A 72,089-nucleotide genomic window follows, 5' to 3' on the forward strand; every position below is an offset into this window, starting at 1 on the left:
CCAAGAGGATGTTGAATCTATGATAGGTTAGGGTACTTATATAGAGGCTTAACAACTCACCTATAAGCCAAAACTATTTCATTAGAGCACAGCTAAGAAGGTATGGGATATGAGGAGGGACACAAAACCTGTAGGTGCTGTTTGGTTATTTACCCACCCAATGACAGGAACTTTCCTCCACTGACTGTCCAATCAAAGAGAATGTTTCTGCTCGGTTCCTGTGTGATAGCCTTTTATTTCCTTTCCTCTGATCAAATTGTAAAGATCAGAGGTATAATTGTTCTGCAATGTGCCCCTTCCATCTACTTTTACCATTTTCTATCTTTTTTTCTGGATTCTTTGCGCCTCCTCTTTGGGGCACTTGGGGCGCAGGTCTGCCTTGCTTCTCAATTGATCCTTTTCCTCAAAAATGCTTATGTTGCCGACTGGGACCGTATCGTTGTCGTACTCTTTGAGCTTCTGGCCCTTTTTCGTGCCCTCATAAAGGCCACAGTTAACTCCCTGCTAACATACAATATGAATCCGGGGGTCCTGTGAATTTCCAGCACATCTGTCTCATGCCTCTCCTGTCCACATTCATGGACAATGCAGTTACTTGGCAAATTAAGTCTTTTAGGGAATTTGAAAGCTATCTGAACCATTTGCAGGCGGGTTTTCAACCATCCATGTGCAAACTCATGGGATGTCCAACCAACCTCATTGCTGTCCAGTGCATTGTCAGTCATCACACCCACACCCCCCTGAATCCGTAGATATAAGACTACTTCCGAAACTAAAAACCTATGTCCCCTTGAGCATCGAAAAAACATTTAGCATCCTGCCTTCCCTCCTGTCAACCGATGGCACAGACCAAACACACCACCACTTACCAGCCATCCAAACGACAGGAGTTTACCTTGTACTGCATGAATTCCTGCTCTCTTGGGACGAGAAACAAATGCCTAGACTCTCGCCTAACCTGTGACCAAAAACCTCTACCTACCACCACGCCGTCTATCACTAGGAGAAATGATCACTTCAATTCAAGAACCAACCCTCCACACCCCCTAATGATGAGAATGGAACATTCTCTGAAGAGAACTAGTTCCCCATCCAGCCAACACGACCACCCGAGCATTACTAGGCCCATAGATGCAATCACAAATTACTCCATGTTAATGCGGGCAACCAACCTACCTCCCTAGAACTCTCACTGGTAAAAGAAACACCAGCAGAACCTAAAATAAAGAAGTCCAACACCCTGAACCTTTCAAAGACCGGTACCACAACCTGCTTGAAGGGGGCCCTCATCAATACCAGATCCCTCCTAACTCATGCCCTCGACATTGCAGACCACAGCATCACCAACAACCTAGATTTCATAGCTATCACAGAGATGTGGCTACATTCAGCTGCCGGCTCTACCCTTTCCCTAGCCATCCCTGAGGGATTTACTATATTTAGGCTTTCTTCATCGAATAGTCAACACAACAAAGGCTGCATCCTTGACTGGCTTGCAGACTGCAACTGCCATACAAACATTCTAGCCAACAACCCAGGCCCTTCGTTGGACCACAATCTCAGCCTTTTCTTCATTAACCACACAACTCTGCTGAAAATCCTGTCCCAGCAACATTAACAAGAAACTCACAAAACATCACCCTCACAACATACTTCCCCCTACTACTACCATCACTAACTACTTACCTTCATACCCACATCGACCCCACGGACATGGTAGTGTTCTACAACCAAACCTTCCTCAATACCATCAACAGAATTTCCCCGCTGGGCATCCGCAAGCCTAAACCAACTGCCCACCTAAACTCCTGGTACACACCTAGCCTCAAAGCCATACAAAAGGCAAAAAGAACTGTGGAAAGTATATGGAAGAAAACACCTTCTCGTGCTAACAAACAGCACTTACACACCCTGACTGCAGAATATAAGCAAGCCATTATCCAATCTAAAACCAATTCCTACAATGAAAAAATCACACAAGCTAATTCGGGCACAAGAGGATTTTTATGATCTTACGGGATCTACAATCTCTGGCCCCTACACCAGGTCACTGTAACAAAGACCTACCTTAGTGCAAAAACATCCAAAAGGCCCTCCTTGACAAAATCTCATTACTCCAAAACAAAATGAACACAAATAAATCCAAACTACCCATAGTTGCCCAGCCACACATTGAGCATCCTGCATCAACCACTCGCTTGCCCAGATGAGATGCCAAGGAGACACCTGTCCAGCCTCCCTCATCAAAGATTGTGCTGAAGAGCTCACTCCTTTCATCACAGACTTAATTAACAACTCATTCTCCTCTAGCCATGTACCAGCAAACCTCAACGAAGCTTGTACTCCCACTACTGAAAAAACCTACACTTGACCCGAACATCCCTACCAACTATCGCCCCATTACTACAGTACCCTCACTTCTGAAAATTCTGTATAGAGTAGCATATGTTCAATAACAAAAATACTTGGAAACACACAACCTCCTTGGCCTCCGCCAATCAGGCTTTCGCCCTGGTCATGGAACCAAAACTGCCCTCCTGGATCTCAAAATCCAAATGGATGAGATCATAGACAAAGGTAATATAGCTATACTACTCCTGTCAGCAGCCTTTGACTTGGTAAACCATACCCCACTGTTCAAACACCATGCCACAGCTGCCCATTTCTTGGACAACACCATAAAATTGATCCAATCCTTCCTCTCTAGCCGCACTATGAGAGTATTCTCAACCACTGCAGCAGCACCTCCTGCCCCAGTTACCTGTGGAGTTCCCCAAGGCTCCTGCGTCTCGCCAACACTGTACAATATCTTCATTAAGCCACTGTTTGACCTCTTAGACAAATTGGGTGTCACTGATAACAGCTACGCGGATGATAGCCAAATACTCCTCCCTCTCACCGGCAACTACAATATAGACTCCAATGCCCCAAACCAAATCTACCTTACTATCCAGGCATGGATGCTGCAAAACGAGCTCTGCCTGAATGATGTGAGAACGGAACTATTCATCAAAGGCAATCAATCTTACCTAAAAAAAAAAAAACCTTTCTGATTCCTACAAAACATTCATCATAGACAGCAACATCACCACAGCAAAAGAGGTAAAAACTTTAGGTGTCTACCTCGACTCATCACTGTCCTTGACAAAACAATTCAACGCAATTGCGTCGGCAGCAGCCGACTCTGCAAAACCTATCAACACTAGCACACCCTTCTTGACCACTGACCACTGCATCACCCTGGCTAGGGCACTCGTATTGTCTAGGATTGACTGCTGCAACTCCCTCTTCACAGGCTCCAATTCCCAGAACATTAACAAACTTCAAATTATTCAGAATAATGGTGTAAGAGCGGCACTTAACATTCACAAAAAATATCACACCTCAACAGATAGTTGTAAGATCCATTGGCTCCCGGTCCGGGAACCTATTACATTTAAAACACTTTGCCTAAAACATAAATGTCTATCAAATAGTGCCCTAACCTATCCAGCTAATCAAATCCCCAAAGTCTAGTCCAATAGACCTACCTTGTCCGCTTATTCCTTCCGCCTCGATGCCCTCTGTTGCAGATGCCAAAAAGCCAGCAGCTGCAGCTTCCTGGTGATCGCAGCCAAACAATGGAATTCCATGCCATTAGCACTGAGATTAGCTCTCTCCCTCTTGTACTTCCACAAAGGCCTCAAAACATGGCTCTTCAGCCAAGGCAAATAGCCATCTGAGGTAACTAAATTGCAATGACTCCAGCCTCCGACAATATGTAACTACTGTAACTGTTTTATAAAGCAACCTAACTTAACATGTAACTACTGTACCTTTAAGACAACATGTAACTATTGTAACCTTCAACCAAATGTAACAACTGTACTTCATGACAACATGTAACCGACAACCTTATGTAACAAGCGCCTAGATGCCTCCGGGCTTGGTATGCTTTACAAATGCCTAAATAAATAAAATAAATACAATAAAATAAAGTATGGGGTTGCACAGCCTTAAGAATGCTTGACTCATCAGCAGCTGCAATGCATTCTACCACTGCATTCTGATTGCCCACCCGTGAGAGTTGGGCTACATGGATATTGCGTTAGAATGCATCTCTTCTTTCATTGCGGGACAATCTCAGGCCCTGAAGCTAGGCCCTTTCACCTCTCAACTGTGCCATTTTTCATGTGGCACCCCTCAGGCTAAATCTATTTCTACAATCCTATCTAACAGCTTCAAGACCCACTAGTCAGGCTCATCTGGTTTAAGAGCTGCCAGTAATTCGATTCTGCATAGAGTATAGCTGGTCAGGCAGCAGAGCGAGTAGAGTGCTCGCTTTGACATCTGTGCAGAGCCTGCTGATGCAGGTTCGAATCCCAGTAGGGCCAAATTCTGCCTTTGATCCTTCCGAGGTTGATAAATGAGCACCACACACTGTGGGTAATAAGCAGTGCTCAGATGCCCGAGGGTAGCGCTATATAAACGTGAATTATTATTATTATACCCAATCCCTTGTCACACTTGGCGGGATCAGTAATTGACTACCTTTGTTATTGGTGATGCTATAGAGACTTTTGGCAACTGGATGCACATTCACTGGTGTAAGCTTCACATGAAGGCCACCAAGAATGACTACGTCCTGACATGGTGCTCTACCTACTCTTTTGGTTAAGTACGTAGGATTGGAAATGGATAAAGACCTAAAACAAGACCTAAAACAAGACTAAGACCCCAGCTTCCTGGAGGTTAGGAACAGGATTTCTGCAGTCTTTGCCATGATCTCTACATGGCTTGACTTTAGGAACACTGTGCGTTCGGGACTTTTTGTACCTGTTTTCTGTGTCCTGTGCGGCTGGTCTCGATTGCAGCAGCCTGCCTTATCATTAGAGTAGGATGTTCCGAGCATGTCACTCCACTTTTTTGTGATTCTTAATCTTTCTTAGTGGTCCAAGGATTACAGTTGAAGTATCTTTGCATCATCGCAAGGCCTTCTACACACATGGAAAAGCTTCTCTGGTTCCCAGACTTCGCCCCTATATTTCATGCCACACTCGTAAATCCAGTTACAATTTGTGTCTATGCATCTCACTTCCAGAGCTTATGTCAGAGGCATGCTTTTCTCTTTCCCCATACCAGGAATCTCTCCATCAGACGGAAATTACCCGTACTTTGGAAAAAACGCATAAAACATTGCTTTGGATTTCCGAGTACTTCTTTGTCGTTTTGCTTTGCTTTGTGTCCATTTACCACTGGATCAAACTGATAGCATCATGAGATCTTCAAGGGGTGAAGGGTTGTTCATGTTTGCAACACAGATGTATCTAATAAAACATTGCAAGGCACTGTGGTGAATGTTCCCTCTTATTATTTTTCTCTAAGTGCGGAAAGAGTTGGCTTTCGTGCGCACATTCATTTCCATGTGTGCAACTGATTAACGAGGTAAGTCACTTTGTGAGCATGTGTAGAAAGTTAGCAACGATCTCCGAAGAGACTTTAGAAGGGACTTTCTGCAGCTGTATGTTTTGAGTTAGGATTATTATCACTCAAGAGCAGTGTTATGGAATGCACCTTTGCTATTAGGGAAAATAAAATGGCTGCCACAAGATTGCTTATTCTGTGATCTAAAGACATTATTGTCTATAAATGGCTATGAATGGGAGTTGGACCTGCAAGCGTGGCTTGATTTTAAGAGAACTGAATTCTACTATGGAGCAGTTGGAGGTGACTATGCATATTGTCAATTGTCGGCTGTGGGAATCTGAGTGGCAGGGTGGACTGGGAACCAAAAGAAACCCTGGAAATAATTTTCGAAGTGGCCCCATATTACATATTTTGAGCATTTTCCTATGAAAATGAAATAGGTAAGCAACCAAAAGAGGCCCCGGGGGTGCAGAAGCCCACTGAGAAATCTACAGTGTTCCTTGTAGAGTACAGCCCTGCTGACTGGGTTGCCAGCTGCTCCATGTTAAATACAAACTGATCAGAGAACTGGCACAAGAACTTAAAAATTGGGGCCCATTACAAACGTATCTGATGAAATTCCTCAACTCTAAGCTTAATGGAGAGTTTATGAGGTTTAGGTTGAATTTGCTGGAAATAAGAGACATCCTGAATATTAGCAACAAGAAGGATTTCCCCTCGGCTGGATGGCACAATTGTAATAAAGAAGACATAAAAGAACCTCTTAATCATAGGATGGTTGAATGCCCCGCTTTGTATGATACCCGTGTCAGGTTTCTGGGGCAAGTGATGTATAGGAATGAATGGTTGGGAGTCCAGCTTTTGTGGCAAAGAGGTTTTGAGGTGAGGTCCGTTACGTATATAATCAAGGATATGCGTTAAAAAAATGATTGGTCTAATTGAATAACATGAGTATGTGTGAGAGGTTTATACCCTTGGACAATGTTCATTATGCATCGAGGGTCCGACAGATGGTAGTTTTAAAGGTCATGTATTAATGAAGTGGAGATAGTAAATTCTCTTTTTAAATGAATACAATGTTTTTGAAAGTATGTAATTGTTATGTGAAAGGTTTAAATTTTAAACCAATGCACAAAAAATAAAATAAAAACATTTGAGTTTTATAATGCATTAACTTGCATGGGTTCATGGCTCCACATCGTTTGTGTGGAATATGTACAAAGAACAGGGATTGGGATGAGGTTACACATCCAAGTACCCTTCTTACTTGCAGTCAGCATCCGATTTTTGCGCTGACAGATGGTCTACATAGCGTGGGTGATGCTTTTGCTAAGGCACCAGGAGACACAGAAATTCTGGCACTCGAACGTTATTCATATTACAACAAACATAAAACAAGTGGATGGAGGTACAGGCCTGTTAACCTTTCACAGAGCCAAGGTAGACAGAGTCAAGGTACTCCGGTAAAATACAAATGTGGCCTGGGGCGGAAGTTGGAGTCATAAGGTATACATGTGGTATAGTCAAGTATAGGAGTCATGGGTGGGGAGGGAAGGCTATTTAGTTAATGTGTGCATCAGATCTTCTGTTCATGGAGCCACTTTTACATATTTGCTCTTAATCTCTTCAAGGTGTATTCTGGTTTAGGGTTTTTAGGTTTTTAAGGTCATACTTGCTTCGTGGGGTACTGTAAATAGACTGGACCAGAATATTAAGACCAGCTAGTATAATTTGGCTTTATTAAAGTATCTGTTGTGGCAAGTGCCTTGTTAATTCTTGAAAACATGGGAATTGTCTGTGTGCGCTGCTAAAACTCTACTGAGCTGCACCCAGAAGGAAGCTGGGCAAGCACACATGAGCACTGACTGTGCCCGTTACTGGCGGACTTACAGTCTGTGCATCGCGATTGCGTGAAAATAATTGCGCAACAGTTGAGAACATCATCACAGGACCTAAAAGAAAGCACTCTTGTTCCCTGTTAAATGGAGGCAGGCCCAGGTAACCTTTGTCAGCAGTCAACCTGTTGTGGCTGACTTTCCACAGCCCTGGGAACCTGGAATTGCTGAGACCCTCAGGCGCAGACCGGGCCTTATTTGCCTGGAAAGGGAAAAATCCACGTGGAATAGCCTCACCACACCAACAACTGGCCATTCGGTTTCTACTCCTGTGGGATTCGCTTAGGGACCAGCATTCCACAGATCCGCAATGGATATTCAATGCACACAGATGGCAATTATTGTGAAACATACTGAAAACGACTCATTCCTGATGTGTCTGTAAATGTGCAATGAATTCCCATATTCCCCCAGGATGTACATTGTGCTATGGGCACACCCCACTATGCATAGTCACTCTCACACCCAGGAAACTGTGTGGATGCAGGTGAAAATGGGAAGCCCTCTCTTTCTCATGTTGATCATCATGTATTCTCTGTAGAATGAGTCTGTTTATTTTGATGTGTTTTACTCTGTGTTAAATTTGGACTGTTTTCAATAAAACATGAATGGAGTGATACATCAAATTTGGCCATTTTCACGGCTTTTGTTTTTACTCGCTCTTCAAAGCCAATTGCCATCATTCTTTTTGGCTCACATAGCCACCTTTATTAGAGCGGTCTCTGTGTACAGAAAGTATCTGTGGGTTTGGCACTTTTTATAAACATTTGTTGAGGTACACATATTTCCCAGTACCATGACTAAGATCACATTTCCCAGTGTTGTCTACATGCTTGACACATTCAGGATATTTAGGACAGACATTTCTGCTTGCTGAAACAGATGCCTGAAAAGCAGAAGGTTAATAGCAGCTATTCAGCTGACCCTTGCCTAGATTTGTGTCACAGTTGCGTTATCTAAATAAGATCGTTCTGCCTCCAAACTCAGGCGCCTGAAAACTATTGGGTCAACCGCTACTATGCAGCAGCTTCTCGTGTGATAACAACACTTAGGAAAATGTGCCTTCAGCCGCTTGAAAATGTGCCTTCAGCCGCTTGAAAATGTGCCTTCAGCCGCTTGATTTCTCAGCGGGGGAACATCCCAGCGCACAGCCCTGAATTGAAGTACTTAGCATGTCTCGTGTTTTGTATAGAAAATGTGAAGAGTGGTAGTGTGTTGTCATCGTACTGATCAGTAGAGAACATATGATTATTTGGTTGGTATTCTCTTTAGGAAACTGTAACATATGCAAGTTGTAATGTTACAAATATCTGAATAGGAGAACAGGTCTGGCTGTAGAAAAACCAAAACGGCTGGTTTTGTCAAGGCATGTTTTTAACCTAATTTCAACCATTTTCCTCACTGCTCTTTTTAGCAATCTAATTTCACTGCTTATACAAATACATTTGATTGGCCCCAGGCATATTTAACCCTCAATGATTTACAATTTGATTGAAGTCCACAATCCACATCAACCTCTTCCAGAGTTTTGAATACTGCCTACGCTACCCAGAAGTGAGTCAAGGATACGCCAAGGAGGCTTACGGACTCGCTCTCTTTGTAAGCAGCTAGATTGGGTCTTGTCTGAACGCATCTAGAGTGCTTTAAGCATCTAGCCCTTCTTCCAGTTTGTTACTTACATTAGCCCTGTACAAATCCTTGGGCGGAAACCACAAAGGCACTGAGTTCACTTTGGAAGATGCAACTTAAACTAATAGAAATAGATTAGAGACTTTGCAGATGAGAACTACAAGGATGGTGCAGATCCTAAATCTCACATTTTATATGAAAGATGCAAGGCCATGTATTTGTAAATATGGGGAAATCAAAGGCTGACTCAAATGCACAGGGGTGAAAATACAACACAGGTGAACCTACTCCTGGCACTGGACTGGTTGACCTCCTTCCTATCTGACCGACCATCCCAGGTTCAACTGGGCCCTTTTCTCACCATCACACTATCCACCTGTGGCATCCCTCAGGACTCTTGCCTCTTGTTGTGGCTCTTCAACATCTACCTTGCCCCTCTAGCCCATTTGATCCCCGCCTTCTCTCCTCACTTCCAGTGTTATGCAGATGACACGCAGCCCTCCTTCAAGCTTCCCTCCAGTGCCTCCTCTTCTTCCTCTCTCATTCCTGACTGTCTGTCTGCTATTCAGGCATGGTGTGCTGCTAACGATCTCTGCCTTAATGCCAGTAAGAATGAGATCCTTCTCATTGGGACCCCAGCTCCCTCCTTCCCTCGTACTCTCTGGCTGCCCTCCATGTGCCCTCTCCCCTCACCCTCTTGTGAGGCAAAAAACCTTGGTGTCATCTTCGACTACTCTCCTTCTCTCCTCACATCACGGACCTTGCCAAGAAGGCCCACTTCCAGCTGCACCCCCTCAGAGGCATTCTCCATTTCCTCACCTTCCCCCAGAAACTCAATGTATCCAGAGCTCTGGTCCTCTCGAGGCTGGACTACTGCAATAGCCTGTTCCTCAATCTGCCTAAATCGTCCCTTCGCCCCCTTCAACTAATCCAGAATAGGACTGCACAACTCATCCTTGGCTGCAACCCCAGGAACCACATTTCTCCAGCCCTAAAATCGCTCCACTCAAGTTCAAGACCCTCTACATCATCCACAAGGCTTTCTGGGGCCTGGGACCCCACTACATCCAACTCTCTCTCCCTAAACCCATTTGGTCTTCTAGCTTCAACTCTCTGCAGATCAGATGCTTTTCCAAGCAGAAAGTGGGGGTAGATCTCTCTCTTCCGCAGGTGCCTCTCTCTGTAATGGCCTCTTTGCCCCTCTCAGACTTGAGCCCGATCTCCTTAAGTTCCGGAAGCTTCTCAAAACCCACCTTTTCTCTTCCTCCTTCCCTCTCCCCCAGCTAATGTCCCCCTCTGCCTCATTTGACTGGCTGCCTGGCTCCTGCTGATTCATGCAGGGCACCAGGCCCTCCTCGACCAGTCTAACCTAGCACTTGGTCTCCCCTGATTCCCCCACCCCCTCTAATCTGCACTTCCCCTTCCGGGCTCCTTCCCCCTGCTCTAGCCTGGCTGGGCCTGCACCTCTATTGAGCCCATCCAGCCCTGCCCTCGCACTTAGCACATGGACCTTCTTTCCCCTGTACTGTCTGCAATTCTCCTGGTACTTGTCCACATGGCCTCCCCTTAGCACTCGCCTAACCCATGGACCCTCTTCACCCTTCCTTCCCCCCTCATTCCCCAGCAATTGCGCGCTTGTCACTCCGACCTACACTTCCTTTCCCTCCTTGCATTAGCGCATTCTGCTCTGATCTCCCCCCTCGCCTCTCCCCTGTACTCCTTGTTAGTGCACTTGCATGATCCGAATGACACAAGCACCTTTTGCTGTCTAGGTGCATTATGAATGCCAAATAAATAAATAAAACAACATTTCACAATAGGAGCAAGTACAGACAGGGGGCCATTTGCTGTCGGTTTTCCTGAGGTGAGTGCTTGACCTTAATTGCTGTGCCGACCCCTCTGGCCTAACAGTGCTTTGTTTTGATTTTTAATAAAATTTCCCCACCCCTCCTGCCAACTTCCGTATCCTCAGACCTTTAGCCCGCCTCCAACCCCTCCCACCTTCCCTGATTGACCAACCCGATCTCAGCGGCAGTGAGGGCATAGCCCACAAGGGTTTCTCCTGCTCGCCACTTTACTGTTGGTTTTCTTAGAGGCGAGTGTGTGGCCTTAATTGCTACCCCTGACCCCCCTGGCCTAGCAGTGCTTGGTTTTGTGTTTTAATATAATTGAGTGTGCTCTGTGCGCAATCTGTGCCCCTTCCCCTCCCCTCCAGCCAGCTTCCATATCCTCAGACCTTCTGCTCGCCTCCCATCCCTCCCACCTCCCCCGATTGGCCAACCCGATCTCAGCGGAAGTGAGGGCCTAGCCCACAAGTCTTTCTCCTGCTTGCCACTTTGCTGTTGGTTTTCCTCACAGTGAACATGTGGCCTTAATTGCTGCCTCCAAACCCCCAGGCCTAAGAGTGTTTAGTTTTGCTTTTTAATATAATTTAGTGCACTCTGAGGGGGATCTGTGCCCCTCCCACCAGCTTCTATATCCTCAGACCTTCTGCCAGCCTCCCATCCCTCCCACCTCCCCTGATTGGCCCCAGAAACCCTTTAGAACAACCTCCCAGGTCAGTCCCTGTGCTCGGGCAGCCACTTATTAAGTGCCACAAGGCAAAGGGTAGCTCCCAAAGAAGCAGCTCCTGTCCGTCTTTGCCCGTGTTCGCTTGAGAAGCCTGCCACAGTCAACCAGCAGAAACTGACAATGTAAGTGTAGTTTGGGCAGGGAGTACAGCCATTACTGCAATCCATTTAAAACCCCAACACTCTTATTACCTAACATCATAAAGCCATCCTGCATTGAACCCAGTTGTACATATATTGCCTTTCTTGCATCTAGTTCTCCAGTGTAAGTTAGACTTATCTCAGAATTAGCATGTTTGTGTAAATTAGCCACTTCTCCCTCCTAGCTAAATTGCATAAGTTAGCCTTATCTCACAACTAGCCTGTTTGTGTAAATTAGCCTTATCTCACATTGAGCTGGTTTCTGCAATTTAGTCAGCTATCCCTTTTAGCCAAATTGCATAAGTTAGCTTTAGCTCACATTTAGCCTGTTTGTGCAAGTTAGTCTTATCTCACAATTAGCCTATTTGTGTAATTTAGCCACTTCTCCCTTTTAGCCAAATTGTGTAAGTTAGCCTTATCTTGTATTTAGCCTGTGTAAGTTAGACCTGTCTTGCTTTTAGCATAACTATTGTAACTTAGCTGTATCTTTGCATTCAGCCCATCACACCAACCCACCACCTTCTGGCAGCTTACCCGAAAGTTTAAAGTTAGCCGACTTGCATTTAGCCTTTTTGTTTTAGGTAGTCACTGGTCGTACTTATCTTATCTTGTGTAAGGTAAAATTACTGTTGTAGGGCTTTAGTGTTAGCAGGCCTTTACTTGCAGTAGGCTTTTTTGTGTAAAGTAACCCTACTTTCCTTTAGCATACTGGTCCAAAGCATATTCCGTCCGAATGTCAGAAGGCCTAATAGGACCATGAATGTATATTTACTGTTTTCGTTTGTCATTTGATTTACTCCCTTGTTCCCTCCCCACTTTGTCTTGTGGCGCCAGGAAACACCATTTTGTTGTATAGGCGCCTAACAAATGCTCAATAAATAAATGAATAAATATACCTAGCATATGTGTGTAAATAAGCTATATCTAGCATTAGCCTTTTTTTCCTTTAGGCAGACACTCACTGACTTAACCTTTCTGTACAAAGTAGCCATAACTTTGCACTCAACCCTTCTGTGTATGTTAGACTATCTCACGTTCAACCTTCTCTGTCAGCCAGCCATATCTTAAACTTAGCCCAATTGTGCTAAGGTGCCTATTTGGCATCTAGCCTAATTTTGTGCTGGCTGCCCGTTTGACCCTGAATCTAGTCTCCTCTCCCTCACCTAACATCGCTTCCACAAGGCCAAACAGCCGCAAGGCCAGAGGAGCCCTCTGGCACCGCAGGAAACAGAAGCCCAGCCCCACATCAACAACCCCTTAATGTACCCCCTCCTACCTCAACTTGCCAGACAGCCCCATCACCCCACCCCGTGAGACCTCCTTCCCTCTCCCTCCTCCTCCCTTCCCCAGCACTCCTCCCTTTCTCTCAGCTCTATTCCAACCCTGCCCAACCCTCATCCTGCTCTTTGCCATCCCCCACACAAACCCATCACCCTCTCCCCTCCAAGACGATACCTACCCACCTCCCTCTCTCGTCCTGCCCAAACCCATCCTGCCCTAAACCTAACTTTCTCTTCCCTCAGTGCAGCTTGCGCAGCCTGTGCCAAAGCTTCCCCTTTAGCTGACCCACCATTCTCACTCACACACCCCTGGCACCAAAAAACATTTCTTCCACTGCAGCCCCCACCCTTCTCCACTATCTTCCCCCACCCTCCCACTTCAACTCCACCCACTCGCATACACCTGCACCCCCTCCACCCCACTACCCAACCCTGTCCATTCTCTCTTGATCTCCCCGATCACCCTGCCCCAATTTCACTCACAACCTTGCACCTCCGCCTCAACTACTATCTCCCCACTTCCTCATGGCCCAGTTGCCCTTGCCTAGGCACTAAACCTTCATCTCATTAAGTGAAGCCTGCTCAGCCATGGCCAAAACCCCACACTCTTCAGACTCTCCCACCGTCACCCACTTACTTTGGTAGCCCCCCATCGACCCAGGTGCAGAAGACCTTCCACCCTCAACCACCACCAGCCACACTCCACCCCTCCTGTGTCCCAGCAACCCCTCTTCTCGCCTCTCTACTACACACTGACGCCCTGCAACCTTACCCTGTCCATCCTCTCATCCTCTATCTCCATCCTCACCCTACCTATGCCACACCAGCCCCCCCTGCAGCATCTCCTTCCTTATGTTTAGGTTTGTATATTTGTAAAGAGCTCCTGGTAGCCAAAGACCTACGGGCGCTGACTAACATACAAAGAACAGGACAACATGGAGCAGACCTAAAGAGAAATAGAATCATGTAGGATCAGTGAAATGTGTTTTGTGTACTGGGGCTAGAAGAAAAGAGCGGTCTTCAATTTCTTCTTAAACACCTCAGTCGAGGCTATGGTTCTCAGTCGTGGCATTAGGGCATTCCAGGCTAGCGGGGCCACTATATTAAATGCTCTGTTGCGTGCTTTATTTGTATTGCAATGCATGGTGTTCATTCTATCTTGCTCTCCCCACCCCACATCAGCTCAGGACTTTGCCCCCCCATTCCCATCTCCTGCATCCTCATCAACGCCAGATCAGTCACCAGAAACAAACACATGATTTATTTAATCTTATCTCTGATGAAAACCCAGGCATCCTTATCATCACCGAAACCTGGTTCTCTGATCACTTCCACCCCTCTGCACACAAGGCCTTCCCCCAGGATACTCCCTGGTCACCCACAAGAGAGCTAGTAGAGCAGGGGGCATAGCCATTATCCTCAGACCCTACCTCACACCCTTACAAGTTTAGAAAGCAATCCTGCAATGAAGATTGTGAATCCCTACTAGTAAAATTACAATCCTCTCCTTCCTTCTCCCTACGTTTCCTCCTCCTCTACAGACCCCCGGGCTATGACAGAACCTTCACAGACCCCCTAAGTAACTCTGTATCGGTCATACTTCTCTCTCATCCAACTCTGACGGTTCTTGGGAATAAGAAAGTATTTAATTTGCACCGCATTGACAGCGATGTTCTTTTCGTTTTTTGTCTTTTTTATTTTGTTTATATTCCCCAAATGGTGCACCACATCTACAATGGTAAAGTATAACAATGTTAACATATACATCCCAATTGGGATTGATATTTGTGCATACACATTGAAACATTATCTGCTGACCCGTTGGTGAGTCACTACGCGTTCTAATTGCTTGTGATTATTGACAAATCCCATTAATTGATATTCATGGTACACTATTCTTTACCTACCAATGTTGATTCATCATTGTTGTGTCTGGCACATATATGATGGATGATGTTTCGCTCTATGTCATATGATTGGATTACATATATGGTTTTTAACTACATCACCATGACTGTGCATTGCGATTACAATAACATTTTGTCGATATATGGGTGCATGTACGTATACATAGAAATGTATGAGTTTTGCAGACCATATTTTGGCATAGATATATATTATCACTTGCCCTGAGGAAGGACACCAATGTCCGAAATGCATATGCCCATGATGTGATAAGTCTGCAAATATTAATTAATCAGCAAAGAATTTCTTCTGAGAAAATAATACATTTTACTTTTGATTGAACCATTTCTACGCAAGCAAGATATTATTTAAGTGTGGAAGTAAAAAAAGAAAAAACGCTCTATAGTGGAATTCGGGTGTGCAGCCCACACCACTGGCTTCACGGCCAAGGTCTCTTTTCAGTCAATTATAGTGCCGTTTCACAGAGGCCTCTAAATAGTGGGTTTGCACCCCAAGCGAAACCACCATCGATACAAAAAATAAATAGAATCTAATTGAAATACTAAGGTTGTGCAAGCTCACCTCCCTTCAGGTTCTTGGGGATCTAAACATCTGGTTTGATAATACTTCGAGCCCCATCACCCGCCACCTCATTGACAACATGGAAGCCCTCAACCTGACCCAAATCGTATCAGGCTGCACCTAAGTTGCAGGTCACACACTAGATGTAGTGTTAGCTCGTCCAACTTGATCTCCTCCACCCTCACCGCCCCCTCTTCTGGACAGATCACTCTGCTATTTTCTTCCCAGCCCTGACTCAAATGACCCCTTATAACACACAAAAACGGTTCTTTGGGAGAACAAATGAATAGAAATTGACTGAACTGTCGCATGATTTGAAAAGGACAGATGTAAACAATGGGCCTCATTACGACCCTGGCGGTATGGTATGGACGGTGCCGGTCTGGCACCGGCACCGTCCATACCGTACTGCCTTATTCCGAGTTCCCCTTGCGGGTCCCTGACAGCCTACCAGGTCTGACCTGGTGGGCTGTGCGGCGGCACCCGCAAGCAGAACTCGTGATTGCACCGTTATCAACGGTGCCGGTGCAACCATGCTCCTGACCCCAATTGTGCCCTATGGGGCAGAATGGGGATTGGGAGCCCGGCATTACCGCCTCCCGTGAATGGGCAATTACTGGCCCCTTCATCTCGTAATGGGCCGGTTATTGCCCAATCGCGGGAGGCGGTGCCAGTAGCAAGCATGGCGGTAGCCGAGCCATGCTCGTAATGAGGCCCAATATCTTTGCTGTCCCTAATAGAAGGACACCCTGTCCCTGACAGGAGTGCCTGGCCCTAGGTGGTGAGTGGTGCGCTGCCTATGTAACAGGGATAGTGGAAGAGAATCTGTCCCTAGTCTCTACCAATTGAATGATGTCAACTTCTGTCAATAACCCGAGATATAACCAATCGGCTATTATTGATCAGACATGACTGGATATTAGACCCTGTCAGTACTGGCTGCCTGACTGATGGAAACAATATACATTTGTAACACTGGGATTTTTTATGAGTTGCTTTATTTACCCACAGGTATCAGATATACCAAACACAATTGTTTGTGCTTGAAGAACATGTTAAAAACAAATGCCCATATACTTTGGACCTCATAAAAAGCTCACTAGTTATTATATGGCATAACCCTCTTTGTTATCTGGGATATCACAGCAGTCATGAGACTCCTCATGACCCATTGGTTGACCGGGTTCGATGGCGTACAAAATTAAACCATCTTCTTCAGGACCGTTGCTTATGTTGTGGTAATTTGCGTTCCAGCATGCCACTGTGTTATGCAGTGTAGGCGAGGGCCTCCGTCTCCTGGTATTGATTGGTGGTCTACGCTGTTCTTCGTTCCATACATATAATGAGAGGTGAGGCTCTGAGATTTGGGATGCTGCTCTCTGCTGGTTTGCTCTCTGAGATGTAGTTCTAGATGGCGTTCTGGATGGAGATGGACTCTGACTCTGCTCTCTGAGATGTGGATGTGGATGGCGCTGACTCTGAGATCTAGGAAGTTTTGGATGGAGCTGCTCTCTGAGCGAGGAAGCATTGTGGAAGCATTCTGATGAGAGCTGATGAGATCGATCTGGCAGAGAGACTGGCAGAGAGAGACCACGGAGAGGCCTGTCACTGACTGGCTGGTTGCAGAGTTAGCTGGAGAGGAGAGATATGGCAAGAGGGGAGTATTGATCTGAATAAGACATGTGCATGGGGAATTAGGACAGACACTCACACAGAGCTTTGGCTGACATGATAGATGGGGTAATCAGACAGGGATTGTCTTAGAGAGAGAGTGTGAAGTATGGTGTGGATTGGAAAGGAATGGTGTGGATTGGAGTTGCTATTGGATTGCTTGCATTAGAAGCCTGTAAGGCTTATAGCTATTGCATTGCAGATTTGCACCAAAAGCATAAAAGGTGCACATTTGAGATTTGCATTATAGTATTGTTTGCATCCTGCCTTGCTGTGCATGAATAAATGTATTCTATTGTTATAATTGAAACTGACTTGTGTGTTTTCATTTTGTGTCTATTGTGCATTTTATTTCATTTTGTGTCTATTCTTATGCTTATGCTAGTAGCTTATGTTAGTGTGTCCATAGTATAGTGAATTAGCAGTAACACATTGCACAAATCGCCCTGAGATACAAGAGCAGGGGGGGGGCATAGTGATCCACACCCCCCGAGGTAGATTTGTCCTGGGCATGACAAATTAGCACCCGTAACACAGGACTTCACTGATGCTGATTGATAACTTGGAACAGAGGGTTTAGTCTGCAGAGTTTTGCAGCTGGCTTTTGATCCACTTATCGATGAGCTGAAGTAGAAGTTTGAACATCGTGTGCAGCTGTTTTTTCTGTTAGTTCGTGGGAATAGATATTTTATGTTTTGGGTTTTGTCTTTCTTGGGGATGTTATGAATTAGAGCATGCTTCGTCCACAATTTTGTTTGCCGTAGGAAGGGGAACGCAATTGTCTGAATGTGACTTTGAATCCAGAATTTGAATTGGAATTGATCCAGAGCAGTGTTTCATGACTGGCACTTTTTGGGAATGAATGTACATCCATTTGGCGTAGCTATAGAAACAGTTTCTTTCTTGATGACGCTTGTGGTATTTTGTTTGATTTCCACAGAGACTGACACTTTTTGGGGAAATCTGACCTTTGTTTTGGATTCCTGTTGGTTGGAATTTGTGCACGTTTTTGGCAAGTGGATGACTGTATCTCTATGTTTAGAGAAGTCTTGAAGCTTGTTTTTTGAAACTCACATAAGCTGTGAGGTTTTGTTGAAGAAAATCCCGAGGGTGAATTAATACTGCAGAATGAGCTCATTTTTAGTGACTGGAAAGCAATAAGAAATCGGCTTAGACATATGCTTGATGCCCGAAGTTTCGCGGTCACCAACCATCATGATGGGAGAGTTGAAAGAGAAGAGAGAAGAAGCAGGAACAGAAATGACACCATATATTAGTGACTTGCGAGCAATAATATATCGTCTCAGACATGTAATTGAACACTGGGAAGATGTCCCAGCAGCATTGAATTACCCATTGAAACCTTTTACAACAGCAGTGATGGGTGGGAACAGAATTCCTAGAGAAAACCTGGCAAGGTTGAAGCATGCAGTAGTGCATGGAGAAAATGTGAATATTGTTCATGGGGAGAAAGAGTTACCTCAGAATATTGATAGAGGTAGTGTGACCCAGACAGTTTGTTCCACTGATAGTGCGGCAATAACTGAAGAGATTGCAGCAATAGCAGAGCAACACATTGAACAAGATGTTTGCTATGAAGAGTAAATGCAGAGTGTATTTTTGACAGACAAGTGCAGTTTGCCTAGAGAATTGGCTAGAGATATGCATAGAGGGTTTGCCTACGAAGATTTGCATTGTGAAACTGTATCATTGGAGACACCTTTGCATGGAAGCAGGTATGTGCATGTAGGCAGTTATGTGAAACATTTGCAAACTGGGTTTGTGAGAAGAAATAGGATGGTGAAAATATTTGACTTGAATGGTAATGGCCTTTGTAATGGCATTTTTGGCAGAATTGGTAACAGCAGTACTTTGCCTATGTTAGGGTGTGAAAATATTGTTTTGTCTATCGACATTGAAACTTGGATAGCATTGAAGTAGATAGTGAATCGAGTGAGCTTGCATTAGAAGCCTGTAAGGCTTATAGTTATTGCTTTGGATTGTAGATTTGCACCAAAAGCATAAAAGGTGCAAATTCGAGATTTGCATTATAGTATTGTTTGCATCATGACTGGTTGTGCATGAATAAATGTATTATATTGTTATAATTGAAACTGACTTGTGTGTTTTCATTTTGTATCCATTGTGCATTTTATTTCGTTTTGTGTCTATTCTTATGGTTATGGTAATAGCTTATGTTAGTGTGTCCATAGTACAGTAACTTAGCAGTAACACAGTGCACAAATCGCCCTGAGATACAAGAGCAGGGGGGGCATAGTGATCCACACCGCCCGAGGTAGATTTGTCCTGGGCATGACAGCATGGCTTCTGCCTTCCAACCTTCCATGAGGAATGCTAAACACTTATGGAGGTCTCAGGTAGTCAGTCCACCAACTTGCACCCAGAATCGAACCCTGACTGTGGGCCAGACAGTGCATCCATATGGGCTGGGAGGTTGACAACGCTTATCACTTAAGATGCACCTTGAGACTATTGAACTGATCGTGCCAAAATTGGTCATCCAGGTACCTCGGACCCGAAGTCCAGGTTGGTCATGGCAGGTAACCCTAAAGCACAGGATGATAGGCAAGGCTGCCACACATAATCATGAAATGGGGTCCCTGTTTGCACATTAGAAGTACTAAGGAAGGCAGGTTTTGGCACAGCAGGTAACTCTAAAGCACATGATGGTAGGCTTGGCTTCCGCAGCTTCATGAATCGGGGTCTTTGTTTGCGTACTAGAAGGGACCATGGCCGGCAATTTCCCTCTCTAAGAACCTCTCTGAGGACGAGTACTGAGTCCTCATCAAGCATTTACATCTCATGCTGAGACACAGGAGTGCTTCTGGTACATAGATGGAACCCAGGAATCAATAATTGGTGTTTGTACAACTAACCTATTTTTCCATTCGCACGCCGCACCTTCACAGCTTAGTAGAAGGCATGGCTTCAATCCATACACCACACACACACATACAAGACCAACGCTCTTGCACATCACCTCTGCCATAAGAATGAAGCTACTATCAAACTACAAGAAATCGAACTGAAGCTTCCCACATAACTCTCTATCGCCTTATACACAACCCCTCCTTGTCCAGAGCATTCCTCTGCAGTGCCCATACAAACCCCACTTAGACATGGGTAACTAGCAGGGTCTTGGCCACCCTCTCATAACTATAATGGCTGAAATGCACACATGCATAATAGCACTTCCCAAACTCCTCGACCCCGGTCCATCCGAGGGTGTTCCTCCAAAAGCACATTGGGAACGTAATTATGGTGGAAGGCGCTATAACAAATGACAAAATGAATGAGTAAATGAATACAATAAGCCTTGTTTTAGGGTGGGAGGGGGTCAATATCAACTCGATGATGTTCTTCGGTGATAGGATCAGGAATTCAGCAATGCTGGCAGGGAGATATGGTAGCATTAGAGGATAGACAGAGCTGGAGAATACTATAGAGTGTGGCAACGATCAAGGAAATGGCTGAATAGATGGACCATGGTCCTTATCCAAAGTCTGCACAATGAATGCGTTTCTGTTGATTGCGCGGCTCCTGGGATCCAGCGGGTGGGGTACTCTTCTGCTCTCCTCGCTGACAGAACAGAGCGAAGGAGTCCCCTTATGAGATCAAACCGCAGAGAAAAAGCCTGCAGGTGCCACCACTATCAATTCAAGCACATTGACGCCAGGTGTGGCCGAACACCAACATAGTTTAAACTGAATGCCACTTGAACTGGCAGCTTAACCATTTACAAATCGGAGTTCATTTACGGTTTTATTAAAAATGATAAAAATTACTGAAAAATATATGTCATCTCATGTAGCCAGGTGGAAGCAACCTAAGAGGTAACTTTAACTCCAAAGTCTATACATTGTATTTAATCTATATTTTCATCATAACAAAACAAGTTAAGGTATTTTAAATATTTGCCACATGATTGCTTGCTGTTATTGCACAGAGTAGAAGTAGACGGTTTACTACTAACGTGTAGATGAATACTGTACATAGGGTGTAAAATAGCTCAGTGGGTTGAGCGTTCGTTGCTGTGATCTGTGTTTGATCTGCAGGTCACAGGTTCAAATCTTAGCAAGAGCGACTCAGCCTTTCATCCTTCCAGGGTCGATAAACTGAGTATCAATTTCAATTGGGTAATAATAATGTATGTAAATATGTTCTAGGTAAAGTGCTTTGGGTAAAAGCACCATATAAATAACAAATTATTATTATGAATAACAAGTTATTATAAATACCACTGTGATCGCTGCAGAATAGCAATGCAATCTTTCTTTGTCAGTTGAAAAGATTTCTGAGGCTTTCAAAAAATGCTTTGCTATGAGGATGTTCGAGCAAAAGTAGAAAACCATCAGAGGAATACTTTTCACACCAAAAATGCCAACAGGACCCAGGTACCTCAATTGCTTTGGATCTTGGGGGCTTCATAGGGCAGCATCAGTGCTCTCAACACTGCTATGGGGCAAGGAGTCATCTTGACTTTCTGAGCTTTCACTGCTCTATGTGTTAGCGGTAGGGGTTTCTTGTTTCAGGCCCCACAGAAGCACATGATGTTCGGGGCTCTCGTTGCTAGTGTGGGCATGGCTGGACTGGGAACTAAAAGAGGCCCTGGAAATAATTACTGGGGACCAAAAGAGGTCCTGGAAATAAAGCTCAAAGTGGCCCCATATGACACATTTTCAGCAAGCCCAATGCTTTTCCTATGGGAACATTTGGAAATACCAAAGAAAAGAGTCCCAGGGTGCAGAGGCCCACCGGGAAATCTCCAGAGTTCCCTATAGGCCAGGCCACCCCTGAGTGTGGGTGTCAGGTTGGTTGTCCTCTTCCACGCTGTTGTCAGGCTGGGTTTCAGGGCTCTTGCTGCTGACGTGGTTGTCCTCTTCCACGCTGTTGTCAGGCTGGGTTTCAGGGCTCTTGCTGCTGACGTGGTTGTCTTCTTCCACGCTGTGGTCATTCAGGGTTTCCAGGCTCTCATTGCTGACGTAGTTGTCTTCTTCCACACTGTGGTCAGGTTGGGTTTCTGGGCTCTCGTTGCTAGCGTGGTTGTCTTCTTCCATGCTGTGGTCAGGCTGAGTTTCCGGGCTCTCGTTGCTGGCGTGGGTTTCAGGGCTCTCGTTGCTGGCGTGGGTTTTAGGGCTCTCGTTGCTGGTGTGGCTATCAGGGTGACTATCTTCTTCCACGCTGTGGTCAGGCTGATATGGCTTGCTATCCTCCTGGCTGTTATGTTCAATGCTGTCTGTGGTGTGTTGGTGGCTGCTGGCACCGTTCGTAGCGACATCATCAGCCTTGTCTCTGTCATCTGGTTCATCCGCCTGCTCCGCTATGGTATCTAGGATAACCTGTGTGACACACATGCAACAATTAGGCACAGATGAATATACACACTACATTATTCAAGAGGTCTATCAAAGAATCACTAGTATACCCCGAAAATGTTCATTTATACAGATGTGTTCCGGCAGACAACTTGTAACTGCTATACCTGGGGGCAATGTTCATTATGGCGTAGCAGAAAAAGCATCAGCAAAATGCAGCTTTAAAACTTGCGCTGTTTATGCCACGCCATGTTTTCATTGATTGGTCCGGTGAAGCAGGAGTACAAAACGGAATTACTTTTTCCGTAACCTCATCCTCTCCGGCAGGCAAATACACAGGCATTTACGCCAGCATAGCATTTTCATGCAGACACAAATGCTTTGGATTCCTATGGAATCCGCCTTCTGTTTACACCAGTTAAAAGTGCAGATTCTTTGCAAACATTGTTTGCCATGCATAAACAACAGGCGGCATTTACTCAATTTGCACTGGGAAGTAGAAAAACACAGTCCTACAGCTGATTACGCCTGCATTTAAACCTTTGATTTTCAGTGCAAAGGACTAAAATGATGTAATAAGTGCAAACGTGATAGGTATTCCCCTTGAAATCTAAGCTTTTAATTAAAATGACCTCCCTAGTATTTTGGCTGCAGTAACAACTAAGGTCGATTTACAAAGATAGGGTTTTGTGTGCAATATTTAGAGCATACCTCGTAATATGTGACTTTGGGCGCACATGAACCATATGCCAAGTCGGGGTAAATTGCACTTATTTAAAAACGCATGAAGAATGAGGAGGAATTAAGAAAGAAAGTGCATTTTCACTCAATTGGATGCATGGTATGCAAAACACACACTATACAGGAGCATGGCCATAAAGACTTGATTTTAAAACACAAATGCTGAAAAATATCCCTTTAGTGGACCGTCCTTTTACACTCACTGAACTATGACACTGTCAGTCACATTTATGAGTACCAACAAAACATATATATGTGAGGATGTTGAATAACAATTGCACTGACCTCAACTAGTCCCTTCCTAAATGCTCACTTATGCAGATCTGGTTATGGAATACGTATATTTAATGTACACCAATGAGAGAATATTCCATATACTTGTGCAAGTGAATTCAAAGTGTTGTGAATGCACGCGCAAAGTCAGTCCCACTTAGGCCTAGAAAAAGTGAATCGGCCCTGGACTTCAAGATTGCCCTTGGCTTTGGTACAATAGTTGGAACCCCTCATATTTACATCTACAGTTTGCTTGGACCAGGACAGGCTTTAGCGACGCCTTATGCTCTTGGGCTGGCGGGAGCTTGTACACAGACGTTCATACAAAGGACTTCACAAGAGACACTCAACATTATAGGCTTTGGGGACAATGCAATGACTACATTTGAGTGTAGTTTAAGGCCATCAAAATATACCCAAAAGCAGTTCCCTCAAGATACACTTCACACAGGTTTTAGACTTGTATTGAATTGTAACTTTAATGTGCACACATTAATCAGCGGTAGTTACACAGAATTAAAAAAAAACAGTAAAAAGAACTGAGACACAGGCTGCACCTTTTGAACGCTCTCTACTCCCTTCCGCGGGAGGATAGCTCAGGGGCAACGTGCTCGCCTTGGAAGCAAGACGACACGGAGCACCACAGGTTCGATCCCAGTCTCTGCGTTTAGAAACGTCCGGGTAGGAAGCACGTTAAAAATAACCTATCATCGTATCATATCATTCCTCAGCAAACAAACCTGCAAACATTAGGTTAAGACTCTAAAAGCCCTGAGATTGCAGAGGCACACAGGCAATATGTTACATGCACTAGGCCCCACTCATGATCATAGTTTCTGGCCTTGATTAATGCTATGAACTCGTTACATGTCTTTACACGAATTAATCCCAGCTTGGAAAAAACGTTTTTCTTTGTTGTAAGCTAACCCAGGCTTTTCATTTCTTTAAAATTAACATCCGTAGCAACTACTTGGTCTGTAGAATTCGAGCCTGACAACATACTTTATTTTCTCAATAAAGGTAAATTGTCTAGAGCTCCCAGTCCAGATGGGCTAGCCACTGTTACTTTCAAGGGCAACCCTGACCTTTGGACCGACATTTTGTCCAAACTTTTCAAGACCATTCTGTCCACCCACTCTACTCCGTGTTCATGGAAAACATTCTACTCTGTCCCCATTTTGAAGAAGGGTGATAGGATGGACCCTATAGCCTATAGGCCTATTGCACTCATAGATTCTTCAAGCAAGATGTTGGCAGCCTTAATCTTGAATAACTTGGAAAACTGGACAAGCATTAGGTGGCATGGTGATTTTAATCAGTCCAGTTTCAGATAAGGGGACTCATTACAAGGTTGGCGGTCCGGAAACAATGGTACCGTTAAGCTTGCCGGTACCGTTGTTTCTGAACCGATAAACTATGAGTTCTGCGGTCGGGTGCCATTCCGCACGCCAGGTCGGAACTGGCTGGCAGACCGGCCCCCGCAAGCAGACCATGTCGGATGCTCCGGCACCGTTATTTACGGTGCCGGTGCATCCGGCCTCCCCATTCCCATTTGAGCCCTATTGGCCTCAAATGGGAATGATGAGCATTTTATTCCGGCGCCCGCAAATGGGCAAATACCGGGTCTGGCAGGGCTGTACTGACCCATTAATTGCCCATTTGGGGGTGTTGGAAAAAATTGCAAGTTTGGCGGCAGCCTGCCGATTTTACCGACAAGGCTACCGCCAAACTTGTAATGAGGACCAAGGTCTTGGCACATCTCTAAATAGCTTCATATTATCTCTTCTTCAGCAACAAGCACCTTTGCAGCAGCATCCACTATACATAGTATGTGTGGCTCGTCCCCAGGCCTTTGCCAGAGTCAGTTGAGCTAAGCTTTGGGACACATTCTGCACGCAGCACTGTCCTAGGCCACTTACTAAAATCCTTAGTCACATTCATTTGCATACTCGGGTCTAGATCCGTCTTGGCAGCGAGGGTACACTCTCAGACCACCTATTAGCCTACTGGTGTTTGTCAGAAGGCTGTGATTTGGCCCCAGCCCTTTTCAATATCTACATAGCCGACGTTGGGACTACACTTGCTCAATGCAGTGCCTTCCCACCCTGTTTGGACTCCACGCATATCTGTCATCAGGCGTATGCCGATGACATTGTCCTTCTGGACCAATCAGCCTTCAGAGACTAATACATTCTTTGTCCAGCTTTCTAAAGGAGTTATACTTGTAAATGAATTCTAATAAGACATAGGTTTTGATTTTCAATCCTTTGAATCCTAAACACGCGATGTATAGGTGGTTTATTGGAAATACAAAACTAGAAGTTGTGGACATCTGAACATTCTTTTGTTCGAGCTTCAAACAAAATTGTAATCTTCTTAGGGCGCAAAGAGATTTGCATGCTACTGTCGTGGCATTTTCAGCCCAATTGAACAAAAGTGATTCTAAATACGGGAATTTTTCTCCGATTCCCTTACTTAAATTGTACAGCGGAAAAATGGCTCCATGTTTTCTACATGGAGCTGAGACCAATCGTGTTCCCATCGACTGGGACAAAATAGAGGGTAAACTTTGCCGACTTTGTCTCATTCTTCGGAACAGGTTCCCAGTTGATACCATTCGTTATGAACTGGCTCTCTGTTCTCTCCAATCTCTTGTCAATTGGAAAAATGTCCTTCTCGATGATAAACATTTTAATCCTCCTTCTTGTTCTTTTTTTGGAAGCCTTCATAAACCAATGATTGATCAATGTGTGTGGTTCTTGGTAAGTGGCTAGTACATTGTCTTAAAATCATAAAAATCATACGCAGCTTAAACGCACACGTCTCAAATCTTGTTACTAACCCGTCTGCAGTGAAAATACTATTTTGGAAACCTGACTAATTACGTAGAGGTTAGATTGCGAATTATACACTATTTACCAATTCCACTTTTGAAGAGAAAGCTCTAGACAAAATTCCTAAATACTTGATGAAATGTTCAAATAGAAAATGGTGTAGGAACTTTTTAAGAACGAGATTGAACCTGTACCCAATTCATTAAATCCTGGGAGCTCGATCGGACACTCCTATGAACCTACAACTGTGTAGATTTTGTCAAGATCCAAACTCTATTGAAACATTGCAACACCTTTTTATTGAATGTCAAAGCTACACAGTATTAGAAATGTACACTTCGCCTGATTTGTACATAACAACTTTTCTATTTATTCCCTATGCTTTTGGAAGCCTACTTTAAATGGCTTGAGTTTGGAAAGATTCATCCTTATGCATGCGCTTCAGAAAATAAGATATATACAATGTGTATTGCTGTGGTGTTTATTTTATTTTAGCCATAGAGCTAAACCAGTTCCATGTGACTACTTATATCGTTATCAGTGGCGTTTGTTAGTAGGTGACTTAAACGGATTCTCACAGATTTCATATCAACATGCGTTGTTGCTACTGTCTCCTGTTTTTGGCAATGAATGAACATGATTGCCTTTTTATAACTGCATGGACAACAGTTTTGCCCGACCGTGCTTTGTCAAGGAAAGCAAGTGAGATATCAAATTGGATTTTTTTTTCAGAGCCATTCACTTTTATACATTATTTGAATGACTTAACATGTTTTCTAAACATGCTAATGTGTTACAGTTAACATACAGGAGGAACAGAAAATGGATGGGCTAGCGGATAGAAGGAAAAAGAGAAAAATATATGTTACTTTAAATGGAAGTTATTCCTCTTTAACTATCGCTGCACGTAAGTACTTATCTGATATTTTAAGAACGGTCGAGTCATAGAAGTACTATTATATTTTTTATTAATTGCTATTAACCTTCATGTTCGTATTTTGTACATCTGCCAATGTTTAATGCTTGTAAACGTTTTTTAGACCATACCACAATAAAAAAAAGAATACTGAGAAAAGAAGGGAAAAGGCGCACTCAAATGAACAAAGCTAAAAGTAAACAAAAAAATTACACAACTTTACCATTTAATAAGAAATACATAAAACTGACCAAACAAAAGCATAAAAACTTCTGGCCAGGATTAAAATAGTTTCGAACAGTTGTGGGGAGTAGTGAAGTGCTGGTAAGGTGCTTGGGGATTCAGGGAGCTTCCCCCATTTTGAAAGTATCCCTTCAAGGACGCAAATATTTAAGTGCAAAAGAAGGGCGCTGACTTAAGTTGTGTTTACAAAAGGATTCCCACATAATACGAAAATCACCATGAAGCCAAACACATCTTTAAAACAGCAACAATTTTAAGAAATTGGGCCTCATTACACGGTAGGCGGTAAGGGTTTACCGGTACCGGTATTTTACCGGTACCGGTAAATCCTTACCGCCTTACTACAAGGTCCCTTTGCGGGTTGGGGAATTTAACGCCTGCTTTTTGCAGGCGTTAAAAACCAACCTGCAAAGGGAGCAGTGGAGCTAATTACGGTACTGCAATTTGCGGTACCGTAACTAGCGCCTTCCCCATTCCCATAGAGCCCTATGGGGCAAAAATGGGAATGTGGAAGGGCAATGGTGGAAGGGGGAATTATCGCCCCGCCAACCTTGGAATGGGGCGGTAATTCCCCTTTCTTCAAAGGCGGTGCCGGTATTTTACTGGCATGAACCATGGCGCTAATAGCGCCATGGTTCACCGCCATCCGTGTAATGAGGCCCATTGTATTTTTCTGGTTTTACTGTTAAGACTGACTTCAATGTAAAATGAGTTCTCCTTACCACTTCCAGGCTGGGTTGTTTATTTGTGAGGCTATTATTACATTACACCTCAGAATTGAATATCCAAAGAATCCCAGGCTGCCCTGAGTCCATCCCTCAGCACCACTAGGGGATGGGGCGGGACAGAGAGCATCCTACTCTATTACTCATGTGAGCCCTAAAGGCACCGTTTTGTCCTCAGTACAGCCCATTACCGTAGTCCCTGTCTAAAGGAAGAGGAGGCCACTCTGAGCCCACCACGATGGACATGGCATGTATGTGATGAGTACTTTAAGAACTGTCATTCACCCGCTCCCAGCCGCATGTACCTCACTGTGGCAGCGCGTTGGTGGGCCGATCCAGCGCCGCCGGGGTAGCCGCCTGCCTTCAGTTGTGGTCACGCCTAGCCACGGGCCGCGATTGCCCTCGGCGTCTGGGCGTCCTGCTGGTCCCCCGGCGTTGCGGTATCTGTGGTGCCGCTGGTCCCGACACAGTTGGGGGCAGCCATGGCGCTTATGGTCACATTGGACCTCCTCGCTTCCCGGCCGCTCACGTGACCGCACGCATAACACGTTTCCCAATCAATGTTCATGCTTCGGTCACGTGACGCGAGCCCATCACGTGATACAAACCCAGCAATCAGGGGCAGATCAAGATGAGTCATGTCACCAGGAAGTCACGCCATAAAAGAGACTCGCTTCTGCATTCAAACGCTTCTCAGCTGTTCTGACGGCGAGTGGCCATTCTTGTATCTTGAGCCTGCTACTTATTATATTTTGGATTTCTGTACCTGGTTTTTGACTTTTTGGATAGTTTTTTGGATTGCTCTTGGATTACCCTTGTGGATTTGTGCGATTTAGGATTGATTAGCTGAACTGCTACTATTCTATGGACCTGGTACCTTGGATTGGTTTTGGTTTGCCCATGCTGGATTTGACAACTTGGAACTATTTACCTGAATTGTTGCTACTCTCTGGATCAATCCTATGGATTGTGTTTTCTCTTTGTTATTTTTGAGTAACGAACCAAGAATCCGCCTTACACCCAGTGCTTCAAGTGTGATATCCAGGTGGACCCTGCTAGTGATACTACCACCTCCTTTCACTTTCAGGGGGAACAAATAGGTGTAGAGTCATCCCGGTCTTCCCACGGGTAGGTGCTTTTCGCTTTACTATTATACATTGCCATTCATCACTATACAGTGCTTACTGAACCCAGTGCCTTTCTTGCAGTCACCTGGGATCCGGTGTTTCCTGTTCCTGACACCTGTGGCCCCAATAACCGGTCAGCGAGTTGATCTTACTTCTCTGACTGGTGCTTGGGGACGGAGGTATACTAATCTACGTGGACCTCAGATCTTGACAAGAACCCACTTTCAGGTGGTACCAGATGTGTGCATTAAATAAATGTGGTTCCGGATAGCTGTGCAAAAGCGGTCTGAGGTATAAGGAAAGTGGGAGATTTCTAGCTAGGTCGGGGTATTGGGAGTATCATAACGATTGATGCTCATTCCATTACATCTGATGTCAGGAAAACCAGCCATGTGTCTAAATATATGCATCTATACCAGGCTTTCGGAAGCACTAGACTGTGTCATTGCTATAGGCCAGGGGACTGCAACCATCACCCTCATAATCGTCTGATTATGCTGACCAGGGCTGATGGGAGTTGTAGTCCAAAAATATACGGAGACCCAAAGGCTCAAGACCCTGCAGTCCAGCCAATCTCTATCAGGTTCTATGAAATAATGTCCCTGTAAAAATGTCTCCTGGCTACAAAGTCACTGTTTTTTGCAGAGACATTATTACATTGAACATGTAGGGGACACCCCCGCAACCCCAGATTTTTTTGTTTACGAGGGGAGCAGCGGCCATCCCTGCAATACGTCCCCATACATGTCCCCATACATAATGTCACCATACATCATGTCGCCAATGGCTTTTCCCAGCGACATAATGTATGGGGACATTATTACCTGATACCCTCTATTGGTGGAGATGCTGTTATGGAGAAGGTGAACTGTCAAGATGGAGAAACAGAGTAAAGACAATATTGAACTATATGAAAGGTGTGAACAGCCGTGAAATGCCACCCCCTGTAAAACAGAGATCTGTGGCTTGTCATTAGGATTCATGACTCTTTCTCTTTCTGACGCTGGTTATTACCTGGGCGTCACCCTTGTAGCTCCTCACAGCGCTCTTCCAGGCTTTCACTTCCATTGAATGGTCTTCATCATCTGCTGCCCTTATTTCAAATGCCACGCTGTCTCCTCGGCCACCGTTGTCTGCTCGAGTGAAAAGATCAGTAGTGAAAGCGCCACTGGTTTCGGCTTCGGTGGAAGGGGCGGCGGTAGTGGCTGCAGACAGTTCTTCCTCTGATGAGCCAGAGTTGGAATCATGGCTGTTGCTGGAGGCCTCTGTTGAGTCATTCTGAAAAATAAGCAGGATTTTGTAGAATGAAACAGTGCAGCCCACAGCGCATGCGAATTGCTGATTGGACAGTAACACCAAGCTCATGCAGTTCTTGTGATTTCATTTATTCCTATGAATTGCTCTACTGCACCTTTACCCCCTTTTCCACGTTTACCTCTTTCACTGTTTCTCTTTTGCGCGCTTTCTGCTCCCAGCAGACAGGGGCACGACACTCCACGGACAAAGATTAGGTGCTTTGAAACTACTGCGCTAGTGATTTGGCTCAGTATAAGAGCATACTAACATAACATATCATAACATTAAGAAAAGATTCTCATTTAAATAGCATAAACCCGCTGTAACCTGCTTTATGATGGTGCACTTAAGTTATTTAATTTAATTTGAGTGGTTTTTGATAATCTGAACCAGGCTAATTTCTGTTTGCAAGAAGAAAAGTAAAAATTTCAGGATATTATACATGTTTCATGACCTATGAATGATGAAAGAACTTTGGTTGATGGGAGAGTTAGTGGCGTATAATACCGGAACCGTGTATGATACGAAAAGTGGTATATAAAGTGTGGCAAATAATACTGTAATTGTGAATGATATGGCAGTGATGAATGATACAGAGTCAGTGTGTGATATGGGAGAGGTGTATGAGACGAGAGGCGTGAAAGATATGAAAACGGCATACAATATGACAGGTATGTAAGATATAAGTATGTATTTATGCATGTATGTTTAGGATGTATAAAGCACACACCTAGCTGCGAAGCAACAGAGCACTGTAAGTGAGTGACAGACCCAAGGGGTTCCAAAAAAGGGTGCACGGGGGTAGCAGAAGTGCTTGGAAGGGCAGTGGGAGCAGGGGAGGCGGGAGCTTCAGAGAGTGATAATTAGGGTTAATTGGAGCAATTGGCAAAATGTTCTTTGAAGAGTAGGGTCTTCCGGTCCTCCCTGAATTGTAGGGTGGAGCGGGACAGTCTTATCTGCATTGGTAGGTTGCTCCAGAGGCAGGGTGCATGGTAGGAAAAGGCCTGTTTCTGGGTTTTCCCTCTTGCAGTTCTTTGTTTCAAGCCTGGTGATATGGTGGCTTCTTGTGGTGTGCTGGCCTCCAGAGAGGGTGAGCTTCTCAGACAGGTAGAGTGCAGAATCATATGTGAACGGCGAATGATACATTGTACGTGTATAAGATGACAGTGCTGCATGGTGCAACAGTGATGAATGATATGAGACGGGTCATAAAGAAAAAGGCTAAGGGACCCTCTTTTTTGGTTACGGGGGGCCTGACTCATGCGGGTGTAACAGAACTATAGAGAACAGGTTGAGTCAAGGCTACCTCTCTCTTTAGCGCCAGGTAGTGTAACATGATTAGATCACAGTAGTGAAGCACACATCTGTTTAAAACAACATTTATTCTAAAAAGGTTTGCGAAGTTGTGACATAAAAACAAAAACAAAATATAATCATCTGTATGTAAAATTAGATACAAAGTTTTACGACAGTGCTCAATATACAAAGGTTTGGTGAGCTGTAGACCATACACAGCACATATCAACAATGTATCATCTGTATGTGAATGATCTGGTTAGATTCAAAGTTGTTCACAGTGCTTAATGCATAAAGATTTGATGAGCTATAGACTAGTACATAGCACATATCAAAGAATTGTCTACACTGTATTCAGTGTTTCTAGTTCGGAGACTTTTGTTCTAAGGTAGAGTAGACTAATCTGGCCCATTCTACATGTCAACAAATTGCTAGCCATGAACTGCTTTGTATCGTTAATTACCTATGTTTACTCTCTTTCGGTGCTTTAAAGCTCTGCCTGATGGTTACATTCTTTTATCTGGTGCCACATCTCCAAAATGCCTTAGACCTGATTTGTGTTGTTTGACATGCTAAATAGTGTTTTTTCTGTCAATTTACTTGATTCGGGCTTGCAGCAGTCAACACTGCTCTGTAATAATGAAATCAATCGCAGATATAGCTGTGTCTATCTTGTATTTGTATGTTTAGCCCGCTTTCAATGCCTCCAATATCAAACGAGACTCGTGCTACTATCACATGGTAATATCGCCAACGGTAATCGTGCTGAAAATTCCCACAATGGGCCCAATGGGGAATGGGGAGGGACCGTTCCGCCAAACCTGTGATCCAGCACTAATAGCGCCAGACAGGTTAACGGTAGCACTATTAGCGCAGGTCGGTATCCTGGCAGAAATAGCGCTGGGATACCGCTCAACTCGTGATGAGGCCCAGAGACTCTTTTTCGGGCTTTCAACGTTTTCTCCACCTGCTCTGCCAGTGGCAAAGATCCCTTGGATTATTTAGTTAGAGGATGGGGGTCTGCAGGATTCTCTCGTATATCAAAGCCCATTGGCAATATAATCGCTGAGGCTTCCCTCAAAGCCGTTTTTATCATCCCAGATTTTAGAAGCACTCTAACCCGTCAGTTTTCGACTCTGAAACAAATTCGACTACAGCAATATCATCAGAGTCCACATAGCGAAGGTTGGGAATATGGTGTAGTAAGTTCATCACATTTCTTTCATTTAAAATAAGACCATCCTCAGTAGATGACAACCATTCTCGGGTCAAAGTTAGACCCTTTCCTTGTACTTTACAATGAGGGCTGAGTTCTCTCTTACAATTGAGGGACCCAACAGCCACCACTGGATTGTTTTGGCAGAGTTGTGCTCTTTGTTTTTTGACCGCAAGGTTACGTTTTTCTGTCAAAGTTTGGAATTCACATTCTTTTCTTACATTCAGTACAGGTTTATTCTGGATCCTCTCCTTGTTGATAGTAAAACTTTATGTCAGCACTCTAGGTGCTAAGGCAAGAGGCACTTTCAATTATTTTGACACTGGCGACTCAAACGATGAGTCTATACTGTAAATTGAGAAAATTAAAGAACCATCCATTTCTGAGTCCTCCTCGTCTCGCTCCAGGGAATTAGGAGCCGCCCTCGCTGATGGTAAATGTCTTAGGGGAGCCACTACAGTTACAGCTGCCTCTTGTCGCCTAGAATCTGTATCGGTCACATGAGCATGAAGAGGCTCAGAAGGTGCTCATAAATTACGAAAACATTTCCCAGAATCATTAGATTTTGATTTTTCCCCAGCTGAATATTTTTAGATTTCTTTTTTTCTAGCGGCTCCTTTACCACAGCTTTTTTTTTACATGCTTTCCAAAGATTGGGAAACGTTTCTTTATCGGCTGAGCTAGAACTAGAGTTCGGCCCTGGCCATGGCTTCATCGTATTACTTCAATCCTTGGTACACTGGACATCGTGGCTTCGGCTGTCCTGACTTCTTGATTCAAACCTGATGTACAAGAATGAACTTCAGCCTCAGATGAGCCCACCTCACCCTCGAGGCACAGCCCAACTTCATTTGGTGACAACCGTGTAGAATTAGTAGGTTAGGGCCAGCGTTAGTAACTAGCTCATCACTATGGAGAGAGGTAGAAATCACCCCAATGTTATTCCCATTATATGCTTTAAGCAACAATTTCAATGATTCCATGACGCCGTCCATCAAAAAATGTTTATCTCTTACATCCCCTCTTGCAAGATCGTATAAACGACCTTCCCACTGAACTGAAATGACAGCCTCTCTGTCCACTCTTGCGTGGACATTTGTCGTGAATGACTCCAAAAATATCAACTTAGAATGAATCATTGCCAAGAGGGTTGCCTGATCTTTATATGTGTCATTCAAGGATTCATATAATTTCAGGAACGGGGCTAAGGCAATAGACACAGCAGACAATTGATTGGTTTGTAACTGAAAAATAGATGTAGCCGAGGGGTGCTGGTCCGCAGCTCTTGAACGTGGCGAATATGTTGGACTTAGTTGATGGAGACAAGGTCAACGAAAAATAATAATTTGGCGATGTCTCCGCCCCCTCCTCCAACAGGTTCCGCTGAGTTTGCTGTGTAGACAATGACAATCTCGAGCCACTTTTTTGGATTTGTGACCTTTCCTGTTCTCTTCCATTCTCATTTAACAGATAGTTTATTGGGCTTGAACCCAACAATGATTCCCTTTGTATATGTCCCACGAAAGTCTCACCCCCACCCACCAGCTGTAGAACCTGAGGCATTTGAGGCCATCACCTGCTGCCCGAGTGGCACTTTCATTGCTGCAATGTACCTCAACAGGCGAGCGGCCAAGACCTTTGTCAATTCCTCCAGTTGAGTGGATATTCAAAAGTCTAGGCTCATTCATTGCTGAGTTGTTAGCGGCCATATCCTTTGGTGGGGGCCCAACCCCAGTAGAATCACTCTCCCCATACTGTGTCAAGGGGAAGTCTATTGAAGCTCCCAGCCCTCTCAATATAGCAACAGGGATTCATTGCGTCAATGATTGAGTAGGGTATGAGGGACAAGAGACAATTGTGGGGCTAAGCGAGTGTTTAGTGTTTATAGCATAGGGGGGTTGGAATATCTCGATTGACGGGCACCCTGCTTTCATGGCCCCCAAAATCTCCACATCGGTAAGTTTGCCTGAGACACTGAGAACTCAATCTCTGGTCATTAGAGTAGTGCACAGCCTGTGTATAAGGCATGTCAGATTTTGTCAAAAAATATAAGTTTGTGCTCATCTCTTGTTCCGATGTCGGTGACAAACTCAGAGTCTCCTCCAGCAGCATGAGCTGACGGCGGGTTTGCCGGCTGCCTGATTGCGCCATTGCATAGTAAAATACTGTGTCGGAGCTCGCTCGCGCGATGGACGCTGCTCGGATGTGTTAGAAGTGTATGCCTTGCGCCTGCCTTCAGCCCAACTTTAGCTAGCTGAACGCTGCATGCCGAACTCTACACGCCGGCGCTACGCGCCCCGGGCAGTGTTTTTAAAGGTAAATAGAAACTTTAAAGGCCCAGTAGCACAGGCTGAATAAATGAAGTGGATAAGGCACAGCTCACGTCTGAATACTTCTGAAACTGCAGATGACTGGACTCTGCGTGTCAAACTCCACACACCAGATTTTGCCTCTGTCACTGACTCATCACAGGAGCAAAAACAACATTTTGATCTCATGAACTCCTGATGGGCAATGGGTGGGAGAGCCCACGGGTTCATAGGTTTTCACTGGAGCAGCTGCACTTGCTACACAGAGACCTCTGTGAATTAGCTGCACTCAGTGTACCTTTCATGAGACCCCATTAGAGAGCCGCCCTGGGGACTAGGAGACATCTTAGATGATATTGCAAACCACCTTCTGGGTGAGAGATAGAAAGAAAGGCACGAGACCGGCAGGGGCCATTAAAGAGGTGCAGCGTTGACCTTATAAAGAAAGTGGAACTTAAAGAGGAGCACGGGCGCACGACTAAGGGCCTCACAACAGTAAGTCAATGGTGATTAAGGGTGTCCTTCAGTGCTCTGCTAGGAATTCCCCTCACTGTCCAAACTGCACACGTCATGCGCACACATATTCAACACAAGTCCTCCTGGTCTCCCTTGATGAAAGAAGCTGTGCAGCCCTCCTCTAACCCCCCTCCCTGCCACTCTCCGCCCGCCGCTGTGATATAATAAACACAGTGGCATTGCTAGGCACGGCTGAGGGGGGCCTGGGCCCCTCGTTTGAAATCCTGGCCGCCACTCTTTATGCCCCCCCACCACAGCCTGGCTTTCTCTGTTCTGTCTACAGTGCTGTGTCTGCCCGCACAGCAGACACGCAGGGCCACAATCAAGGCTGTCGCACAACAATGAAGAGCTGTTAAGTTCCGCCTGCAGCCAAGAGCAGCCCCTCCAATCAGAATGTAAATGTTAAAGGTATTTGTACCACGCACCGTCACCAACGGAGTTGGTACCCAGGCGCACTGGCGGATCTGTAAACGAGAAGGTGGGATGGGTTAGTAAGGTGAAGCGGCAGTAGGATAGTGAGAGGAGTGGTGTTCTGTTGGCAGCTTCAACTCGGTATACACCGGGTGCTGAGCTTTGGTGCGTGTATCGGATTGATGTCAGTCCGCCTGGTTGTAGGTCAAAGGATTGACAGTCAAAGGAACGACACCAAAGGGTCGACAGTCAAAGGATCGACACCAAAGGGTCGACAGGTCAAAGGATCGAATTTTTATTTTTTGTTTTTTCACATTTTTTTTTTGGGGGGGTTCCTGGGGGGGTTCCCGGGGGGGTTCCCACCCCAACCCCCCTTTTTTGCTAAAAACGACTTTTTTTAAATGTGAAAAAATAAAAATAAAAATTCGATCCTTTGACCTGTTGATCCTTTGGTGTCGATCCTTTGACCTGTCGACCCTTTATATTCGATCCTTTGACTAGACACCAGTCCGCGTGTGCTGTTGGTGCAGCTTATGTGTTGTTGCAGACAAAACTGCTAATGATGGGTCATTAGTGATTTAATGGTTTAGTGCCTAGATTCTGAGGGGAGGTGCAATGGGGGTGTGGTATTTGGTGTGCACAAAAGATTCTCTGCATGGGGTGCTTCTGACGTCACACATTGCCCTATTATAGGCAGCCCCCCTACTTGTGTCTGTGGCCCCCCTACTTGTATCTGTGCCCCCTCGATGCCCCTCCTAAATTTGATTCCTGGTTACATCACTGAATAAACATAGCTGTAAAACCATACAAGGCTGCTAGAGAAGGATTTCGTGCTAAATAGGTAATTCGGCAACCCCCTTCTTGTAGGAAACCAACATACGTCATGCAGGAATCTGCACTCTGGGTTACTTCGTGGCCTCACTCACCTGGTGAGTGGCGTCTTCGGAGCTGGTTGTACGTTTAGATCGGTAGGCCTTTCAAAAAGGAAAAAAGGTCAAATTAATTGAAAATGACTTTTTGGTAATGTCAAAAATGGCGTGTGGACGTACATCATGGTGTAATAACACAATATGCACTTACCGGCAGAGCGCAGGCCAGGCCGACGAGACAAAGGCCGAGCAGGGTGAGCCTCGTGTTCATTTTGTACCTGCAGATACAATAAGCGGGATTAGAGACACAGTGCACATGGTTAGGCAGCAGATCACACGTTCAAAATGCACAGGTGGCGGCCAATTTTGCACAGATGCCGGGTAACTTCGCACCAACTCTCGGATTGGCAATATTTGCAAACCAGGGAAATAGTCATGTTTTCACCTACCAACATATGCAAAGTGATATTTTTGTCGCAAAAGTCTGTACAAAGTTGTCAAGACAGACCTGCCTACGTATGAAAATAACAAAACCTGAGGTTTTTGCCATTCGCGTTGTGCGCATCTATCACCGCCCAGAAGTGCTTAACACCCTGCCATTGCCTCTTCCAAGGGGAAAAGGTGTGTGTGTGTGGGATGTATATATTATATAAAATCTCCTGCAGATAAGGCGCACAGAAGAATACACTGATTTGCCCAGGATCACACACTTTAGTTAAGCAGTGAAGCGGGAATGTGAGGGCAATCCCATTTTAGGGACTGGGCCACATATTTTCTCACATCTAGTTGGCGGAAATGTGTAGATTGCAAGCTGCAAGTGACAGGGAATACTTGAAATATAAATACATCATAATACACAAATGTGCCAACTATATAAAGCCCCTATAAAAACAGGTTAAGATTATTGAAGCCTGCTTCCCCTCCCAATCTTGACTTTCCACAGTATGCTGGAAACTGCTCTACTTCTTTGAATTCATATGGCTGTGACTGTGAGGGAGAGGGTGTCAAGTCAGCATCCACCAAACTCAGTGGATGCTTCATTTAAGAAATGGCTCAGTTAGCTACATTTTGTTGACAACACCTATCACTTTAGTGCATCCAAGCCTGCACCTTTTATTTCCTTCCACAACGGTGCACACCTGAAATCCCAGAGGTATCCCTCTTCCCCGCAGACCTGGAGAAAAGCTAAAAAACCCAGAGTCTCCGGGGTAGTCCCAGAGGTTAGGCAGCTCTGTGTCGAGGCTGCGCGCAAATGAGATGATTCGGACTACACTATTGAATGAACTACACCACCTTTCTTGGTACTTTTGAGTGTCCCATTAGAGATTGGAACCTCTTCTTTCCCACTGTGCCTCACAGTGATCTCGCCTTTACTGCCAGCTGCATTCAGCACCAGGCGGTGCAGTCACCATTATAAAGCCGGCAAGGGACCTTTCCTAACATGGCCGCTCCCCCTTCCCCCACGCGGCATTGAGCATCAGCTGTTTCTGCTTCCCGGAGGAAGCGTGCCGTGATTGGCTGGGCTCAACTTCTTCATCTGCTTTCAAGCAGAGCTGGCAGGCGATCCCTGGCCCATACCTGCCTACATTTGAAAATCAAAAACCCTGAGATGTCTGCCCCGCCCACAGCCACACAAGACTCCACCCCTTTGCACACAGCTACACCCACATGCCCCACCCACATGTCAACATTTTCAGTTTGCACTTTACAGTGGAATGCAATACATTTAATTAAATTGGCTATTCATAACCACCCAAATTGCATATTACGAATGGAATGGGATACGCCTTGCATAAAATCAATACACGCACAAAACCAAGAAATTATATTTTCTTCAAATAGGTATGTTTATTCCTTAATATGGCACTCCCAAACGTCCGGTATCTGGGCGCAGTACAGGTTACATAGGTTACAGGCATTTAGAAATGTCACATTACAATTTATACGGACGGAGTCCACCCTCTGAACAAAGTGGGTGGACTCAGTCCACCTGCGTGTACCCTGGACTTGACCCCTGGCAAACTGACCAAAAAGAATGAAAGCTTAAGCAAAATAAACACAGAATACTGCTTTCAATCCGGTGTCATTAATGACACCGGATTGAAAGCAGTATTACCGTGTTTATTTTGCTTAAACTGACCAAAAAGAATAGCTTTCATTCTTTTTAGCCAGTTTGCCTTATGTTTTAGCCGCTCTTTAAATTAGGGCGACTAAGACATAAGGCAAACTGGCCAAAAAGTATGAAAGTTTAAGCAAAATACACGCTGTAATACTGCTTTCAATCCGGTGTCATTAATGACACCGGATTGGAAGCAGTATTTAGCGTTCGCATCGAAGGGCGACTAAACAAGGCAAATTGGCAAAAAAGAAAGAAAGCATAAGCAAAATAAACGCAGTAATTCTGCTTTCAATCCGGTGTCATTAATGCATACATGCCAACATTCTGTGACCAAAAATCTGTAGGAATCTTAAAGTTTCAAAAATAGTCAGGCGAGGAGGTAATGATAAGAATAGGGCGCGTCAGCAGCCCATTGTCATTGAAAGAGCCCGCCGCAGCGGGTGCATTCAATGACAATGAGGCGCCTGCCACGCCTTCTGCCACCACGCCAGCTGGTGGGAGCCCTTGAAAGACTCCCCCGAGTTGGCGTGGTGGGGGGGCTAATGGCACCTTTTGTGAAAGGCACCCGCGGCCGAGGGGCGCCCTTAGCCCACCGTCGTGGGTGCCTTTGACATCAAAAGCCTGCATGCCCCGCCTTCTCTCGCTACGCCAGCTCGGGGGAGCCCTTGAAAGACTCCCCCAAGCTGACGTGGGCAAAAAAAAAAATCTGTATTTGGTGCCAATAAATTGGTAGGCGGTAGGACTGCTTAAAAAGCGGTATCCTACTGTCTAAATCAGTAGGGTTTGCAAGCACGTTAATGACACCGTATTGAAAGCAGTATTCTACGTGTTTTTTGCTCCAGTTTGCATTCTTTTTGGTCCCGCCCACTCCTCCACCCGATTGGCTACACTAGTAGTCTTTTGCAGCCAATCGGATGGAGGATTGGACGGGAACCGGAAACTGCCGCGCAAACCCAGAGACTCCATGGTCTTCCCCGGAGACCAAGAGAAGAGGCTAAAAACCCAGAGTCTCCTGGGTAAACCCAGAGGTTAGGCAGGTTTGACATGGCCCCCTCAAGGGCCATAAGCATAAAAGGTTACTCCCTTGTTAGGGGAGCCTTTCCTGCACAGTTTCACTTTGGGCTGCCCCTCAACTGCATTCAGCACCAAACGATGCAATCACCATTATACAGCCCGCAAGGGACCTTTTTTAACATGGCCACCCCCTGCACGGCTTTGCGCATCAGCTGTTTCTGCTTCCCAGAGGAAGCGCACTGTGATTGTCTGGGGTCAACTTCTTCATCCGCTTTCAAGCGGAGCCGGCAGGCGATCGCTTGCTCCCTCAAGGGCCATAAGTATAAAAAGCTTACTGCCTTGTTAGGAGAGCCACAGCTTCACTTTGGGCTGCCCCTCAGCTGCATTCAGCACCAAACAGTGCAGCCACCAGTAATAAGGTGGCAAGGCACCTTTTCTAACATGGTCACCACACGCGGCATTGAGCATCATCTGCTTCCCAAACGAAGTGTGCCGTAATTGGCTGGATTCAAAATCTTCATCTGCGTTCAAGCAGAGCCGGCAGGCAATCCATGGCCCCCTCAAGGGCCGTAAGCATAAAAGCTTACTCCCTTGTTAGGGGAGCCTTTCCTGCACAGCTTCACTTTGGGCTGCCCCTCATCTGCATTCAAAACCACGAAATGCAGCCACTGTTATAAAGCCGGCAAGTGACCTTTTCTAACATGGTCGCCATTCGCGGCTTTGAGCATCAGCTGCTTCTGCTTTCCAAACAAAGCGTGCCGTAAATGGCTGGGTTCAACTTCTTCACCTGCTTCCAAGCAGAGCCAGCAGGCGATCACCGGGCCCCTCAAAGGGCCACCTGAAAGGGTCCTTGCCCACCCCTGTTTGGCCCTGTCCAGAGCTGGAGGGAGCCCGTTTATGCCACCGCTCCAGCAACTTACCCCCAGCCCACATTGCTGACCAAACTTGCAGTACTTTTATATTCTGTGACCATGAGCAATCTGTTTCTACCTTGCACCTGTAAGTCTCCCAGAACTGGTCTACAACCCCCAGCCTGGTTAATGGGATTTCTCTCTCCCTTTTGTTCTAGCAAAGGTGCAATCTAGATCTTGTTGAACACCTATTATGTGCATCTGCCTTAACTCACTCACTGCTTGTTTTCCACCCTTGTTAGGGCCTTTCTTATGACTGCTCCCTAATTTTGCCCTACATCTGTGCAACCTCCATTGTGGTGGTGTATTTGTGCTTTTTGGGGAAATTCGAATTTAGGTGTGCTTTTACATCTGTGCACCCTCCATTTGTGTGCTGTATTTGTGCCTTTTGGGTAAATTCGAATGTAGGTGTGCATTTTAAATCACTGCATCTTCCATGTTTTGCTGTGTTAGTGCTTTTGGCAAATTCGAATCTAGGAGGGCTTTTTAAATTGCTGCATCCTCCATTTTGGGCTGTAAGTGCTTTTGACAAATCTGAACCTAGGAATGTTTTTTAATCAGTCCACTGATTATCTTCCTTTGCACACCTTCTCCTCTGCGCCAGCCTGGCTGCTAGGCCACTTGGTGAGTTCCTGTGCACTGTGTAGCTCCCCTCTTTATCTCTCTCTCCCCCTCTAGTACCATAACACTCTCCATCTCTCGTATCTATTCCAACTGCTATTCTATCACTTATCCTACCTCTCTCATGAAGTCTGGAAGAAAAAAGCTGAAAAAAGCTCTCCTGTACTCTAACCCACGCCTACCTATCGATGACACGTCAATTCTACCTCCAGACAGACTATTACGGACATCCTCTTCACTTTCCCCTCTCCTGACCTATGAACCCACATCTGGCCTCCACTCTTACTCCTTTCTCCTCCTCACACATTAATGGTAGCACTAGGTGGCAAGCACTCCTTGCATACTTCTCATCTTTCAGGGTATCATTAATGTCTATCACAACAGCACTATCATGGCCCAAGGTTCTCAACCTACTCTTCTCCTTCTTGACCAGTGCCTGCCTTCTCTCATAAACATCCCCCCTTCTCCTGCCACCCCTTCTTCCTCTCCCCTGATCTCCTCCTCCTCTCATCAGAAACCCTTCAATGGTGGTGCTGTCAAATACTCGCCTGTCTCCTTCTTGAAGACTTGGAGCTGGACGTCCTTGCTCTTACCGAGACGTGGTTCAATGTCAGCTCTGTCACTGCTCTTGACACTCTCCTTCCTGAGGGCTACAAAATCCTCTCCAAACCCAGACTCAGGCCTGGAGGTGGGGTGGCCCTGATCTTCTCTGAGTGGGTCCCTGCTTCCATCATTCCTACTCAATCTTACTCCTCTTTTGAATGCCTACTCTGTAGGATTGGGGTTTTGCCTACTCTCTCCCTCATCCTCACCACTATCGACAGACCCCATGGCCCTATCTCCCTCTCCCTCTTCCTCTCTGAATGGGCTGACTTTGCCTCATCCCTTTCAACCTCTTCTTCAAAACTCCTCCTCCTTGGTGGCTTCAACATCCACCTCGACTCTCTGGAAACATCCAGGTCTCAGTTCTGGGTCTTCTGTGACTCCCTCTTTCTCACTGTTCTTCCTTCCGGCCTGACTCACTCTGCCGGCCACACTTTTGAGGCCCTTATCTCTGGTGACATCCCTATCTCTAATCCGGTCACCACCCCCCTCTCCTGGTCTGACCACTCTCTCCTTTCCTCCCACTTGGGGCCCCTTGGCCCTCTATCTGCGCCACCCCCTGCACTGCCAGCCTCCTTTTGTGTCATTCGTCTGGTGAAGCGAGTGTCAGTTGCTGCTTTTTCCTTCACCTTCATCCCCTCTCCGTCCCCTGCTCCTGACTCTCGCTGACTCTGTCCTTGCTAACCTCCACCTTGCCATCTCTAACACCCTTAATATCCTTGCCACTGCCATGAGGATCCATCTAAAATCTGCCACCAAGAACAGCTGGTATTACTCCGATCTAGCATCTCTGAAACACAAGTGCAGAAGTGGCAGACTTTGGGCTTATCCTCTGGCAAACTGGCATGCCGCCTCCTCCGAAGGCAATATTACTTCTCCATCCACTCCAAGAAGTGGGCCCACATCCAAGCTCCCATTTCTAGAGCCACTAATAACATGGCCGAACTGAAAGGAATTGCCAATCCACTTGCAGTCTCCACCTCTCTACTTCCTTCCCTGGCTCTCTACACTGCCTTGGCCTCCCACTTCACATCAGGTCATCCTGTCCTCACTGCCCTCCACCTCCATCCCTTCTCCCACGCCTGCTCCCCTGCCTCCCTTGGCCCCCCTAGGACCCCAGGCTCCTCCCTCCTGCCCATAGCATAGGTCTCTGAAGTGGTATCCTCTGTGAAGGCCGCCTCCAAACATTTGCCCCCTTGCTCCTCCAGAACAATTAAGGACAACATCTCCTCTCTTGCCTTGGCTCTTGCTGACTTCTGTCACCACTCTTTCGCCACTGGCTCTTTCACTCTATCCCTCAAGCACTCCCTTATTTATTTATTTATTTAACATGTTTGGTCCATCGCGCCACAAACCCGCAGGCCTCAGGGCGCTCAAACAACATGAAAAACAAACAGTCCTAACCAGTAGGCTACCACAGCATGCTGGAAGAAGAGAAACAGGCCAAGTTCAGGATCAAAGGAGCATCCAACAGACACAGAATAATGCTAGTCAGGTGAGAAGTTAAAAAGGTGGGTTTTTAAATCCTTCTTTAACTTTAGCAGAGTGTCAGTCAGTCTGATGCTGAGTGGAAGAACATCCAGGCGTGGGGACCTTGAGTATTGTGGAGCTCCACAAGGATGACCTTGTGGAGCATCTTTAAAAAAGCCATCTCCTGACCCCTCCTGCCGAGCTAACTGTTGCCCTATCTTAACTACCCCCTTCCTGGGTAAACTCTTAGAGAAGTTTGTCCCGCCTTGAAACACTTGTGTATAGGTGCCTTATAAATGCCATATCATATCATATCCCCCAACTGACCCTCCACACTGATCTTGTTGGTTGCCTTCATGATCATGAATCTTTATTTTGGCCATCCAGAGGCATGGAAACTGCTCTCCTGAACACCTGTGAAACCATGTTTGCAAATCTCACCTCCAACTCTTCTGCTGTTCTCATTCTCCTCGGTCACTCCTCTGCCTTTGACACAGTCAACTATTCTGTCCTCATAAAACAACTCAGTGACACTCTAGGCATCACTGACCAGGCACTGGATTGGCTGACCTCTTTGCTCACTAACTACCCTTCCCAGCTGCAACTGGGCTCTTTCTCCTATACCACCACCCTCCCTATCTGTGGTGTCCACCAGGGCTCTATAATATCTAACTCACCCCTCTCGCTCACCTGATCTCCTCCTCCTCTCCTCATTTCCAGTGTTATACCAATGACACACAGCTTTCCTTCAAACTTCCATCTACTTCCCCATCCTCTCTCATCCTTGACTGTCTATCCACCATTCAGACATGGTGTGCAGCGAATTATCTCTGCCTAAATGCCTGTAAGATTGATATCCTCCTCATTGGGACATCTGTGCCCTCTTTTCCTCCAACCTTCTGGCCACCCTCTTTGAGCCCTCTACCCCCACCATCTTGTGAGGCCAAAAACCTTGGGTCACCTTCGACACCGCTCTCTCCTTCACCCCTCACATCATCGACCTGACCAAGAAGTCCCACTTCCATGTGCTCCACCTTAGAGACATTCTTCCTTTTCTCACCTTCCCCCAGAAGCTTAATGTCTCCAGAGCTCTGGTCCTCACCAGGCTGGACTACTGCAAAAGCCTCTTTCTCAATCCCGCTCTTTCCTCCTTTCGCCGCCTCTAGCTGATCCATAATAGGGCTGAAAGACTTATCATTAGCCTCAAGCACAGAGAATATCTCTCCAGCCCTAAAATCCCTCCAGTGATTGCAAGGATCAAATTCAAGACCCCCTGCATCATCCACATGGCCATCTGGAGCCTGGGACCATGCTATCTCCAACGCTCCCTCCATAAATGTTCCCATGCTAGAGCCCCACACTCCTCTAACTCCAACTCTCTGACTGCCAAATGCTTCCCCAAGCAGAGTCCGGGGCAGGTCTCTCCTCGGATGGTGCCTCCCTTTGGAACAGCCTCCATGCCCCTCTCAGACTTGAGCCAGACAAACTGCTCAAAACTCTGCTTTTCTCTACCTCTTTCCCTCTTTCCCGTCCCTGCTCATCACCCCACTGCCTCTGTGACCGGTGGCCTGAACCTCATGAAGCCATAGGACCCCAGGTCCTTCCTCTCAGTCAATACCAGCACGCCCCGCCACTGTACTGCCCTAGTGGCCCCTGCCTGGTGGCTCCACATCTCACCCTTGAGAGTCGCCTATACTTGCACTTAGCCTGAGGTTCTCCTCCTTGGCTCCCCTTAGCACTTCCCTCCCAGGCCCCCTTCCAGCACTTGCCAACTCCCCTGCTCCTCCTTCCATCCCCTTCCCTTGCACTTCTCCTCAATGCACTTGCATGACCGAATGCCACAAAGTCTAGTAGGACCATGACTGTATATTTACTCTTTTCCCACTGTTATTATTTCCCCTGTCCTCTTCAGCCTTGTGGCGCTTTGAATCACATTTCTGTTGTATAAAGCGCCTTACAAATGCTCAATAAATAAAACAATTTAAAACATTGCATTCAAAATTCCAGGCTGTCATTGTATGCACAGTTCCAGGCTGCCATTTTAGGCAGCGTTTTAGGTGGCCATTTTATGAGAGCACACACCTGCCATTTTATGCTTGGCAAAAGGCTGCCATTACATGCAGCGTACAAGGCTGCCATGTTGTGCAGAGTTTCAAGCTGCAATTTTATGGAGTTCCAAACTGCCTTATCCAGAGTACAAAGCTGCAGCCACAGCCACAAAGACCATGTTTTGCCATTCAAAAAGACACTGACGTCTGTTTCGCAGGAGGATCCAAACGATCTAGTTATGGAAACCACGTATGAGTGTGATTGTAACAAGGGGACGAAGGACTAAAGTTTTACAACATTTAGGACGAGATGTTGCCTAAATGATCAAATGTGGAAACTGAAAACAAGCATTCCAATCCTAGCCTCGCCACTTGACCTAAGAGTGGGCTGGTGTGGGCAGACCAACTTATCTGAGTCGTCCTCAGCTCTCTTATCTCTGAAAAGGGGGAGTTCTTATGCACAGGTCAAGCCCATCATTAAAACATTGGCAAATACAAGGCATTTACAAAAACACGAGCTATATGATTTGGAGCCATGAGATGGCAGATAACAAGAATTAAAGGGAGAGAGCATTAATATTAAACGTTTGAAAAAGATGTATTTGAAGTGCGGGAGATCAAGAAACAAGAAAGAGTGTAACGATAAGAGAGAGTACTTATATGGTGTAATGTGAGTTTCTATCAAAGCATAGACATTGGAACCAGACACGCAGATCCATATTACAGAGAAGCTTTCAAACATAGAATGAAGCGTTATTGGGCCTGCATTTAATGAGACGAAGGCACAGACAACGAAGGCTCCAGGCAGAAACATGTGTAGATACACACTACTTAAATAAGCGTCACCCTAAGTACATGAAGCCATAAACAAGTGCCCGCATAACTATATGTAAAGCCATAAACAAGCGTCATGTTGATTACATGAAGCAATTAACAAGCATCACCCTAATTATATGAATCCATAAAGAAGTATTAGCCTAAATAAATATGAACCCATAAATAAGCATTGCCCTAAGAACATGAAGCCATCAAAAATCGTCACCCTAAATATATCTGAAGCCATGAGCATGTGTCACGCTAAGAACATGAAGCCACCAACAATCGTCACCCTAAATATATCTGAAGCCATGAGCATGCGTCACGCTAAGAACATGAAGCCATCAACAATCGTCACCCTAAATATATCTGAAGCCATGAGCATGTGTCACGCTAAGAACATGAAGCCACCAACAATCGTCACCCTAAATATATCTGAAGCCATGAGCATGCGTCACGCTAAGAACATGAAGCCATCAACAATCGTCACCCTAAATATATCTGAAGCCATGAGCATGTGTCACGCTAAGAACATGAAGCCACCAACAATCGTCACCCTAAATATATCTGAAGCCATGAGCATGTGTCACGCTAAGAACATGAAGCCACCAACAATCGTCACCCTAAATATATCTGAAGCCATGAGCATGCGTCACGCTAAGAACATGAAGCCATCAACAATCGTCACCCTAAATATATCTGAAGCCATGAGCATGCGTCACGCTAAGAACATGAAGCCATCAACAATCGTCACCCTAAATATATCTGAAGCCATGAGCATGCGTCACGCTAAGAACATGAAGCCACCAACAATCGTCAGCCTAAATATATCTGAAGCCATGAGCATGTGTCACGCTAAGAACATGAAGCCACCAACAATCGTCACCCTAAATATATCTGAAGCCATGAGCATGTGTCACGCTAAGAACATGAAGCCACCAACAATCGTCACCCTAAATATATCTGAAGCCATGAGCATGCGTCACGCTAAGAACATGAAGCCACCAACAATCGTCACCCTAAATATATCTGAAGCCATGAGCATGCGTCACGCTAAGAACATGAAGCTATCAACAATCGTCACCCTAAATATATCTGAAGCCATGAGCATGCGTCACGCTAAGAACATGACGCCATAAATAAGCATTGCCCTAAGTCAGGGGACTTCAAACGGGGCAGCTGGCATCCCGAGGGGGGCCTGAAGGATGCCTTTGGGGGGCCCATACGCTCTAAAAGTGATTAAGATCACTGTTTAAATATAAAATATAAGCAGATTTTCTAATGATTATATTTTCCTTTACAAACAGTCACCTAATCCTTTTTCAAAGACCCTGTGTCCCCCCTAGATATCCTCTGGCGCCCTGGGTGGGGGCCCCAGAAACAACATTTTTACTCAAGGTGGGGCTCAGTATGCAGACCTTTGAATACCACTGCACTAAGTGTATGAAGCCAGAAACAAGCGTCACCCTAAGTAGATGAAGCCATGTAATTCAGGGGTGGAAATGGGGGCGCTGGCACTCATTATGGGCGCTCATTGAGGTCGGCAGCTGTATAACCGAGACATGGTGACAGCCATAACTGCTGGCTTCCCATAGCTATACTGGGCCATGTCCATTAAACCAGGGCCAAAACGTGCAACACCTGCTCCAGATTCTCCATAAAAAATGGAAGCCTCAGACCCCGATTCTCCAAATTCTATTCTGACGGGTTCTCTTATCGTGCACGCATTGCACAGTAAATGCCTCTAGAAATGTGGCTCTTTTTGCAGTGCTCCTGAAGGATGACGCAGTCAGAGCGCTGGAGACTGAAGTACTCTGCAGGGGGCTGTCAGCGAAAGGGCCATGGTGTGTTGTCAGAAAGCACAGGCTCAAAGGTTCGTGCTTTGAGAGATTTGGTCTGACACACATCAGGCCTCATTACATGTTTGGCGGTGACACAAAAGAGTGGTGGTAAGAAATGACCAACCTTTCTACTGAACTGTCACATTCTGACTTTGGAGGTAAAATGTAGGAACAACCTCAAGTACTTGCTTGGAGGTATTTCCTCCACTTCATCAACACTAAAATGGAGGAATGGCCATCTGTAGAATTACCACCGACTGTAACTCCTCCATACCCCAACAGAGCCATATGGAACTCCATAATGGGGAATAAGACTGCTCCAGAGCCTGGGGATTTACCTCCAATCCTGAGGCAATATTACCCGAGCTGGGAGGACAGCTCAGGGGCAACACGTTTCTCTTGGAAGCAAGACAACGCATGTTCGAATCCCGCCCCGCGCTTAGATACTGGGCTCTGGTGCACGACAGCAAATGAGGAGATATTCATGACCATCTCAGATTTACACTTGAAACCTTGTATCTGATCCTCAAAGAATTAAAATGGGGAACCTTTGGAGATTCCTGGAGCGCATCTCTCATGCACTGGAGCAAATCCATTTCAATGTGAGCCTCTCAGAGATGATCCAGCCATCGCCATATTTGCTCCAGTTGCATAAGGAAAGAGATGCACCTCTGGGACGATTGGAGGCATCTCCTAATGTCCTCCTTTGGAAATATGTGTGAACGGCCCAAAGTATCAAGAGGTATTACAGCCTCTTGATCAGAAAGGGGCCGTTGGAATCTGCATTGGGGGCAGCCTTTTAGATCTGGCCCTGTAAAAGCTCACACTTCCTAATTGCACTTCAGGTAAACAATGTTTTCTGGGCTTCTGACAAACTGTGCCCTTTCATGTGACACTCATTGCATGTGATTGGATATGGGGGGGGGGGGTCTACTGGCTAAACGTAAACTGGGAACCAGGAGACCTGACTATACATCGCATCTAACCCTGATGAACATGTTGTGATCCTGGGCAAATCAATTGACCATGCCAAAATGCTGTATTTGCCAAAACTTAGTTGGAACAAAAACCCATTATAGGTGCTTTTCTAAACCGCTTTTCTGCAATTGGAATGAACATGTAGCGCTCTGGGCAGTCTGAACATGTAGTGTTGTACAATGCAGGGTTTCAGGTGAATCCTAGTCCTGCATGCATGCAGAGGAGGTTGGTGTACATTTACAGTATAACAAACATTAGATACCGTTATGCAGCATAGCATAACGCATAGCATAGTCTCGCAAACCACAGCTAACATGTATGCAATAAAACAGAGAGTAGAAAGTCACTGGAAAGAGTTGTGACCTAGAGGATAGCACAAACATTCATAAAAAAAATAGATCAAAATATATAAAAATGCATGCATGAACTGCCACGAGGTCATGGAAATAGTCAAAGTTGCGCTATATTAGAAATTAGAACATAACATACAGCAATTCTCTAATAAAGATTCTGTTACCCTTCCTTGTGCTATGGAACAGAAGAAGGAGATGCCCGGCTCTATGAAGCTGTCAGTCGCCCTTAGCAGTAGGAGTCTTGGCTCAGCCCTTTCTGAAGGACGCTGATCTCGGCTCGCTTTCTGTGGCCTTTAAACACGCGCCCCGACCTCTTCCGCCAGTCCCCGCGGACATGACGTCATGATATTTCCTGCTGCCCCTGGTGATTCCATCGTCACCCACGCTTCCTGCTCCTGTGGCTTGAGGTTTTGGAAAAAAGCCCCTTCTGTAGTTAAACATTTGTTTATGTGCTGCGTTAACCAGTCTCACGTCGAGCAGCTGATAAATATGTAATGCGGGGGAGGGTGCAGCTGCCTGCGTTTCTGCTTTGTTTGAGTAGCTCATTTTCTTCCGAGAATTGTTTCCAGGTGTGCCTGAATTCAGATTATCCTCCTTTGAAGTTGTGATGAGCGAACCCTGAAAGCAAGCAATGCAGCGAAGAAGCCCAACATTATATATCAGTTGGTGTACCGCGACCAGTGGCGTAACACAAAATGTGGTGGCCCCCGAAGCTCGGCAACAAAGCACAGGCCGCGCCACACTCCAGGCTGCCCTGGACCAACACTCATGTTCAATGTGCATCGTGATCGTGCACTGTTCTAGATGAAAGATATAATTATGAGTATTGATCAAAGTTTAAATCTTTCACCTAGCATAGAAACAAGGGGACTGTGTCTGACTCTGGCCACCCAAATGTACCAGCCAACTATGTGCACGGCCAGTAGTATTCTGCACTATAATTATACCCTAAGAAAACATGTTCATGCTGGTTCTGCCAGAACATGCCATACCATATATCCATCTGCCTGGATATGCCCTGCCTGCGGTCAGGATGTGGCCGCGGTTCATCTAGTGCAACCACCATAGGCCAAGGTCATGTTCATTGGATTTGTACAGCACAGCTCTGCCATTTCATAGTCTCCAGGCGCTCAGGCAGATCTGAAAGAAGTGGAAGGTGAAGGCTTGTCTTTGGGAGGAAAGGGGACCGCACAAGTGCTGTTGCTGTTATGTTCCTAGCTTAAATTCAGAAAAAAACATCATCTGTGTGCATGTTTGCTTTTTCGGTGGGTGCTTGCGTCCGTATGGGGTGCCTTGTGAGCCTCTGACGTAGGGGGTGCATTTACAGTGTTGCGTTTGTCTGAGTTATTGGAGAAGGCTTTGAGTGTTTCTGCTTAGTGGCAGTGTGTGTGTGGTGTTGGGGAAGCAGTGTTTTGGGGGTGTAGTTGTCCGCTTGTGGTGTGTTTGCAGGAGAATGGAGAGTTTTAGTAGGGTTATTGGGGAAAAGAGGGTGGCCCTCATACCAGTGTGTAGGGTTCAATCATTGTTGCATAGCAGGGGCGGACAGGCAAGGGGGACAAAGGGGCAATTGCCCTCCAGGCCGGCTGGGCCGTTGCCCCATGGGCGAGAGCTCCAAAAAGTACAAAAAGTATCGAAAAAGATCAAATCCTCAGAATCTAGCCTGCCACAAAGGAGCCGAGTGCTGCCAATCCTGCCAAGATTCTGTGTAAATAGGCCAAGACCACCCAGTGCCATTTAAATAACAAATTCTGTGACTGCCCAAACGCCAAAATCGGCTATGACCCCCTGCATGCCACCCTTCCCTCTCACAGAACCAACGTGTCAACAACGTCTGCAGTTCCAAACTCAGGCACACGTTGGATCCTCGCATGAATGGACCCCTTCATTGCCAGTAATCAGCCTTACTGATGGAGGGGTCCACAGGCATCCGCACCTTATACTTAGTTTTCCACCATGCCAACAACAGCCCTTATCTCCAACATGGGAGTAGGGACTACGCCATTACTATTACAGTTAGCAACCTCCTGCATGTCGCCTAATTCTCTGACACCCTACAGCCTCATGACACATGTTTTAATATTGGCACAAATGACACTAGCACATGGCAACCGGGATACTCGACCCCAAGTACCAGACCATAATGCTGACCATATCTCACCCCCACTGTCAATAGATGACTTATGCCACCAGACACTTGGAATCCCCGTGCACACAGCACATCACTTAACTTTCTTTAAAACCTCCGGTAGACACAGCCCCGGGCGCCCCGCGGGCCAGTACCACATAGCCAATGTGATCACTATGCTTAACAATAACGTAATACAGACCATTTCAATCCATGTCATTTACAAGAGGCCTTGCAGTAGACGCCCATTAGTCAATCACTCTTCCTTTTCCACGCAGATACGCTTAAACCAAAAAGGACAACCTATTTCAATGCTACAAGCCCTGCAAATACAATGAATCACAGTTTTAGGCTACACGCCTCCATCTAATCTTCCTACCAAGATACCCCAAACCCAGGTGAGAATACTAACCCGCTTTGACAACCATCCATGGCCTTATAATTACAGCAATCTTGCTCTGAACCCAGCTAACCCATTATTTTATTATTTTCTACCTCTCTCTTCCCTTGTGTTTCACTTTCTCCTTTTCATGAGCGTAATTGGCAATATGTGAACCTATGTTTGTCTGTTAATGTATATAATTTTGATTAATGTGCTTTACATCCCTGAACTCATCCAAAATGTTTAAATTACAAACGATGTGTTAAACTATACCACATGGATACCTGTATCCGGAATACTTTAAATGGGCCAATCCCACTGTATATATCTGTAATAACACTAATGAAAATTAATCATATTGAAAATTCACCCAATGCACCAAATCACTGATCACACTGCACATGTCACAACAATGGTGTGTACTCCAAATATATGATAACCAATGCAATGATTAACTATGGTAGCCTTGATAAAGACCTGTTTTATGGTCGAAACATGTGTCAGCACTCTCTCAAATTGAAAAAACGTCAATAAATCACAAACAAAACGCAAATGAAAAATGTGTGGACCATACCTACTATGCACAACTAAGTGAATGAAATAAATATCTTCAACCCAATACACTGGCGCCACATGAGTAGAAAACCAACAAAGCTATATATATATACACAATTGGAACATCTCTTACATTTGATTAAGCAAGACGCCAGAGATTAAATTGGGTGATTGTGTGTGGCCATGGGCCTCATTCCGAGTATGGCGGTAAGGGATAGCGGCCACCGCTAACGAGACCGGTGGCGGTAATCCCTTACCGCCATACTCCGAGGTTCCCTTTGCGCCCTCGCCCTTAACGCCTGCTTTGAGCAGGTGTTAAAGTCGAGGGCGCAAAGGGGCCTCCAGCCAATAACGGTGACCGTAATGAACGGTCACCGTTATTTGCATCTTCCCCATTCCCATTGAGCCCTATGGGGGCTCGTTTGGGAATGGGGAAGAGCCCTGGTGAATGGGGAATTACCGCCCCGCCAACCTTGGAATGGGGCGGTAATTCCGCCATCCACCAAGGCGCTGCCGGTCCGGGTACGGCGTCAACCAAGGCGTTAATAGCGCCATTGGTTAGCGCCGTACTCGGAATGAGGCCCCATGTATTTTAAGGAATATTAGCACCATGTGGGGGAGGTTGGGAGCCTCGCAGCCAATCAGGAAGCTTGGAACAGGGCTTTAGTTTATGTAAAAGTCTCTGTTCTGAGCCTCCCCCAAAGTGGGAGGTCACCATCTCCCCTGCCGGGCAGGAGGTAAGTGCTCCCCTGTGCTCTCTTACCCCCACCCCCAATGTCCACTTCACTCACTCCTGGTCCACTTAACTGCAGCTTCCACGTCCCTCGACGGAACCTGGAACACTTGGTGCTCCAGTGCTTCCCCTGCCATGGCAATGGCTGTCATGGAAATAGAGAAGAAACCATATGTAGCTCCCTCCTCCCTTGTCCATGGCGGGAAGTTGAGAAAATGCAAAAACAACCTTTTTCAACTTTGAAACTATTAGTATCCTGGCAAAAAAGGACGGGGTCACCAAAATGAACTCTCTCACACTGCACATCATAAGATATTAGTAAAAATAAGTTATACTTAATGGAAGGTCAGTGGTATTCAAGAGGAAGCTTAGGTGCTGGGGAACAACAATCCTGGCGCCAGGAATGTATTACATAAGAAAAAAAAACAAATTGTCCTAACCTATAGGATACTCCCATCCCCTTGCTTAAATATACATCATACTGTATGTAAATAGGATATTGCAGGTCACATTTCCTATGAACTTATCAAAGAAGTCAGCCATCAGCCTTGTCCTCTGTTTGATCACGGAATTACTAGGTAACTTGCAATATCTTTAGAACTTGTGGTCAGGGTCATTAGCATAACAGGGGCCCCTGCAGCCCCACTGGTGTGGTTGGCCTGCTGCACCATGTCCTAGAAGGGGGACCCCCCCAGACTTCAGAAAGAAACAGTTTCTTTCTGAAGGCACTGACTTCAGAACGAAATGATTTCTTTGTGAACTGGAGTCAGAGTAACTTTAGAAAATAAATATTTCTCATTCTGGTTGGCGCAAGATGGTGGTGCTCCCGCTCCTCTGTGTATGACAGGAATGAGGAAACTCTCCCTGTTTCCTGTCTGCATGGAGCACAGGAGCCAAAGGCCTACCTGGAAAGTGCCCATCGGGCAATGAATTTGGGAAAAAAGTTACAAAATAAATATTTGTTGTAAATGTGTGTGCTACATGCTGAATGTTCATGATGTATGTTTGTATGTATGTATATGTGCGTGTGTGCAAAGGTGTGTATATGTAATATGTAATGGGTGTGTGAAAAAAGTGTCTGTATAATGTATGGTTGGCTACGTGTGCATATGAATGAGCAAGAATATGGTGAATGGCTGTGTAAATGAGCAAGTGGATGTTGTGTGAATATGTGTGTGCTTGTGTTTAATGCTGGGCTGAGGAGCTGATTTTGGTTGGTGGGAGTTTGGGGGCATGAGGGTGGTAGGAAGAAGGAACTGGGGAGTGACTGTGGGGGCGGGGAGGAGACGGGGGTAGGGATTTGCACTAAAACACCTTTTTTGAATGGGCATCCATGATAAAGCAAGCATGATATGTGTTATTCTGTGGCTAGAATGGCATTTTGGTGAAGCTGGTCTAGTCTTTTCTTACTGTGGCATGCTATTTTTTTTACTGGGCATCTACAATAAACGTAAACATGATAAGTGTTATCACATGGCTAGACTGACAATTTGGTGCAGCTAGTTGAGCCATTTTTTTATACTTTGGCTTTCCATTTTTTTACTGGGCATCTCTGATAAAGCAAGCATGATAAGTCTTGTTACTTGGCTAAACTGCCCTTTGGGTGCAGCCGGTCTAACCATTTCTTACTATCGTATTACATTTTTACTGTGCATCTATAATAAAGTAAGCATAATAATTGTTTTTACGTGGCTAGACTGCAATTTTAGTGCAGGCAGTCTGGCTATTTCTTACAGTGGCATGGCATTTTTTAATGAGCATCCTCAGTTTTAAAGCAAACATGAAAAGTGTAATCACTTGTCTAGACTGGCCTATATCATGCAGTCAGATTAGTCACATTTTCTTATTGTGGCATGGCATTATTAATGGAAAAGTCAAAAGTAGTTTGCCCTTATGTGGGAATACTGCCATATATTGGCAGAGACAGCATGGCCATATTTTCTTATAGTATCATTACAGGCATTATGTGCAAAGCAAACATGTTATGTTCTTATATGGGAATACTGGCATATGTCAGTGCAGGCAGAATAGAAATGTATATGCAAAGCCAGTGTGAGAACGTTTTAATACTGGAATATATTGTGTGGATTGGCATCATGAAAATGCATTGGGAAATACACTTGTGCACTGTTGGTGACTTGCATCTATTGGATTTTTGGATTGGAGTTACTCTACACAAGCAATTGAAAACTGTTTGGCTTTGCACCCAATTTTTCTCAGACAGTGGCTGAATAATGCCCCAGTTTAACCCATTATTCAAACATTTTTCTCAGGGGGGAACACCCGCAAATCTCCTTCGGTTTGTTCAGGATCCCTCGATAAGCTCGATCACTCTGGAATATTTTTGGAAAATGTTTACACCCCACTAATTGAAAAATTCCCCAGCCGCCACTGGGTGAGTGACTGGTGGGTGAATGAGTATAATTGTGTGTGTACAAAGTTGGGGCCAAGGCAAGGGGCATTGGCACCTTGACGCTTTCTTACATGTTTTGCCACCTTTTTTGGGCAAAGACAACTTGATGAATGTTATTCCATGGAGGAACGTTTGGGGTGGGGGCTTTATAGCGCAATTACAAGGTGCAAGCAAACTGGATATTTTTCTGTGGCATGGCATTTTTTACTCACATAAGGGGCAAGGGCAATATGATGTGTGTTCTTACAAGGGGAGGGCAGATGCACTTGTGCAGTCGGCAAGTAAATGTGCTCTTACTCTGACATTGCATGTTTTACTGGTTGTAACGGCAAAGTCAACATGAGTGTTCTTACATGGTGGGTGGAGGCATTTGTGACATTAAAGTCAACGTGAAGAGCATTCTTACGTGAGGTGCAGGAGTTGGACAAGCATTTGTGTAGCCAGTAATAACATGCTTTTCTCCTGTGGCAGGAGATTTTTATTGGCATTAATGACAAAGCCAATAAGAGAATGTATGGTATGTTCTGGCAGAACCAGCATGAACATGTTTTCTTATGGTATAATTAAAGTGCAGAATACTACTGGCCGTGCACATAGTTGGCTGGTACATTTGGGTGCCCAGAGTCAGACACAGTCCCCTTGTTTCTATGCTAGGTGAAAGATTTAAACTTTGATTAATACTCATAATTATATCTTCCATCTAGAACAGTGCACGGCGTGCCCCTGCAGTGGCATGATCATCATGCACATTGAACATGAGTGTTGGTCCAGGGCAGCCTGGATTGTGGCACGGCCTGTGCTTTGTTGCCGAGCTTCGGGAGCCACCACATTTTGTGTTACGCTACTGGTCGCGGTACACTAACTGATATACAATGTTGGGCTTCTTCGCTGCATTGCTTGCTTTCAGGGTTCGCTCATCACATTAACTCATTAACATCGGGGGACAACTAAGTTAGACTTGTGTTTCCTTCAGCATCTTTTTCCATCACTAATGCCACTTCCTAGGATCTTATCAGGATTAAATGTCCTCTGAAGACACCTCCTGCAATGTCACCGGATGTCACTTCTGCGACTCCTGACATTTTGACGAATGTAGACTTTGTTCTGTGTGTTTTACTTGAAGAAACTTTGTCGTTGTGATATCACGGGTGAATAATAAATTGCTCAACACAGATCTAAAAATATTAAATGTTTTACCAATTGTATGACTTTTTTTTGCAAAAACGGTATTGTTTGTACCTTGGAAGTTTTAATAATGTTTACTCTGAAGTGTGTCTTCAGGATTTAGCACAATGTCATCGCCAGGCTATATAATAGTGTCAATAAAATAATGGGGTGCGATATTCCCCACAAGCACTGCTTAATACGCTCTTCATGAATTGCACTATTTATTATGCATGTGTGTGTGTGTGTGTGTGGTCTATGACCATATGCGTTCCCTTTTTCTATTTTATGACAAATCTGTCGTCGGTCTGACACTGACAAATACAAATGAAATAAGACTGTCTCTATTAAAATGAACACGCTTATTAATTGGAGTTAGCAGGCCGGTGTGATTCTGGAAATGCCAGCAGGGGGCGCTGTGAAGGTCGATGTTTGCTGCTGGGCCTTCCCACAGAGGCTCAAATAGGTTGCTTCCTCAGTGGGAGCAACGGATGGAGTTCTGCCAGCACACATCCGGCGCCGGGGCCCACGCTCGAATCCCCTGTTTTGTGAGCTCTTGCCCACTGCCCCCTCATTTATATTTCTGTCAGTAATCGCAGGCCTGTAATGGGCAACAGATCTCACCCCGTCTATAAAAACAAACGACGCTGTGACGATGAAATACCCGTGTATTGCTCACTTTTCGTCACAGTAGTATTGTGAAAGCTGAGTGGGCATGCTCCGTAATTAATTCACGATGAATACAAAGCTAATTATGGTAGAAAGCCACACGATGGGCAAACCAATTTCCCTTGCAGGAAATGAGTAATATATAAATGTTCTTGCAACTATCTTGAGTGAGCAAATATGAGTTTACTGATATAAGGTGTACATGGTTCTATGTTACAACAATTAATTATTTGCTCGAAAGTAAAAAGGTCGATTTTTTAACCGAATGTTGTACTGCAAAATGGGGAGCAGGAGGGAGACCCCAGGAACCCCCCCACACCCCAGCTACCTCCTAGCCCCCTTACTATATAACTCGGCCCACACCTAACTTTTTGTGGTGAAACAAAATGTGGTAAAACAAAATCTGCCCATTTTACATTCGACTAAAAAGGGGAGTAAAAACTGTGTACATACTGTTACAGTAGACACGTCTAGTCAGGGCCGGTCATATGTTTTTTGGGGGGCCCCCTCCAATTTGTTACCTGTAGTGGTACCAAAGGAAGTAACATACCAGGAACTGCAGCAAGTCACATGAAATCCGTATCATTTTGGGGGTAAGGTCCCCAAAAGGGGATGTTGGTCTGCATGGCTGAGTTTTTTGTCCTTTTTCCAATCAGGATGCACTGAGGCCCACATATTGTGGGAAAAGCAGGCATATACTGTTTATTCTTCACGCAAGCATGATGCAATATATTTTATTTGTATCGCACTCATACACAAGTGTTTCAGAGCGCTACGAGGCAAGGGAGCGGAACAAGGGAGAATAAAATAATGATTTTACTAGGCCCAGTGACATTGGGAACGCGGAAGTGCAGGGAAGGCGGGAAGTGCAGATAGGGGGACATGATATGATATGGCATTTGTAACGCGCCTATACACAAGTGTTTCAAGGCGCGAAAGTGCTGAGCAAAGTATAAAAGAAACAACAAGTGGAAGTGCAGCCAGCAAGTGGAGAGTGCTAGGTTTAAAGCACAGGCAGGGTGTCTCTTATTAGTGCAGAAAAGGGGGGACTAGGGTTACAGACCCAAGTGCAAGGGTTGCTAGGAGGCACTGCAGGTGCGTGGCAGAGTGGGCAAGTACCTGAGCCCAAAATCAGAGGGTAACCAGGTGCACGATGCCGAAGCAGAACAGATCAGCAGGGGAGCAGAGGAGAGAAGGCAGAAGTAAAGAGGAAGGTCTGGAGGTGCTTCTGGAACCGGAGATGGCAGGGAGGCTGTTTTAGAGGGAGGCCCAAGTCGAAGACAAAGATCTACCCCCAGCTCACTTCTTTGAGAAACAACTGACCCTGAGGGAGATGGAGGTGGAAGAGCAAAGAGCTTGAGAGGGAAGGTATTTATGGAGGGACAGTTGAAGGTATTTTGGATCCAGACCCCAGAAAGCCTTGTGGAGAATGCAAAGGGTCTTGAATTTAATCCATGAAGCCACTGGGAGCCAAGGACAAGTCTCGCAGTCCTGTTCTGGCTGAGTTGCAAAGGGCAGAGAGTAGAAGCAGATAGATTCAGAAAGAGGGTGTTACAGTAATCCAACCCAGGGAGGACCAGGACTCGAGAGACAGCGAGCTTCTGGGGGAAAGAGAGGAAAGTAGTATTTACAAATACTACTTGCGGAAATATGAGGTTTCAGTAACTTAGGCCGATAGAAAATAATATATGTTCAAAATAGGTGGGTCTTGGGTAAGAGTGGGAGAGAAATTGACTGCTGAATCCTTGTGGGTGAAAAGTCTCTAGGCTGGCTCTTGGGCAAGGGGGTGAGAGGAGTTGAACGAATGGCTTTATGTGGGGGTTATCTGTATACAAGGATTTGCAAGGCATCAATGGCGTAGCTACAGCAGGCATGATGTAGGGGTGGTGGGGAGAGGTGTTAAATACAGACCTTTACAGAGAGGCGAGAGAGGTTCCATGGCCACACAGGGTGTCTCCAGTGCCTCGTTATGGGTGGGTGGGAGGTGGCATGACCTCGTGGGGGAGGAAGATGAGCCTCGTGGCTGCAGCCCATCCAGGCAGCTAACAGATAGGCTACAACTATTACGTTCACAGACCCTACCAGCTCAGGGCCCTGGGCACCCACACACACTGCCATGCCTAGGGCTTTCCCTGTGCCTATTGTGCTAAAGAGAGGCTGACATATGTTGCTGTGGCTTAATTGTCCACTCTAGAACAGGGGCTTTCATTTTAATCCCAGCAGTTGCCTGGTCACACATTTGCTGCCACCATCTAGCCAATGCAACAGGAAAGGGTGCAAGCACCTACCTGCAGTAGTGCAAACGGCCCATGCAGTGGCTTAAAGAGTCTTCCTTATTTGCTTCACTGAGGTACCTGTGCCGTGGAAGTAGTTTACCCACTTTCAAGTGTGCTTACAGTGTTTCTCAATATCCTGTGCATCGTTTAAGGGTGGCCAAAAACTCAGGGAAGTATTTTAGGCGGAGGCGTATAATGTGAGGGTACCTGTAACACCAGAGGTCCTCCAGGTAAGTAATATAATGATAAACACAAAAATGGACCTTGGTGATGAGGTTGGAGGGATAATGCTACCATACACTTTTCATACACAAAATAAATGTATTAGAAAACAGAAAAACAAATACTGTTTGCTATAAAAGTCACAATAAATCTCTAAAATTTGACATCATCAATTTCATTCCACCATACATACCCATTCTCACTCACACACATATAATGTCAACAATAACGCACACATGGTTTGCTTTTTAGAAATTCTGGTTCGTAGACATCTTCCATCTGATTATGTTGTAAGGGCGAGGCGACTTCTACGCCCTTCCCATGTCCTGAAGGAGGTCGGAGTAATCGCTAGGCTAACTGTGAAAGCTGTCTATACCGACCGAAACATATGTAGACTTTGTTAATAAGCCTTTTGTGCTATTTAACAGATCTACACACTGTTAGTCTTTTTTTGGGTGTTAAGAATTGTAATACCATTTGTTTTTTTTTTTTAAGAGGGTTTCATGTAAGAGATTACCCATGTGTGCGTTATTGTTGACATTGGATGTGTGTAAGTGAGAATGTTTATGTAAGGTGGAATGAAATTGATGATGTCTAATTTGAGAGATTTATTGTGACTTTTATAGCAAAAACTGGGCCTCATTACGAGTCCGGCGGTAACCGCAGCGGTAAAACAGCCTGGTTACCGCCGGACTCGTATTACCATTCCGCCTCCGTGACTCCCGGAATTACCAGGGCATTACAGCCCCGGTGTCCCAGGAGTCATGGAGGTGGAATGGTGTAAATCCCCATTCCCATTGAGTCCGATAGGACTCAATGGGAAAGGGGAAGTGGAAAAACCGGCACCATCTCGTAATGGTGCTGGTGTTTCCACGTCCGCCTGCAGGCGGGAGGTGTTCAACCCGCCAGATCAGACCTGGCGGGAAGATCACCTTCCGCCTGCAGGGGTCGGGATCGGGCGGTCCGCAATTAACAGTGGCGGCGGGTTTACCGCCACTGTTAATTCCGGACTGCCCGACCTGTAATGAGGCCCACTGTTTGTTTTTCTATGCCATCTAATACATTTATTTTGTATGACAAGTGTATGGTAGGTTTATCCCTCCCACCTCATCACCAAGGTCCATTTTTTTGTTCATCATTTTAGGCCGAGGTGCCTATGTGCACTTTGACCCTGCATGCCTGGTAAGGCCCGCACAGATTTCTAATGTACTGCTTTGACTTTGATACCAAATACACAGCTCTGTTTGGAGAGCTGACGGTGGGATGGATTTTGAGTCTGGGGGTCTTGAGAAGATTCTTTTTTTCAGTTGCTTCTGCCCTATGGCCAATGAGATATTCAAAACCCCACGAGAGGCTAAAGTGCCTGTCCCTCCCTCTCCCTCTCTCTTCCGCTTGGTTAGGGCTCCCAGCACTGGGAGCAGGCAGGATGGCCTGTGGATTTGCAGTTTTTATCTTTACAGAGCACAGAGGGGTTGTTGACGTGCTATTTTGTCCTTTGAGGAAGATGCCAGGCACCAATGAGGGGATTCTTTTTTTCACAAATGGATGGTGTTTTTTTTCGAGAAACGGTGTCACGGAAAGAATAATTAAAGTAAAGGAGACAGGGTGCCTGCTCTTTACAAGCATGACAAACATAGAGAGGAGACGTTACAGTACACTGTTTGCCCCTGAGGGTGAAGCAAATGTTTGTTTGTTTGTTTGTTTATTTGGTAATGCGCTCCAAGCCCGTGGGCATCTGGGCGCAACAATACAAGAAGACTCGAAACTTAGTTACAGTGCCTGACACAGGCTATTACAGAAAAAACAGTGGTCGCTTACAATAGGTGGTACAAGGTGATAAAATACATATAAGATAACAAGGGTTAAGCGCATAAGAATAACATCTTAACAGGTTATAACGTTTCCGCTACGATGAGGATCGTTGCATGTCGTTGTTGTGCAGCCATTTGAGAGCGTAGGATCTGAATCTAGTGTAAGGTAAAGGGCGTCTAAGGTCAGATGGGAGTGTGTTCCATGATTGTGCAGCTCTAACTGGGAAGCTCGCTCCGCCCGCCGTGGTAAGTTTGAATCTAGGGACTTCCAGTAAGAAGGTGTTGGCAGATCTCGTCAGTCGGTTAGAGGGTCTCCAATTGATTCTTTCCGCTAGGTAGGGGGGTGCTTGATTGTTGAGGCATTTAGAAGTGAGGGAAATAGTTTTAAGGAGGATTCTGTCCTTTATCTTTAGCCAGTGGGCTTCTGTCCGGTGTTTGGAGATATGCTCTCTGCGTGAGATGTTCAGAGCTGCTCTAAGAGCGTTATTTTGTAATCTCTGGAGTTTGTCAGTGACCGACTTATTTGCGCCTGAGTATAAGGCGTTACAATAGTCCAGTCTGGACATGACAAGGGCATTGGCCAGGGTGAGGCAGCTGGCACTGGACAGGAAGGGTCTGGCGGCACGGATGAGTTTACACGTGTAAGTGGTTGAGGAGGCGAGGGAGTTCACTTGCTTTTTGAGGGTGAGAGCTGAGTCGAGGTAGAAACCTAAAGTTTTGACCTCACGCATAACCTTAATAGTATTGTTATCGATGTTAAATGAGGCATAGTCCGGGGTGAGTTTGGATAAGTTGTGGTATGAACCAAGGAGCATGATTTCAGTTTTATCGTTGTTCAGGCAGAGGCCATGAGTGGCCATCCATGCCTGAATGAGGATGTAGATTTTATTCACCAGAGCCAAGTCCACTCCATAGTTGCCCGAAAGGGGTATGAGGATCTGGGTGTCATCTGCGTAATCAGTGTAGGTGACGCCCAGTCTGTCCAACATGTCGAACAATGGCTTGGTGAAGATGTTGTACATAGTGGGTGAGACACAGGAGCCCTGTGGGGCTCCACATGTGATTTGGATGGGATCGGCACAAGTGGAAGAGGAGAACACTCTCATGGTCCGGTTGGCTAGAAAGGATTGGACCCATGCTATAGCTTCTCCTGTGAAATTGGCAGCCAGCTTGAGGTGGTTGCATAAGACTGCATGATCCACCAATCAAAAGCTGCTGACAAGTCCAGTAAAAGTAGCAGCGCTGTTTTCCCATTATCCTTAAATTCCTCCATTTTAGTTTTGAGATCTATCAGGGCTGTTTCAGTGTCATGGAGAGGGCGGAAGCCCGATTGGCGCAAGCCTAGTAGATGATTAGCTTCTAGGTACTCTTGAATTTGGAGATAGGCTACTCTGTCGATAATTTTTAGTAGGAAGGGGACCGTGGTGATGGGCCTATAGTTAGTCGGGATAGATGGATCTAGGGTTTGTTTTTTAAGAAGGGGGAGGACCCAGGATTCTTTTAAGTTGGCTGGCACTGTGTTGGATTTGAAGGATGAGTTAATAAGCTTCGAGATGAAAGGGGCTAAATCTCTGGCAGCGTCCTTTATTATTTGAGCTGGGCAGCTGTCGCCCTTACAGTTGGAGGCTTCAGTGAGAGGATAGCCTTTTCAGTGTCGATGATGAAGATAGGTTTAAAGCTAAAAGGGGGGATAGTAAGAGGTTCAGTTACTAGAGGCACTTGTTGATCAGTAGGAGAGAGGGTGTTTTTTTTATTCATTATTTTAAGTTGGAGGGTGGAGATTTTGTTCGATAGGGCATTCTGTATATTAGTGCACCATATCTTGTCCTTGTGGACCGTGTCAGTTGGTTGGATAGGGGATTCCATTTCCCGGAGGATGGCAAAAAGTTCCTTGGTATTCGATTTGGCATTGGTAATTCTATCATTGAATACGTTTTTTTAGTGTTGATAATTTCTGACTTGTAATGTTTGGTAGCTTGGGTTAGCTTAGCTTTGTTGTCGTTGGTAGGTGAATTACGCCAGATAGTTTGGAGTTTTCGGTTCTGCTTTCTAGGGTTCTTAAGCTGGGGGGTGAACCAGGCATTGAGGTGGGCTTCTTGCTTAGCTTTGCGTGGTTTTGCAGGTGCAATGGTGTCTAGTGCGTGAGACATAGCTTTATTAAAGGTGTCTACTAGTATGTCTGGGTCAGTGTTGTCCTTCAGACCGTTAATAGTAGGCAGGAGGAGGGGGATGAGTTTTTCTGTAGTAATGTCTTTTTTACTTCTGGTAGGGAGTGGTGGTATCATTTTGATAGTTTTAGGGCTGGGGAGGTCAAGTGTGGCAGTGAAATTTATTAGAAAGTGGTCAGTCCATAGTTGAGGGGTGATGGCCGTGATGACTATGTTGCAGTTGAGTTCTGATACCCAGTCAAGGGTTCTGCCTTTAGCATGTGTGGGCGAGAGAACTTTTTGGGTAAGGCCTTAGTCATTTACGATAGCTGTAATAGAGAGGGCATTTTTATTGTCTGGCTCATTAAAGCCGATGTTAAAGTCGCCCAGCAGCAGCGTTTGCGAATGATTTTGGGTATTGTTCGCTATGAGGGTGGTAAGGTCATCTTCAAAGGTTCCCAGGGGACCTGGGGGCCTGTAGATCAAGTGAATGGTTAGCGTGCGGTTATTGGAGAGTTGCATTTTTGCTGAGAGTACTTTGCAGGAAGCACAGGGGGTGAGGTGGTGAGTCTGATAGGCTAAGTGGCATTCACCAAGTCCAGGGCCTGACGTTGTTATGTGCCCAATGGAGCCCAGACGTGAAGTACATACACAGCGGGCAGCTGCTCGAGGCTGCTATTGACAGTACGTTGCCTACAGGTTCGGCCACACCAGCGCCCTCTATTGGTATAGTGTTTTAGAACACCCAGAGTGTGGTCGTCAAAGTTGCAGGGGAGCGTGGGACAAATGCAGCCCTCCCTTTCTTTCTTGTCCTTGGCGGGACGTGTGGGATGCCTGAGATGACAGCCTGCTGTAGAGCCATGGGTTGAACTGGTTCTTTCCTAGTGTTCCCTTGTGTGAGATTCGTTACCAATACAACTCTGACTTCATTTCTTTAGATGAAAGGCCGCTTTTATCCGAGGCGGTCGCTTACCATAATTAACATATTAACTTTTCTTTATAATGAATCCCCTTCTTAATTTTTCTCGTCTATCTCTTCCCCTCACTATCTTTATTTTACATCTCCTTTTTGCTTGTAATTTGTTTCTTTCCTTCTCTCCCTTCTTCGCCAATTTTACCTCTCCTTGCTCTTTCTCTATTCTTTCCGCTTTTTTCTTTCCTTCTCTTGTTCATACCTGCACGCTCTAGGACCACGTATATTTGTTCTTTTTCCATTTATTTTCATCCCCTTGTGTTCTCTTATTGTAACCTTTATAACCACTTCAGCTATTGTTAACCTTTTCCTATTGTTTTTCTTCTCTCAACACTCTGTTCCGGCACTCAGCGAGACCCTATTCAGATGGCGTCACACTGCCATCCACAGGCATCCGCACCTTATACTTAGTTTTCCACCATGCCAACAACAGCCCTTATCTCCAACATGGGAGTAGGGACTACGCCATTACTATTACAGTTAGCAACCTCCTGCATGTCGCCTAATTCTCTGACACCCTACAGCCTCATGACACATGTTTTAATATTGGCACAAATGACACTAGCACATGGCAACCGGGATACTCGACCCCAAGTACCAGACCATAATGCTGACCATATCTCACCCCCACTGTCAATAGATGACTTATGCCACCAGACACTTGGAATCCCCGTGCACACAGCACATCACTTAACTTTCTTTAAAACCTCCGGTAGACACAGCCCCGGGCGCCCCGCGGGCCAGTACCACATAGCCAATGTGATCACTATGCTTAACAATAACGTAATACAGACCATTTCAATCCATGTCATTTACAAGAGGCCTTGCAGTAGACGCCCATTAGTCAATCACTCTTCCTTTTCCACGCAGATACGCTTAAACCAAAAAGGACAACCTATTTCAATGCTACAAGCCCTGCAAATACAATGAATCACAGTTTTAGGCTACACGCCTCCATCTAATCTTCCTACCAAGATACCCCAAACCCAGGTGAGAATACTAACCCGCTTTGACAACCATCCATGGCCTTATAATTACAGCAATCTTGCTCTGAACCCAGCTAACCCATTATTTTATTATTTTCTACCTCTCTCTTCCCTTGTGTTTCACTTTCTCCTTTTCATGAGCGTAATTGGCAATATGTGAACCTATGTTTGTCTGTTAATGTATATAATTTTGATTAATGTGCTTTACATCCCTGAACTCATCCAAAATGTTTAAATTACAAACGATGTGTTAAACTATACCACATGGATACCTGTATCCGGAATACTTTAAATGGGCCAATCCCACTGTATATATCTGTAATAACACTAATGAAAATTAATCATATTGAAAATTCACCCAATGCACCAAATCACTGATCACACTGCACATGTCACAACAATGGTGTGTACTCCAAATATATGATAACCAATGCAATGATTAACTATGGTAGCCTTGATAAAGACCTGTTTTATGGTCGAAACATGTGTCAGCACTCTCTCAAATTGAAAAAACGTCAATAAATCACAAACAAAACGCAAATGAAAAATGTGTGGACCATACCTACTATGCACAACTAAGTGAATGAAATAAATATCTTCAACCCAATACACTGGCGCCACATGAGTAGAAAACCAACAAAGCTATATATATATACACAATTGGAACATCTCTTACATTTGATTAAGCAAGACGCCAGAGATTAAATTGGGTGATTGTGTGTGGCCATGGGCCTCATTCCGAGTATGGCGGTAAGGGATAGCGGCCACCGCTAACGAGACCGGTGGCGGTAATCCCTTACCGCCATACTCCGAGGTTCCCTTTGCGCCCTCGCCCTTAACGCCTGCTTTGAGCAGGTGTTAAAGTCGAGGGCGCAAAGGGGCCTCCAGCCAATAACGGTGACCGTAATGAACGGTCACCGTTATTTGCATCTTCCCCATTCCCATTGAGCCCTATGGGGGCTCGTTTGGGAATGGGGAAGAGCCCTGGTGAATGGGGAATTACCGCCCCGCCAACCTTGGAATGGGGCGGTAATTCCGCCATCCACCAAGGCGCTGCCGGTCCGGGTACGGCGTCAACCAAGGCGTTAATAGCGCCATTGGTTAGCGCCGTACTCGGAATGAGGCCCCATGTATTTTAAGGAATATTAGCACCATGTGGGGGAGGTTGGGAGCCTCGCAGCCAATCAGGAAGCTTGGAACAGGGCTTTAGTTTATGTAAAAGTCTCTGTTCTGAGCCTCCCCCAAAGTGGGAGGTCACCATCTCCCCTGCCGGGCAGGAGGTAAGTGCTCCCCTGTGCTCTCTTACCCCCACCCCCAATGTCCACTTCACTCACTCCTGGTCCACTTAACTGCAGCTTCCACGTCCCTCGACGGAACCTGGAACACTTGGTGCTCCAGTGCTTCCCCTGCCATGGCAATGGCTGTCATGGAAATAGAGAAGAAACCATATGTAGCTCCCTCCTCCCTTGTCCATGGCGGGAAGTTGAGAAAATGCAAAAACAACCTTTTTCAACTTTGAAACTATTAGTATCCTGGCAAAAAAGGACGGGGTCACCAAAATGAACTCTCTCACACTGCACATCATAAGATATTAGTAAAAATAAGTTATACTTAATGGAAGGTCAGTGGTATTCAAGAGGAAGCTTAGGTGCTGGGGAACAACAATCCTGGCGCCAGGAATGTATTACATAAGAAAAAAAAACAAATTGTCCTAACCTATAGGATACTCCCATCCCCTTGCTTAAATATACATCATACTGTATGTAAATAGGATATTGCAGGTCACATTTCCTATGAACTTATCAAAGAAGTCAGCCATCAGCCTTGTCCTCTGTTTGATCACGGAATTACTAGGTAACTTGCAATATCTTTAGAACTTGTGGTCAGGGTCATTAGCATAACAGGGGCCCCTGCAGCCCCACTGGTGTGGTTGGCCTGCTGCACCATGTCCTAGAAGGGGGACCCCCCCAGACTTCAGAAAGAAACAGTTTCTTTCTGAAGGCACTGACTTCAGAACGAAATGATTTCTTTGTGAACTGGAGTCAGAGTAACTTTAGAAAATAAATATTTCTCATTCTGGTTGGCGCAAGATGGTGGTGCTCCCGCTCCTCTGTGTATGACAGGAATGAGGAAACTCTCCCTGTTTCCTGTCTGCATGGAGCACAGGAGCCAAAGGCCTACCTGGAAAGTGCCCATCGGGCAATGAATTTGGGAAAAAAGTTACAAAATAAATATTTGTTGTAAATGTGTGTGCTACATGCTGAATGTTCATGATGTATGTTTGTATGTATGTATATGTGCGTGTGTGCAAAGGTGTGTATATGTAATATGTAATGGGTGTGTGAAAAAAGTGTCTGTATAATGTATGGTTGGCTACGTGTGCATATGAATGAGCAAGAATATGGTGAATGGCTGTGTAAATGAGCAAGTGGATGTTGTGTGAATATGTGTGTGCTTGTGTTTAATGCTGGGCTGAGGAGCTGATTTTGGTTGGTGGGAGTTTGGGGGCATGAGGGTGGTAGGAAGAAGGAACTGGGGAGTGACTGTGGGGGCGGGGAGGAGACGGGGGTAGGGATTTGCACTAAAACACCTTTTTTGAATGGGCATCCATGATAAAGCAAGCATGATATGTGTTATTCTGTGGCTAGAATGGCATTTTGGTGAAGCTGGTCTAGTCTTTTCTTACTGTGGCATGCTATTTTTTTTACTGGGCATCTACAATAAACGTAAACATGATAAGTGTTATCACATGGCTAGACTGACAATTTGGTGCAGCTAGTTGAGCCATTTTTTTATACTTTGGCTTTCCATTTTTTTACTGGGCATCTCTGATAAAGCAAGCATGATAAGTCTTGTTACTTGGCTAAACTGCCCTTTGGGTGCAGCCGGTCTAACCATTTCTTACTATCGTATTACATTTTTACTGTGCATCTATAATAAAGTAAGCATAATAATTGTTTTTACGTGGCTAGACTGCAATTTTAGTGCAGGCAGTCTGGCTATTTCTTACAGTGGCATGGCATTTTTTAATGAGCATCCTCAGTTTTAAAGCAAACATGAAAAGTGTAATCACTTGTCTAGACTGGCCTATATCATGCAGTCAGATTAGTCACATTTTCTTATTGTGGCATGGCATTATTAATGGAAAAGTCAAAAGTAGTTTGCCCTTATGTGGGAATACTGCCATATATTGGCAGAGACAGCATGGCCATATTTTCTTATAGTATCATTACAGGCATTATGTGCAAAGCAAACATGTTATGTTCTTATATGGGAATACTGGCATATGTCAGTGCAGGCAGAATAGAAATGTATATGCAAAGCCAGTGTGAGAACGTTTTAATACTGGAATATATTGTGTGGATTGGCATCATGAAAATGCATTGGGAAATACACTTGTGCACTGTTGGTGACTTGCATCTATTGGATTTTTGGATTGGAGTTACTCTACACAAGCAATTGAAAACTGTTTGGCTTTGCACCCAATTTTTCTCAGACAGTGGCTGAATAATGCCCCAGTTTAACCCATTATTCAAACATTTTTCTCAGGGGGGAACACCCGCAAATCTCCTTCGGTTTGTTCAGGATCCCTCGATAAGCTCGATCACTCTGGAATATTTTTGGAAAATGTTTACACCCCACTAATTGAAAAATTCCCCAGCCGCCACTGGGTGAGTGACTGGTGGGTGAATGAGTATAATTGTGTGTGTACAAAGTTGGGGCCAAGGCAAGGGGCATTGGCACCTTGACGCTTTCTTACATGTTTTGCCACCTTTTTTGGGCAAAGACAACTTGATGAATGTTATTCCATGGAGGAACGTTTGGGGTGGGGGCTTTATAGCGCAATTACAAGGTGCAAGCAAACTGGATATTTTTCTGTGGCATGGCATTTTTTACTCACATAAGGGGCAAGGGCAATATGATGTGTGTTCTTACAAGGGGAGGGCAGATGCACTTGTGCAGTCGGCAAGTAAATGTGCTCTTACTCTGACATTGCATGTTTTACTGGTTGTAACGGCAAAGTCAACATGAGTGTTCTTACATGGTGGGTGGAGGCATTTGTGACATTAAAGTCAACGTGAAGAGCATTCTTACGTGAGGTGCAGGAGTTGGACAAGCATTTGTGTAGCCAGTAATAACATGCTTTTCTCCTGTGGCAGGAGATTTTTATTGGCATTAATGACAAAGCCAATAAGAGAATGTATGGTATGTTCTGGCAGAACCAGCATGAACATGTTTTCTTATGGTATAATTAAAGTGCAGAATACTACTGGCCGTGCACATAGTTGGCTGGTACATTTGGGTGCCCAGAGTCAGACACAGTCCCCTTGTTTCTATGCTAGGTGAAAGATTTAAACTTTGATTAATACTCATAATTATATCTTCCATCTAGAACAGTGCACGGCGTGCCCCTGCAGTGGCATGATCATCATGCACATTGAACATGAGTGTTGGTCCAGGGCAGCCTGGATTGTGGCACGGCCTGTGCTTTGTTGCCGAGCTTCGGGAGCCACCACATTTTGTGTTACGCTACTGGTCGCGGTACACTAACTGATATACAATGTTGGGCTTCTTCGCTGCATTGCTTGCTTTCAGGGTTCGCTCATCACATTAACTCATTAACATCGGGGGACAACTAAGTTAGACTTGTGTTTCCTTCAGCATCTTTTTCCATCACTAATGCCACTTCCTAGGATCTTATCAGGATTAAATGTCCTCTGAAGACACCTCCTGCAATGTCACCGGATGTCACTTCTGCGACTCCTGACATTTTGACGAATGTAGACTTTGTTCTGTGTGTTTTACTTGAAGAAACTTTGTCGTTGTGATATCACGGGTGAATAATAAATTGCTCAACACAGATCTAAAAATATTAAATGTTTTACCAATTGTATGACTTTTTTTTGCAAAAACGGTATTGTTTGTACCTTGGAAGTTTTAATAATGTTTACTCTGAAGTGTGTCTTCAGGATTTAGCACAATGTCATCGCCAGGCTATATAATAGTGTCAATAAAATAATGGGGTGCGATATTCCCCACAAGCACTGCTTAATACGCTCTTCATGAATTGCACTATTTATTATGCATGTGTGTGTGTGTGTGTGTGGTCTATGACCATATGCGTTCCCTTTTTCTATTTTATGACAAATCTGTCGTCGGTCTGACACTGACAAATACAAATGAAATAAGACTGTCTCTATTAAAATGAACACGCTTATTAATTGGAGTTAGCAGGCCGGTGTGATTCTGGAAATGCCAGCAGGGGGCGCTGTGAAGGTCGATGTTTGCTGCTGGGCCTTCCCACAGAGGCTCAAATAGGTTGCTTCCTCAGTGGGAGCAACGGATGGAGTTCTGCCAGCACACATCCGGCGCCGGGGCCCACGCTCGAATCCCCTGTTTTGTGAGCTCTTGCCCACTGCCCCCTCATTTATATTTCTGTCAGTAATCGCAGGCCTGTAATGGGCAACAGATCTCACCCCGTCTATAAAAACAAACGACGCTGTGACGATGAAATACCCGTGTATTGCTCACTTTTCGTCACAGTAGTATTGTGAAAGCTGAGTGGGCATGCTCCGTAATTAATTCACGATGAATACAAAGCTAATTATGGTAGAAAGCCACACGATGGGCAAACCAATTTCCCTTGCAGGAAATGAGTAATATATAAATGT

At 45.3% G+C, this 72,089-nt stretch overlaps 1 protein-coding gene across 2 annotated transcripts; it reads right to left on the reverse strand.

The window, feature by feature from the left end:
- Positions 1-20,849: 20,849 nt before the first annotated feature.
- LOC138515750 (dentin sialophosphoprotein-like) lies at positions 20,850-50,273 on the reverse strand. 2 transcript variants are annotated; one of them, XM_069630452.1, is made up of 5 exons: positions 50,126-50,273; positions 37,399-37,465; positions 37,245-37,292; positions 30,289-30,552; positions 20,850-22,439 (listed from the first exon to the last, which is right to left on the reverse strand). In XM_069630452.1, exons 2-5 carry the CDS (start codon positions 37,456-37,458, stop codon positions 21,876-21,878), a joined length of 936 nt encoding a protein of 311 aa, XP_069486553.1. In that variant the 5' UTR covers positions 37,459-37,465; positions 50,126-50,273; the 3' UTR covers positions 20,850-21,875. The 2 variants fall into 2 exon arrangements, with proteins under 2 accessions (XP_069486553.1, XP_069486554.1); XM_069630453.1 differs by having other exon boundaries at positions 50,098-50,237.
- Positions 50,274-72,089: the final 21,816 nt, after the last annotated feature.

The sequence above is a fragment of the Ambystoma mexicanum genome, chromosome 6q, assembly GCF_040938575.1.
Source record: "Ambystoma mexicanum isolate Mex_15411 chromosome 6q, UKY_AmexF1_1, whole genome shotgun sequence".
NCBI lineage: Eukaryota > Metazoa > Chordata > Amphibia > Caudata > Ambystomatidae > Ambystoma > Ambystoma mexicanum.

What these genes read in the sequence shown, in the direction of transcription:
- LOC138515750 (XM_069630452.1), bottom strand. Translation starts at nt 37,458, where the DNA reads ATGAACACGAGGCTCACCCTGCTCGGCCTTTGTCTCGTCGGCCTGGCC. An exon ending in CCGAAGACGCCACTCACCAG is followed by an intron (nt 30,553 to 37,244) that starts GTGAGTGAGGCC and finishes CTTATTTTTCAG; the next exon opens with AATGACTCAACAGAGGCCTC. An exon ending in GCTACAAGGGTGACGCCCAG is followed by an intron (nt 22,440 to 30,288) that starts GTAATAACCAGC and finishes TGTGTCACACAG; the next exon opens with GTTATCCTAGATACCATAGC.